General features: G+C 39.4%; 1 protein-coding gene across 1 annotated transcript; it reads right to left on the bottom strand.

The window, feature by feature from the left end:
* Positions 1-15,281: 15,281 nt before the first annotated feature.
* Positions 15,282-71,619, bottom strand: LOC124583543 (zinc finger protein 26-like). Its single transcript, XM_047131338.1, has 4 exons — positions 70,949-71,619; positions 56,492-56,686; positions 55,400-56,358; positions 15,282-15,527 (listed from the first exon to the last, which is right to left on the bottom strand). Exons 2-4 carry the CDS (start codon positions 56,652-56,654, stop codon positions 15,282-15,284), a joined length of 1,368 nt encoding a protein of 455 aa, XP_046987294.1. The 5' UTR covers positions 56,655-56,686; positions 70,949-71,619.
* Between the last annotated feature and the right edge of the window lie 470 nt (positions 71,620-72,089).

Here is a 72,089-nt window from a genome sequence, read left to right as displayed (position 1 = left end):
AATCCAGCTGATCTAACCTCCAGAGGTACCACAGCAGATAAACTTCACCATGCTTCTGTATGGTTCCATGGACCTGCTTGGTTAACAAAGAACAGAACACAGTGGCCTCGAATTTTACAGACGGAAGAGCACTCCTTGCCAGAAAAGAAGAAATTAACAGACCAAGTCTTCATGGTACAAACAACGATTCCTATTTTAACAGCTACACGATACAGTAGCTACTTCAACCTGTTAAGAGTTACATGATGGGTACTTCGCTTTAAACGGCTCTTATTGAAAGAAAACAGAACATTTTGAGAACTAACAGCATCAGATTTGGGCAAAGCATGCACTTACTGGGTTCAAGTTGTTCAACAGCAACATTTTGCACTCGAACTGCATGCACTATACAACAACATGCCTCTACCACGTAATTCTCAGATAGCTCACTACAACCCATTCTTGGATAATGGTCTTATTCGTCTCGGTGGACGGCTGCAGTTTGCAGAATTACCCAGAGATCAAAGCCACCTGATTCTTCTTGAAGGACATCATCATTTCACACGTTTACTGATCCAGCAGACTCACATTCGTTTGCATCACCTTGGAGTAAACATAGTGTTATCTGAACTGAGAACAGAATTCTGGATCCTTAGAGCTTGACAGGCAATTAAACATGTTCTACACCGTTGTCTACCTTTTAAGATGGTGAAAGCTCAAATTGTTCAACACACTGAGGACCCATACCAGCTGAACGAGTCTCACCACTGAAACCATTTACAGTAACAAGTATTGACTTTGCTGGTCCATTATATGTCAGACAAGGACATATTACAAAGAAAGAGTATATTGCTCTATTCACATGCGCAACAACACGAGCCATACACCTGGAACTATGCTCAGATATGTCAACTGACAGATTTCTTCAATCCCTACAAAGGTTCTCACAACACTACCTACTGGTCCAGAATCACAAGTTAGAAAGGACTTGTCCAGGGAATTTCAATGGCTGCAGAAGATGGTAGAACACTTCTGGAACAGGTGGAAGAAAGAATATCTGATCCTGCTCAAAAACTTCCATGAAACCAAGGCCAGGTTCAGGAAGACTCCAGCTGGGTGATGATGTTCTTCTACAAGAGGATGTTCGTCCACGACACATGTGGAGGAAGCTGCAGATAGAAGATCTTCATGAAGAAAGAGATGGGAAAATACGAACTGTAACCTTACGAACTTCAGAAGGATCCATAATCTCACGTCCCATTCAACTGGTGATTCCTCTAGAGGTTGACCAGGGTGGGGAGGGTGTTACGGGTTGATATTTGTAATTATAGACACTCTGGAAATATTGATTATCCTTGAATTAATGTTTTATATTCCATGATGTACGTTCCTTGGAGAGAAATTAATTAATGTTGTATTGGAATCACGGTGTTGTGTGTCCATAATAGTGGGTGTGCTCTGCTGTGGATGTGAGAGCACATGTGGAATTAATGGTGGTTCAAATACAGAAGACTAGCTGAAATCACTGAGCTGCATACAGTACAAATCTGCAAACACAGACTGTTTACTGTAGTTGTGACAAATACATGTCCGTTGATGGCACTCAGTACTCAGTCCATGTAAGTAGGAACAAAGCTTGACTGATCAACGTATGCTGTCACTGGCCTCTGTAGGCTGATGTGGAACGGTTGTGTGGCTGCACTTGTGGCGAAACTGTTGATACTCTCAGAATCCCTGACTAGACTTTGACAGAAGTTTTCCCTCCTGTCCTGTCTGGCAGTATCTGAAGAGCCTGACATCACAGTGATGCTTCAAAACCAAAGGAGTCATGTCTTACTCCTTCCTTGTTGGCACCTGGCGATGCTGCTTCATCATACAGCATCTCTGTGGTGGGCAATTATCATTGTCACTGCAAAATCAAAAATGTAAATTTATAAATAATTGCAGGAAATGAGAATCAAACCATTGACCCAGACAAGCTAGCCAGTGCTTACAACCATTACGCTGGGGCAGATTATACACAGCACGTGTTATTCCTCTGCTTCCTTCCAAAACAGTAACTTGTTGTTTGCAAGTGTACTACAGCTTCCTGTATCTCAGTTAGTGGTTTTTTGTATGATAGCTATGGTGGATCCTTACATTCTGGCTGTGTTTCTCACATCATAATGGTAACTGCGACATTCAAATGGAATTAATTCCATGTAGCCATTGCAATCATTGGACAGGTTTTTGTGTTCCTTTTATCAAAAGGCCCTATCGTCAATCTGCACCTCAGAATTATGGAACGATGACATTGCTGTTTGTGCCCCTCCCCCAAACCAAGCAACCAACAATCAGAATTATTACAGGGCTTCATATTGATGACATCTTTATCTGCTCAGCATAGGATTACCATCCACAGTTTCATAGGTGATGTCTGACACGTGACATAGGATTCAGTATGAGTCAAAGTAGCACTTCAATCTTTTTCCTGGTAGCAAGACCTGCACAGATATAAGAATCCAAACTAGGTCATTTGGGTAGTGTTTCACTTTATGACGTTCAAGCTCCTTATCCTGTGCATCCAAGCTCGTGTCAGCTGTCTTGCTTCTTCAGTTCTGCTTATGTGCTGTTTGATGTAATCAACCTGAGTTCATAAGGTTGAAAGAGAGAAAAAATATCAACTGACATTTCAGCCTCTCAATTATGGATTTAAAAAAAAACAGCATGAAATGTGTAATATCTTTCTTTGCTGTGTTACATGCAAATGTTACAACAGCAGTATCATATCTCAGTCTCTCTATTTGATGTCAGCACAGATTGAGAGTGTATCTGCCAATGGCTTTTAAAAAATTCCGTATGACCATTCACTTGCAGGTGGTTGGCGGCAGTTGTCCTGTGGATGATGTTGCAGTATGAAATTACTTCTGACAGCAGTCTAGAATGAAATTTTTTCCACAATCAGAGATCTTTACACTTGGTGCCCGATGCTTCAAAATTGCCTTCTGCAAGAAACAAACAGTTTCTATAACTTTGGCAGTCTGTACAGCCCTGGTTACTATATAAGAAGTGAAGTAGGCAGTGCATACTATATAACCCATTTATTGCTATTTGTGAACTTGGGAAACAGCCTAAGAAATCAGTTCCAGTCTGGTGAATTATAGGAACTACAAGAGGTATGGCTACAATATGTCCTGCTCTTAACTGAGAAACATGCTCTGAATGGTGAGATGTGGATGTTCATAGCAAATGGTGACTCTGGGCTCCCCATATCTAGTTTTGATGGTTATAATCTTCACTGGGACATACATTTCTGTAATGAGTCTGTGTAATTTTTTGACTTTGAAATGTTAACTGTGTGTCCAGACTGTTAACTAGAACACGTCTCTTCTCCAGATCCTTATGAATTATCTGTTGTTCAGTTGGTGACAGCCTATGTGAGTGTAGACTGATGAGGGGTGACTGATATGGTGTTTCACATTCGGTTGCCTAATTTTCCTTGTTTTACCCTCTCTCTCTCTCTCTCTCTCTCTCTCTCTCTCTCATATTGAATTCTGTTGTGCCTTCTTCCTACTAATAACCACTAACTGAAGGTCATACATAAAAATTTCAGCTCAAATTTATGTATCATAACATCTCCCACCTCATTAGGCAAGTGAAACAGATAGCTTGGTCCACATGTTTAACAATTTGGTCATTGATTCATTTACATGAAATATTATCTAGATGCCTTAGGGATGGATTCTAATGCACTGTACCCATAAAAGACACAAAATATTGAAATGGCTAACTCTTGGAATGCACTTAGCGAAGTGCTGGTATAAGATAGATTGTCATATTTGAGGGAAACTTTGGCAGCTGCTGAGGTTGCTGTGGCTGCAGCAATTCATTGGTTCCTTATTGTTTGCACTCAGGCTTTGTGTTACCTACATATGCTGTTTTGTGCAGTGGGTTATTGTGACCAAATGCAGATGACTAGCAGAGGTCACAGCTGTAACTCTCCACTTGAACAAACTGTAGAATTTTATGACAGGAGGCCAATGTGAGTCATAAGGCTTAGTGCTTATAGTGTAGTTGTCTTTGAAAATATGGTTTTAACAGGACAAACAGTACATAATGTAGTGTTGCCATAGATTTTGCTTAATTTCTGCAACACTGGATAGTTTATCACTACATGTATTTTGATGTAATATCAGTCTGCTCAGACACCTCATCCGTTTTGCATCTTATCCATACTGCTGTAATTTTTTCTAATGGTTCTGTGTTTAATAATCAATTAAATGAATGCTTGGTTTGTAAATTAAAATTTGACATACTAACAGCAGACTGAAGCATGTACTGATTTTACAAAAACTTTTTATGAATACCATTTTCCTTTTCTTCTTGCTGTATTTTAACTTCGTGTCTTGTCACTCTTGGTCAAATGTGTTTATATAAAATTATTTCATTTGTAAATCTTGCAAATATAAGATAAATTTTATATTATTGAGAACCATCATATGATCATGATTTATGATCTTGGTGTTATTCCACCTAGCTATATTGCACTACAGGTAAGTAACAAAAGATTTACAAATTGAACTAATTTGTATTGTTGTAATCGTATGTAAGTAAAGTAGTTTATGAAACTTGGTAGGAACTGCATTATGGTAACCAAACACACTGCAGACTACTTGCTTTTGGCTTTTTCAGTAAATGGAAGAGTATGAGCTTGAAACTAGGAATTTCCTTTGCAGTTACTTTTATTTTCCATGGGGCATATGTAATCATAATGATGTGGAGTGATCATTTTCCATTCATATTCCACACTCATATGTAAATATGGCTCCATGCTGACCGTTTACAGTTTTTTAAATTAAATTTGATTTTTTTTATAAAGATAGGAAGTAGTAATTCCAGTGCACCACCTTTTACATTATTACATAAATATTATTTCTACAGGAGTTGTGAGGACCAGATTCAGCATATTAAAAATTCCAACATGCCAACGAGATCTGTGCTCATACAGAAATAACTTCCTTCTTTTTACAATATCAAAAGTGCAGGCGTTTCCTGGAGGAGTTGGATGGAACTGGCCAACTGTCAAAAGAGAGTATTGGCTTGGGAATACTGTTAAATAGGTTTCAGATATGATATTTATTTACATATTTAATCACATGGCTTATGGGCTGGAGCTTGTGCCTTCTGACTTCAAACCACAATTGGTAGCTACTATGACAGGTGTCTTAAAAGTGTAAATATATCGTACCAGCTTAGTGCACACTGCTTTGCATGCATAGACCGTATGGTCTGCACAGACTTTTTTTGTTTTTCTTTAATCGAATTTGTATGTTGTTACACCCATTGCTCACGCGTAAATCTACACACTATAAAAATGTTAGTGACCATTTACATGGCTGCCAGTCTTTGCACAATTTCTTCGGGTATTGAAGTGTTCCATTGATTTTAATTTAATTTCATATAGTGAGTTAAAAAAAAGGACAAATTGGATATATGGTTCTATAGTTATCACCACCAGTCTTTGACCCGGTACTGAACTCTCTCTTCTCAAACAGATATTCTTGTACATGGAACAGCATTTAAGCATGGAATCTATTTTGTCATCAGTAATGATTAGTTTTCACAGTTATTACAACAAAACTAATTCTGTAAACATAGATTAGGCCATTTGAGAAGTATTAAAGAGCATGTTTTTCCCCTATTCAGTTCTGACAAAACAATTTGTTATGGTGACTATTAAATAGCTTTCTTTGATTTAGTTCACAAACTGAAACACTTTCTAAACTTTTAATGCTAGTTAATGCCATAGAAGCATGGTCTTTTCCAACTGTACTTTTGAGCAAAAAGTGAGCTTGCTTTCATAATGAAATATTTTCATAAAACTTTTCATCCCCTATTTCATGCCCCTTTTTTTCTTTCTTTTTTTGTGTCATCAGTATTCTGATTGGTTTGATGTGGCCTGCCAAGAATTCCTGTCAGTCTCCTCACCTCAGAGTAGCACTTGCAACCTATGTCATCAATTATTTGCTGGATATATTCCAATCTCTCTCTTCCTCTACAGTTTTTGCTCTCTAACGCTCCCTCTAATACCATGGAAGTCATTCTCCGATGTCTTAACAGATTTCCTATCATCCTGTCCCTTCTCCTTGTCAGTGTTTTCCACATATTCCTTACCTTTCCGATTCTGCACAGAACCTCCTCATGTCTTACGTTATCAGTCCACCTAATTTTCAACATTCGTCCATAGCACCACGTCTCAAATGGATCGGTTCTCTTCTGTTCCAGTTTTCCCACAGACCATGTTTCACTAATATATAATGCTGTGCTCCAAACGTACGTTCTCAGAAATTTTGTCCCCAAATTAAGACATATGTTTGATACTAGTAGACCTCTCTTGGCCAGGAATGCCCTTTTTGCAAGTGCTAGTGTGCTTTTGATGTCTTCCTTGCTCCATCCATCATTGGTTATTTTGCTGCGAATGTAGTAGAATTCCTTAACTCCATTTACTTCATGACCATCAATCCTGATGTTAAGTTTCTCACAGTTCTCATTTCTGCTTCTTCTCATTACTTTTGTCTTTCTTCAATTTACTCTCAATCCATACTCTGTGCTCATTAGAGTGTTCATTCTATTCAGCAGATCATGCAATTCTTCTTGACTTTCACTCAGGATAGCAGTGCCATCATCAGCGAATTGTACCTTTGATGTCCTTTCACCTTGAACTTTAATTCCGCTCCTGACCACCTTCTTTTATTTCCATTAGTACATCTTTGATGTACAGATTGAACAGTAGGGGTGAAAGATTACATCCCTGTCTTACATCCTTTTTAATCTGAGTACTTCGATCTTGGTCGTCTACTCTTATAATTCGCTCTTGACTCTTGTACACATTGTATATTATGTGGCTGTCCCTATAGTTTACCCCTATTTTTCTCAGTATTTTGAACATCTTGCACCATTTTACAGTGCCAAACGCTTTTTCCAGGTTGACAAATCCTGTGAATCTGTCTTGATTTTTCTTTGGTCTTTCTTCCATTATCAATCGCAATGTCAGAATTGCCCCTCTGGTGCCTTTACCTTTCCTAAAGCCAAACTGGTCGTGATTTAACACATCCTCAATTTTCTTTCCATTCTTCAGTATATTATTCTTGTCAGCAACTTGGATGCATGAACTGTTAAACTGATTGTGTGATAATTCTTGTATTTGTCAACTCTTGCAGTCTTCAGAATTGTGTGGATGGTATACTTCCGAAAGTCAGATGGTATGTCACCAGACTCATACATTCTACTCACCAACATGAACAGTCCTTTTGTTGCCTCTTCCCCCAATGATTTTAGAAATTCTGGTGGAATGTTATCTATCCCTTTCTGCCTTATTTGATTTTAAGTCCTCCAAAACTCTTAAATTATGACTCTAATACTGAATCCCCTCTCTTTTCTAAATTGACTCCTGTTTCTTCTTCTATCACATAAGACAAATCTTCTCCCTCGGAGAGGCCTTCAATGTACTCTTTCCACCTATCTGCTCTCTCCTCTGCATTTAACAGTGGAATTCCCATTGCACTCCTAATGTTACCGTACGCGCTTTTAATTTCACTGAAGGTCGTTTTGACTTTCCTAAAGTCAGTCCTTCTGACAATCATATCTTTTTCCATTTCTTCACATTTTTCATGCCGCCATTTTGTCTTCACTTCCCTGCACTTCCTATTTATTTCATTCATCAGAGACTTGTATTTCTAGGTTTCTGAATTTCCCTGAATGTTTTTGTTATTTCCTTCTTTCTTCAACAAGCTAAAGTATTTCTTCTGTTACCCATGTTTCTTTGCAGTTATATTCTTTGTTACCCATGTTTCTTCACAGTTACATTCTTTGTATCTAAGTTTTTCGTTTCAACTTCTGTGATTCCCATTTTGAGAGATGTCTGTTCCTCTTCAGCTAGCCCTTATTGCTGTCTCTATTGCCTTAGAAAACTTCAAGTGTATCTCGTCATTCCTTAGTACTTCTGCTTCCTACCTCTTTGGGTATTGATTCTTCCTGACTAATCTCTTGAACTTCAGCCTACTCTTCATCACTAATAAATTGTGATGTGATTCTATATCTGCTTCTGGGTACACTTTAGAATCCAGTATCTGATTTCGGAATCTCTGTCTGACCATGATGTAATCTAACTGAAATTTTCCTGTATCATCTGGCCTTTTCCAAGTACACCTCTCCTTTTGTAATTCTTGAACAGAGTATTTGATATTAGTAGCAGAAATTTATTACAGAACTCAATTAGTCCGTCTCCTCTCTCATTCCTTGTCCAAAGCCCATAATCTCCAGTACCTGTTTCTTATACTCCTTCCCTTACAACTGCATTCCAGTCCCCCATGACTATTAGATTTTCATCTACCTTTACATACTGTATTACCCTTTCAATATCTGCATATACTTTCCATCTCTCTTCATCTTCAGCTTGTGATGTTGGTGTGTATACCTGAACTAACATTGTCACTGTTGGTTTGTTGTCAATTCAGATAAGAACAACCCATCACTGAACTGTTCACAGCGCCAAACTCTCTGCCCTACCTTCCTATTCATAATGAATCCTACTCCTGCTATACCATTTTCTGCTGCTGTTGATATTACTGTATACTCATCTGATCAGAAATCCTTGTCTTCTTTCCATTTCACTTCACTGTTCCCTACTATATCTAGACTGAGCCTTTGCATTTCTCTTTTCAGATATTGTAGCTTCCCTATTATGTTCAAGCTTCTGAGATTCCAACACCCAATGTGTAGAATGTTATCCTTTTGTTGGTTATTCAGTCTTTCTCTCATGGTCACCTCCCCCTTGGCAGTCCCCTCCTGGAGATCCAAATGGAGGACTATTCTGGAAATTTTTGCCAGTTGAAAGGTCATGACACTTTTTCAATTACAGGCCACATGGATCCTGTGGATACATATTGGGTGTCTTTAATGCAGTGGTTTCCATTGCCTTCTGCATCCCCATGCCATTGATCATTGCTGAATTTTCTGTCTTAAGGGGCAGTTTCTCACCCCAAGGACAAGAGAGTGTCCTGAACCTCTGTCCACCCCTTCATACTTTTTGATGAGGCTGTTGGCAAAATGAGGGTGGCTTCTTACACTGGAAGTCTTCGGACCGCAATGCTGTTTATTAGTAAAAATTTAGGTGGTGGCAGGTTTCAAAGCCAGGACCGAGGACATTTTGATTACGGATCAAAGATGCTACCTAGACCATTGGTGCAGATCTTAGAGACTGAATTTTCAAAAATACTGAAACATATATATTTTTTTATTTCTGAGTGAGAAACCAAATACCAATTTTCGTAGTTCTTTCTTCAAAACTGCCTTAGTAGTGACATATTTTCAAAAAATCTTTCATCCCGTATTCCAACTCCTCAGAGGCAGAATTTTGAAAATCCAATCTTAAATGATGCCTGCAGTATAAGATCAACCCCTCTCCAAATTTCGAGTTTCTAAGCTTAGTGGCAGTCAGTGAATCAGCCAGGACAATTCCTTTTATATAGAGAGATTAATAATTATTTTTTTTTTTGCATAAGCTGGTTGTTGGTGGTAGTTTATTTTATCGGCCTAGTTTTGGGCATTCACCATCATCAGCAGTTTCTTATACATAACGGAAGGAAAAGGAAGGAAGATTGAGTTTATCATCCTGTCAACATCGAGGTCAGTAGAAACGGAGCACAAGCTTGGACTGTGACAGGTATGGGGAAGGAAATCGGCCATGCCCTTTCAAAGAAACCATCCTGGCATTTGCCTGGAGTGATTCAGGGAAATCACAGAAAACTTAAAACTGGATGACTGGCCATGAGTTTGAACCGTCATCCTCCTGAATGCAAATCCAGCATGCTAATCACTGCGCCACCTCGCTCGGTTTATTGTAATGCTTTACAGCGTATGCCAATGACAATATTTTGTCATAATCATATAATAATATGACTTATGCATGTAATATATGCACAATCAGCAAATTTTACATATATCACTAATATAAGCCCTATAATCGTATTATTACATGACAATTATGAAATACTGTCATTAGCGTACGCTAAGAGGTATTATGTATAAAATACCATTGATGATGGGTGAATGTCCGGAACTAGTCTAGTAAACTTGTAATATAAGAAAATTTTCAGACAGATTTTAAACATCTGCATAAGTTTAAGAAAACAGTTTAATCTTTCTCTTTGAACAAATTAAGAACTCCTTCCCAAGGACAATAAGTAAAAAGATCTCGTAAGAAAATCTTCTGTTAAATAGTTATCATCTGAAATTATCTTTTTCTTTTCTTTTCTTTTCATAACATTGATCTCTTAAAGAAGACTGTATGAAAACTTCTTTGCTAAAAATGTGGGGGTGGGAGGAGGGAGAGGACAGATTACATCAAAACTAGTTAAAAGATTTGTATTTGCAGAACCTTCTGGCTGTCTGACTAAGACACATTCCTCTTTTATTTCTTATACTTTTTTAGTTTCAGCCCTAGCTTTCAAAGACAAAAACTTTAGTTAAAAAAGAAACATTGTGATACAATTCTAATAATACAGTGCTATTATGGTTTAACATTCATCTATTTGAGATAAATTTATTTTGTGCTGACTTTGGGAAACTTGGTAGCTTATAAATGTAATCAAATTTTTAAAAATTTAAAACTTTTGTATGACCCTTACCTTCTGTTTAAATACTTTGCCACAAGTCTCACAGAGATATTTTGTCTCCTCATAACTGTTATGACTGTGATCCATGTGTGTCCTAATATCTGATGCATTTTTAAATAGTTGAAAACATATTTTGCATTTGAATGTTCGTTTATAAGCTTTCAGTCCCATGTCAGCATGGTCATGTTTGCAGTGATTTGACAATGTCCAAGAGGTAGGAAATGTCAGAGAACAAAACTGAAAACCAGGAAAAATTAGAAGTAAAATACGAAGTTCTCTGTCAGCAAAACTTTTTCAAAAAGGTGAGACATAGTGGAATGGAAAATAATTCGAAATTCATAACTTCCTGTAAAAAGAAGTGTCAGTGAAAATAGTGAGACAAACATTCATTCTTATAATACTGTAGTTGTGTAATTGTGACAATACAATACTTCTTAAATATAAAAGTTGAATAAATGTAATTCTCTCATGTAGATGTCCAGTGACGCATGCGTGTACTTTCAAATGGCTGCACCTGTTGCAGTGCTGTGTGTGTGTGTGTGTGTGTGTCAGAGAGAGAGAGAGCTCTTTGTGTACGTTATTGGTTAATTTTACTTAAATACTGTGTTCAAGTTGTTAATGCTTACCTAGTAACAAAACAATAGACAGTGAGTGTGGTCCTGTTCTCTGTGAAAAAACTTTGGTTGGTCCTCCTTTTATTCTCATGATGGCTGATGGTGTTACGGAAGATATTTTACATTGAGTAGCTTGACAGCAAGAATCTTTATCCACAATGTTGCACCACCAATCACAGGTGCTGGACAATCAAACTCAGGTACTTCAGTCATTGTTTTGTTTTGTATGGTCAGCATGCTCCTCAGTCTGTCACCTGCTGTTTTGCCCTCTGCGACTCCCGTTGTTTATCCACCTCCCTTTTCTACATATGATGAGTCTGTTGAGGAATGGGACACATACGAGAAACATCTACGACAACACTTTGAAACTTTTGGGATTACTGAAGCCAATTTTATGTTGGGCTTTGTTCGTTACATGAATATCGCCATGTCCTATGTCAACTTGCCCCTTTGCAGGATTCGTCTTCTTTAATGTTCGACCAAATTTGTGAACTTCGTTCTAAATACTGCTGTAAGCACACCCATGCTACTGCATCCCAGGTGGAATTTTACCGCTGTAGGAAGGAGTCATATCAGTCGTTTTGAGCATGTGGGGCTGAACTCCATGGGGTTAAATCGTCATTATTGTCATTTTGTGTCTGATGTGTATATAGAGAAATATGGTAATCAGATGGTGAGAGATGCTATCATTCATTTAGCTCCAGATTGTGAGGTGTGAGAGCATGCCTCCAGTGTGAAAATCCATCCCTCTCAGGTTTTAGTTGTTACACAGTCGTTCAAGGACTCGCAAGCTGCAGGTAACCAAATTGAGTCATTGTGTGAGGTATCAGCAATCCATCCCTCTCCTCCACACCAAGTTTCAGATAGTTCACATAGGGGAAGACGTGGTCAAAACGGTCCACACAAGCTCACAGTGTCGAGTGGCCAGCCTCCCTCCCAGCAGCGGCCTCACCAATGAAGTAAACAATATAGTAAACAGCAATGTACATGTTCCAAGCTTCTGTCCTGCCCTTATTGTTCCATTAACCATTAGTGCCCAGTGCTGGTTACCTGTCATAACTGCAACAAAAGAGGTCACATTGCTTCTGTTTGTAAAGGAAAAATTCAGCTCAATGATCCTGCTGCAGATATGGGTGTAAAAGTTGTATTGCCTATTTCTGTTGTACCAAACTAAGTTATAGTTTTTCATAAGTTCTGCACATGCGAGTGGACACAAGAGCTGTGGTAACATTGTTAAACACACAGACTTATAGGGACTTGGGCTCTCCTCCACCTCTCTCTGTGGCACGAAAGTTAGTAAATTACAACAAACAGAGTATTCCTATTCTTGGCCAGTTCTCTGCCCAAATAACGTAAAAGTCAGTACTCTGGTCACTTACATTTCTTGTTGTAGATAATACACATATGGAGAATCCTTTTGGATCAGATGCTTTTAAGTTGTTTGCTTTTACCATTTCAGATGAAGTGAATTTAGTGCCTGCACAAGTGCTACATACCCAGTTATATGCATTGTGTTCTGAGTTTCTTCTTTGTTCTCTCTGGATTGGGATGCGACAACAATTTTCAAGCACACATTACCATGGAACCTTCACCACAGCCTCATTTTTTCTATGCCCATCCGGTTCCAGTGGCACTCAGGGAATAAGTCAAAGAAAAATTAGATTGCCTCACAGAATCCAGAATTGTTCGGCTTATTACATCAGGTGAATGGTATACCCGCATAGTTATAGTAATTTCTGTCAGGCTAGTTATGCCTCTGCAGTGGTTTTAAAGTTTCTGTGAATGCACAATCTATAGTGGATACATACCAGGTACTGCACCCAAATGAACTCTTTGCAAAGTTATGTCAGATGCCTATTTACAACTCTCTTTAGATATAGAGTCAAAACATATGTTAGTTGCCAATCCCTCTTTTGGACTGTACCAATATTTGTGGTTGCCTTTTGGAGTTGCCAGTGCTCTCGCTATTTTTCAACTTTTTTGGAACAACTTTTGCATCTGTGCCAGGTTGTGCAAACTATTTGTATGACATTGTAGTTTCTAGTGGCTCCGCTGAGGAACATTTACAAAATCTCCGTACTCTCTTTTTCTGTCCTCCAAGTGGCTGAATTGTAATTTAGAAAAATGTCAATTTTTTCAACTGTGTGTCATTTGCAATGGGTTTGAAGTTTCTTGTGAGGTTCTCAAACCCCTGCATAAACATATATCTGTTATTATGTCACTTCCATGCCCTTCGTCAGTCAAAGAACTTAAGTTTTTTGTAGGAAAAGTCACCTACTACCATAAATTTTGGCCTGGGGCAGTGACAATTGTGGAGCTGTTACCTGTGTTGCTTTACAAAGGGACAGTTTTGCTGGTCACTGGCTTGTGAAACTGCGTTTTCCACCCTTAAGACCATGTTGCAGTCTGTGCCCTACTTCGTGATGTACCAACCAGGCCTCCACTTGATTCTTGCGCTGGATGCTTCAAAGTACAGATTGGTGGTGGTACAGGCTCATAGATATCCTGATGGCTCCTAGTGGCGTATTGCTTATGTCTGAAAAATGATGACTCCTGCTCAAACTAGGTATTTTCAGATAGAAAAGGAAGCTTTGTCTATTGTATATGCTGTGAAGAAATTCCATGTTTTTCTCTATGGTACCAAATTCCGTCTGGTCACCGATCACAAACCATTGGTTTCCTTACTCGGTCCTTCTGCATCATTACCTGATAAAGTGGCACATTGCATTCAGCACTGGACTCTTTTCATTTCACATTACAGCTACAAGATTCCTTTTTGCCCTACAAATCAACATGTAAATGGTGATGCTTTGTCCTGCCTGCTGGCTGGTCCGGATCTTCAGGATTTGATCAGGAGGAATTGCATTGTTTCGACATAGAAGTCTCTGAACAGGAGACAGTTGATGGTTTTCCTATAACTAGCACACAGATCATGAAGGATGTAACTTTGGATTCTGTTTTATGGAAGGTCATAACATTTGTACAACATGGTTGGCCGGATTCACCATCTTCTCATGTGTTCGACCCCCTCCATGAATATTATATCTTTCAACATCGATTCTCTGTTGTGGATGGTATTCTGTGTTTAGATGCAGGTCATGTGGTCCCTCAGGTAGTGATCTCCTTAGTGCATCCTTCGGAGGTTCTCTGTTTATTACATGCAGATAATTGGGGTGTATAATGCACAAAAGTGTTGGCCCATCAACACATATTTTGGCCAAGCTTGGAGGGTGATGTTACCTATATGGCTGCCTCCTGTTCACAGTGTGCAAAGCGCCAAGCGACTCCCTGGGCGTCTTTGTCTCTTTGGCCGAAGCCATGGCATGCATGGGACCATACACATATGGATTTCGCTGGCCCCTTTCTCAATGCTTGTTGGCTGTTATTGCATATTCTTATTTTCCTTATGTCGTTCATTATGTTTGCACATCCACAACTGTCACTGTTGCGGCCTTGTCCACAATTTTTTTGCTCAAAGGCTTACCCATGATATTAGTGTCCAATAATGGTCCACAATTTTCATCACAAGACTCTGAGGCATTCTGTGATTTCCATGGTATCCGTCACATCCTAACCCTGCTGTTCCATCCGCAATCTAGTGCTGAAGTGGAACACCTAGCGCTAACATTCAAAACTCAGATGAAAAAGTACGTTGCCAACTCTTTGTCTGACATTGCCATAAATCGGTTTCTCTCCTCGTATCGTTTTATGCCATTTGGCGAGGAGAGCCTGGTGGAGCTACTCCATGGGCACCAGCTGAGGACTCTGCTACACCTCCTGTGTCCTCCACCTGGATGGACCGTATAGCTGCCACACCTCTTCCAGCTAGATGTGGCTGTCTGGGCACGTGGTTTCGGACAAGGCCCTATATAGATTCCAGCTGTCATTGTCAGATGCCGGAGGAGGCATCTCTGCAACATCCACATGTAGGATAGCCTCTGCTTGAGGCACCATGACCAGCTTTGCCTTCACGTGGATGACCGGGCACCTCCTGGTGTCACATAATTGCCTCTGAGGCTGTCCACATCAGTTGTCACATCACCTGCTGCTGCCGGTTCTCCACTCCCAAGTGAGCGAGGGCATCCATCCTTGGTAGCCAAACCAGCAGTCCCTCTACTGCTTCTGACAAAATTGTCAGGAATTCTGTCACCAATTCCTGAGCAACTTCTGATACAAGTATCATCAGCATCATGAGCATGCTTAGTAGAGCTGATGCCTGAGGTTGACATGGAAACAGACCTGGTGTCACTGGTGTTGCTGTATGGCTTGACATGGGAGGCTGGGTACAGAATGCGTCCACACCTGAAGCACTTCAGACTGAATCCTCCCACTGCAGAAGCAGAACACTGCTTAGTCAGGGCCCAGCGGGTAAGGACAGCATGGATGTCTCAAGAATCTGTGAGCTTTGATCACCTTAAGAGAAGAGGAATGCAGTGACGCATGTACATACTTCCAAAAAGCCACAAGTGTGGCATTGTGTGTGTGTGTGTGTGTGTGTGTGTGTGTGTGTGTGTGTGTGTGAGTGATGTTACTTAATACTGTGTTCAAGTTGTTATTGCTTCTGTGGAATAAAGTTGTGTTCAGTCTACTTGTCATGTTGTACCTATGCCAAATTACAACAAAGGTTATAAAATTAGCTGCTTACTCTTAAACCACTATATCATCCATTACCTACAAAGGTGTAGGTGACATAAAATCAACCCTTTCTTTTTCTTTTTGCCTGATCTGTTTTCACCTTAGGTCCTGTGAAGATGGTCCAGGACTGAAACCGGTAGACGTATAGATTGTAAAATAATCAGCTGACGGTTAAAAATGCCTTTTTTTCAGTTACTTAATGGCTGTTGGTTGTCACTTAGCCAAAACTTTAAAAATCTACCCACTCTTCAGTAAGAGCAACCTCTCGTTGTTCCGAACCATTTCCCTGTATTAATTGCAAATATGAATTTTGTGTTCCATGTCACTCACAAGGGAACATTCCTAATTGTCAATAAATGATCTTGATGAAACTTGATGGGTGTGTAGAAGGGAAAATAATGCAACATCTTTTTTTTGCCGAGTTTCCCTTTTAAGAGGTAAAACACACACCAAAAGGTAATTTACTGTATTTGGTTTGGAGCAAATATACTTGAAGTGTGATACATAAAAAATCTTTCTCATATAAAAGTTGATATGTAATTAACGTTCTTGAAAACTGTATAATTGAATTATGTAATAATTTGAATTTTTGCAAGCTATCCCATCACCAATAATTGATTTTGAAAAATGGAAACTTTTGCTACATCCTAAATTAAAAAAGGTTCCAAGCTACATACATCCATATGCAATAAAGCTGGTTTCTGAAATACCATTTCTGGAAAATAAGCTGTACATAATGCGCTGTCAGAGTATTTTCAACATACCTGATTAAAATATCTAAACGTTCATTATTAGCCTAGTTATTTATTTTAGTTACATTTGGTTTCTGCTTAAAATTGTTATTTTACATTTTAAACTTTTTTAGTTAACAGTTTGGCATATGCGTATTTTTTTAATTGAAAATAATAATTCATTATTATGATACAAAATTATTACAATATTGATAGTTCATAAACAAATGCTTAAAAATAATGTTTTCTTATACTGTGCACATAAAATGATTGAAATTTCTTCACATTATATACATAATGGAGAGCACAATATAAAACAAATTCAGTAGGATTTCAAATTGTCGCTGGTGGTCCTCTAAATATCTAATATGTATGAGGCATATTTCATCACCATGGTAAGCCTTTGTAAAAATAATTGATTATGTACTAGTGACTGTACCTTAATTATACTGTCTCTAAAGTGGAGACACATCAAAATCATTCAACAGAACTGTATCGGAAAATCTTCTCATGAGGTTCTTCCAACATCGAAATCCATAGATGTAGCATGTCTGTACCTGTCTTGTCCTCAGATATGATGATCAAAATGGTTTTCTCACACTGACACCCTTTCATAGTTTTAAAAGAAACTAATGTTGAGTTTGGACAGAGAATTCAAGATTCTCTTTTTGAAGCCCCAAATGTCCTTGTAACAGCATTGAAATATAGTAAACAAATGTCTGACCATGTCAAAAGATATTTGAAAGATGTTTTCTTTTCCAGTGAGGGAGAAGTTGTTGAGGTTCTCCCCCATTTGCTTCACCTGGTCCTACTCAATCCAACATGCCATCTTCCTAGATGCTGACCTTCACCTAAAAGATGGCTACATCAGTACCTCTATCCATATCAAACCTACTAATCACATGCAATACCTCCACTTCGACAGCTGCCACCCATTCCATACCAAGAAGTGCCTTCTGTACAGCATAGCCACCTGCGGTCATCACATCTGCAGTGACGAGCAGTCCCTCTTGAAATAGACCAAAGGTCTCACTGAAGCCTTCACTGACTGTAATTATCCTCCCAACGTTTCACAAAAACAAATCTCCCATGCCTTATCTTTCCAGTCTCCCACCACCTCCCAAAGTTCCACAGAGGAGCATTCCCCTCTTAAGTCAGTACCACCCAGGACTGGTGCAACTGAATTACATTCTCCAGAAGGGTTTTGATTACCTCTCATTATGCCCTGAAATGAGAAATGTCGTGCCCATTATCCTTCCAATCCCTCCCACAGTGGTATTCCGCCATCCACCGAACCTACACAATATACACGTCCATCCTTACACAACCCCTGCTGCCAATCCCTTACCTCATGATTCATAGCACTGTAATAGATCTAGATGCAAGACCTGTGTCCTCCCACCACCACTTACTCCAGTCCAGTCACTAACATCATCTATTCCATCAAAGGCAGGGCTACCTGTGAAACCAGTCATGTGGTCTACAAGCTAAGCTGCAACCACTGAGCTGTATTCTATGTAGGCATGACAACCAACAAGCTGTCTGTCCAGATGAATGGCCACCGATGAACTGTGGCCAGGAAACGAGTGGACTACCCTGTTTGCTGAACACTCTGCCAAACGTGACATCCTTCATTTTAATGACTACTTCACAGCCTGTGTCATATGGATCCTTCCCACCAACACCAGCTTTTCTGAATTGTGCAGATAGGAACATTCTCTGCAATACATCCTATGTTCCCGTAACCCTACTGGCCTCGACCTTCGTTAGTCACTGTCCTCACCCATCCAGCTGTGCATGGTATAAGAAAATATTAAGTTTTAAGAATTTATTTACAAGTTATCATTATTGTAATGATTTTGTATCATAATAATGAGTTAGTTTTGTTTTCAATTAAGAAATACATGTATATGAAACAGTAAACAAAAAAAAAGTAAAATGTAAAATAACCATTTGAAATAAGAAACAATTATAAATAAAATAAATAACTCGATTAATAATGAATGTTTAGTGGTGGCATGCTTTACAAAATTTCAAATTATTACATAATTCAGTTATACAGTTTTCAAGAGTGTTAATTACATATCAACTTTTATATGAGAAACATTTTTTATATATCATCATTTTGAAGATATTGCCTCCAAACCTAATATGCTAAATTACCTTTTGGGGTGAGTTTTACCCCTTAAAAATAAAATTGGGAAAAAAGAAAAAAAGATACTTATTGTGATATTCGTCCCCTCTATGCACCAGCCAAGCAATATTGTTTATTGAAACTTGGAAATGTTCTCTTGTCAGTTCAGAAATTGAACTGACAGTTGGGAATGCTCCCTTATCTGTTCAGCAATTGATGTATCAGGTGTGTGACATTGCATGGGGCTCATGTCATGGCTGTGTAAAAATATGGAAATGTGGTAGTGTTAAGTATCAGCAGGAGTGCCTGTAAACTTTTCTGTCCATTCAGGAATCATAAGACTCACACAGATCTAATGGCAATTGAATGAGCAGAAACAGAACAAATGGAGAACTATTTCATGCCTCAATAGGAACTCCACAGAAAGAAACTATTAAGCAGTATGTGTATTCTCTATTAATCATTATGAAAACTTACAGAGTCTTATTCCTCATTTCAGGCATTAGAGTGACAGCAAAATAAAAAACATTGCATTTAATTTAAATGCCCCTAAACAGGAAACTAAACCAGTGTAACTTCTTGGCTACCATACTGACTACAGTCTTAGCTGGAATGTAAACACAGGTAAACTATGCACTAGACTCTCACATGTGATTTATCTGCTGCATAAGCTGAGAGACCCTATTAGTGGAACACTCTTTCAATTTGCATACTTTGCTTTCTTGAGTTTCCATCTGACATTTAGAAGTCTGCTGTGAGGAAACTCACCTGGATCAAAGACTGTATTTAAATGACAAAAAAGGCTATCATATGCATTGCAAGACTGACACCATAGGAATCATTTATGCACACTGCTTCAAGGAAATGAATATCATGACAGTCCCTAGCATGTATGTTTTTACAGGGGTTGGACAAAAATATAGGAACACCATGATAAATGCATACTAATGAAGCGTGAAAGTTAGTGCGACCTATTTGACCACAAATGGCACATTTGCAATGTCCTCCACACATTGCAAGTGTCAGTCATAGTCAGAACAGTGTTCTGTGTAGTTTTGAGTACATCATGTGGGAGTTAAGTGATTTCAAATGTAGGCAAATTGTTGGTGCTTGTATTGTATGTGCTCGTATTGTATGTAGCTGAAGCGTTCGGTGTTTCAAGAGGCATAATATTGAAGATTTATACCACATATGGGGAAAGTGGGAAAAACTTCATCAACTAAGTAACAACGCATAGAAAAGTGTGGGTTGAGTGATTGTGACAGACGGTCATTGAAGAAGATTGTGACGAAAAATAAGAGGGTGACAGCTGAAAAGGCCACTGCAAAACTGAATGTCACACTCATAACCCAATCAGCACCAAAACAACAAAAAGGGATCTCCATAAGTTGTGAATTGCAGGGTGAGCTGGAATTACAGAACCACAATTCAGTGATGCAAATGCCCATAACAGAAAAATGGAATGCCATAGCCATAAAACCTGGACTATGGAGCAATGGAAGTATTTGGTCAGTTGAGTCATGTTTCATGCTGTTTCCAACTTATGGCCAAGATTACGCCCCAAGAGTGAAACTTGCAGGGTTCCATGATAATTTGGGCAGCCATATCATGGTATTCCATGGGCCCCATGGATAGTCTGAGATCACATTACTGTCAAGAATTGTGTGGCCATTTTGGCTAACCAGATCCACCCCATCATACAATGTTTGTAGCCCAATGGTGATGCTGTGGTTCAAAATTGACAGGGCTCCTGTTCACCCAGCTTGCATCGTCCAGGATTCCTTTTTTGACCCTGAGGATGAATTGTTGCATCTCCCATGGCTACCACTGTCACCAGATCTCAGTGTCATTGGGCCTTTGTGGTCTGCTTTGGAGAGAAGGGTGCATGATTGCTATCCACCTTCATCATTGTTGCCTGAATTTGTCACTATTTTGCAGGGAGAGTGATATAAAGAGTCCCTTAAAAAACATACTGGACCAGTATTTATCCAGTCCAAGATGACTGGAAGCTGTTTAGAATGCCAACAGTTTTCTTACACCATATTAGGTGTGGTAATGTGTTGTGGTTTTTGTGTTTCCATATTTTTGTCCGCCCCCTGTAGTTGCCTAGTATATGCTAAAGGAAATCTGGATAACTTTAATCACCATAACACAACAAACAGACATGCAATTGGCAAGTTCTGTTCCCGACTACCAAAAACCCACATTAGTTTTAAATAATATAATAAATTATATCACAGTAATCCCTCATATTTTAATTTCTTATATTTTAACAAATTACCCAAAAAAGCACACTCAGTGTCTCTGAATAAATTCAAATGTCTCAAGTGCTTTTGAATTAATTCAAAAGGCTAATAACGAAATGGTTAAAAGGTAATGCATTTTATACATTGAAAGAATTTGAAGAATGTATAATAGATAACTTGAAATTTTGATTCTGGCATAGGAATGTTGTTAATCTAATTCATTGTGAGTGATTCATTGCATCACACTATATTAGATTTGTAAATAAAAGTTACCTTGTATAACAAAGTTTATTATTAAAGTTACAACTTAAGTTAATCCCTTCTTGTACCATAACTATTACTTAATTGTACAAAGAACCATGTATAAATACTGTAGTGTTGTAGCTATTGATGTATATAAACATCACATTATGACACCAGTTATTATAAACATCCTTAAAGGTGAATGAATGATCTGGTCTCTTTGGTGCAACTATAGTTCAGAAGTCTACTATGGTTATGATCTCTTATGACATTCCACTTTGGAGCTCAACTCAAAGATTTGATTTAGAGGGAATGAGTTTGTTAAAAGTGTGAAAAAGACAAGACTGCATTAACTAAATGACATCTGGCTTAGATGTTATTTTAATTTAACTTTAATTGGTTGAATATTTGTCCCAGTGACAAACTCTCACTGAACACATTGTAAAGTACACATAACTTACTGAAACAAAGCAAAACAGAATGATACCACATGAAACTGTGAAACACCAGAATGAAATAAACACTGAATAAAATAAAAGCAAACTTATAAAATAAATAATACTGGAGAGCCATGGATGGTGTAAAAGTAAACACTCACGGCAGAGTTTCCATTCTGAAAGCTGAAGCACGGAATATTATAATTATATTATTATAGCATTAATATACTCTTATTAAATATTCATTAATTTATTAATTAATCATGTTAATATTACAATTTTAAGTAAACAATAGTAAATCAGGGAACAGGCTCATCTCAATAATATCCACAATATTACTAAACCGAACTTTTGTAGAAAATAACTAGTATCTGGCTTTAATCTCTATCTTGACACTTTGGTAGACCGAGTACCTCTGTGAGATCAATGGAATTGAAATTCCATTCTTTTCTCCTGGAAAGGAAATTTGGTAGCCACCTCCTCAAACAGATGATCTTTCTTTCTGAGTTCTACTAGTAGGCAAACTTCAATTGAAAGATGAGACAGTCTCTGTTCTCCAATAGAATTAAGAAAGTAGCTTTTATTTCTCTCATCATAGAAGAAAACAGCCTTTTTACTGAAAGTGTACTCCATGAATTGTATATAGTAACGATATTAACATATTATACTGTTCAAAACTTTTGTTTGAAATTGAATTACTGCTGAGTAGTTTTGCAGGTTCACTCATGGTTTTGTTCCTAAACTCTTCACTAATGTGAACTACTGTCAGATCATTTATCACTCGAATGGCTTTGGCGAACATTCCATATGAAACTATAGGATTTTGGAAGCTGCAGTAGGACAAATGGTTAGAGTATTGCCCGTAGTTTACATGAAACAATAAATTTGAAAATTTCAATTTAGAATACTCTTGAAATCTTAAATTCAAATGGGTATCAATGTTATCAAACACTTTGCAATAGGTGCATTTATAGTCAATATTTTTCTTCTTTGAACGTATTCCTACTTGAGAGACAGTTTCTTGGAAAACTTGTTCACAGTCATCACATAGTGCAACTGAGGAGTGGTAAGTTTCTTGGATTTTTTGTTCACAGTACAGGATATCACTTGGTTGGTTCTGCAGGATGTTGAACAGCACATCATGGAAAGGTAAATATTTTGTCACATGTGTTCAAGAATGAAACAAACTCGAAGTCTTCTCAAAGTACCAAAAATACCTTAATTGGTCCTAAAATATCTGAGTCAATTTCTTGAGGGTGCTGTAGCATGGCACTTAACACATTACAAAGTTTATTTCTGTTCTTGCACATAGCGTTCACTAATCTTGATGAGTAATTCTGTCTCATTTGTATTTTTCTGTATTCTTATTGTCTGACATGGTTCATATCCCAGAGAATCTGTCTCCTCACTGTGAATCAAGTTGGAATGAAAAGTACACCTAATCCAGTCTAATTTAATCTCACTGGACAGGTGTTTGGAAGACAACATTGCAAAACTGTGTCCAAAAATTTAATTGGTTTAGAAGATCTTGAAAAAAATAAGCAGCAAGTCCATCAAGCAAGTTAAAAAATATTTTTGACTCCAGTATTTGGATGGTGATTTAAGACAAAATGTGGTATAACAGTGCTATTATCATTTCTGTCATTTCCGAACAACAGCCAATACCATTGAAACACCACTTTAGCTCACTGCTACTGGCTGACACATCACATTTGGTATAAATTTACCCTAAAAGCCTAGTGAATTTATTGATTTTCCGTTAGTGAATCTATTGGTCTTTTGAACCAAGTTTGTTAGTTTTGGTGTTGACCATCCATTTTCAATTATCTCCTCCGTTTCTGAGAAAGAATGCACACAAAATGGCTTAGATGAAAGCTCTTTTGTAATACATGTACACATAGTTCTGCATTATATCACTAGATACCACCAGGCACCTCTACATACTTTTGGCAAACTTGCAAACAGAGCATTATAGTACTTTACTATTACTAATACACTCCATTACACGTTATATGCCTGTCTGAAGCTACCATTGCTTATGGCTAAAAACACGCACGAGGCCTGTGGGTCAACAGAGGTGTGCATGCAAGTGTCTCGCTACCCAAAGCTATGTTTGGTTGTGACAAAAAAAATGTGCCCATGGCACACAGCCAACAGAGCTGCGTGCACAACTCTCTCACTGCTTAGCTAAGCTGCACAGATATTGCTTTGACTCAGCTCACAGGTGCTCTATTAATAATGTAATGTGATCATCGCATTGGTTCTATGTGTTTCAAAGAAATTAAGGGTTTTATGTAGATAGTCTTGAATAAATGTGTGGTTATAAATACATAATGTATCATAGCAGGTATTATTACCAAAGAAGTGCTTCAGTTGTTTGCCATGAATGCACACCACTGACTTTAGGCACTGAGCAGTCAACAGCCACTAGACTGAAATCACTGCTAAGCATGTGAGCAATGTCTTCCTCAGCGCGAACTGCTTCATAAAAACACAGATACAACATTATGTTGCCCTGGTGTTGCAGCATGAGTTGGCCACAACTATGTAGCATGAACTTGAGAAGTAACCTGTCTGATAGAGTCACTGAAGAAACTGTCATTACATTCTATATGAGAAGCCACAGCAGTCATAATGAACAATGCTCCAAGTTAGCATTTGGAAGCAATGACACCATCAAATGTAAAATAGGTTTATGATATCCAGAAATTTTGATTATTATCTATTTTCTTCTGTGTTTGATAAAATCAAACAGTGCAAACTCCATGTAAGAATATCAACAATGTAGGAAGAGACAGATTGCTACTTACTGTAAAGAAGACACATTAAGTTGCAGAGAGGCACAATTAAAAGACACTTACATAAATCTTTTGGCCACAGCCTTTATCAGCAAAACAGAAACACACACCATTCATACACACAAGGAAGCACAGCTCATGCACACAACTGCCCTTGGGCCAAGATGCTGGAGCTGGTGGTCATGTGTGCTGAGGTGTGCTTGCTTGTGTGTATAAATGGTGTGTGCTTCTCTTTTGCTTGATTAAGGCTGTGGCTGAAAGCATTTTTGACATTTCTACTGTGTGGATTTTTTAAACCAGTTATAAGTCATTGTATGTTGAAAAGGGTAACAACACTATACAGTAAGGTGATAAAAGTCATGGGATACCTCCCAATATCGTGTTGGACCTTCTTTTGTCCGGCATAGTGCAGCAACTCAATGTGGCATAAACTCAACAAGTCATTGGAAGTCCACTACAGAAACATTGAGTCATGCTGACTTTATAGCCATCCGTAATTGCAAAAGTGTTGCTGGTGCAGGATTTTTTGCATGAACTGGCCTCTTGTTACGTCTCGTAAATGTTCAATGGGATTCATGTCGGGTGATCTGGGTGGCCGAATCATTCATTCGAATTGTCTACAATGTTCTTCAAACCAATCACAAACAATTGTTGTCCAGTGACATGATGCATTATCATCCATAAAAATTCGAATGTTGTTTGGGGACATGAAGTCCAAGAATGGCTGCAAATGGTCTCCAAGTTGCCGAACATAACCATTTCCAGTCAATGGCCGGTTTAGGTGGACCAGGGGACCCAGTCCATCCCACTTAAACACAGCCCACACCATTATCGAGCCATAATCAGTGCCTTATTGACAACTTGGGTGCATGGCTTTGTGGGGTGTGTGCCACACTCTTACCAACTGAAATCAGGACTCACCTTACCAGGCCGCAGTTTTCCAGTCACAAACCCAGGAGAGGCACCACATGCGATGTCATGTTCTTAACAAAGGCTCTTGCATCGGTCATCTGCAACCACAACCCATTAATGCCAAATTTCACCACATTGTCCAAATGGATATGCTCACTGTGCACACTACATTGATTTCTGCAGTTATTTCACTCAATGTTGCTTCTCTGTTAGTACTGACAATTATGCAAACACTTCCAGTCTTGATCGTTAAGTGAAAGCCATCAGCCACTGCATTGTCCATGGTGACAGATAATGGCCAAAATTTGCTATTCTCAGCACACTCTTGACACTGTGCATCCTGGGATATGAATTCCCTAACGATTTCTGAAATGGGAGTGTCCCACAGGTCTAGCTCCAACTACCATTCTGTATTCAAAGTCTGTTAATGCCCACTGTGCAGCCATAATCCCATCAGAAACTTTTTCACGTGAATCACATGAGTACAAATGACAGCTCTACCAATGACCTGCCCTTTTATACATTGTGTACACGATACTAGTGCTATCTCATGACCTTTGTGTCCTAAGTATAAGTACCATAACATTTTGTTATGTTACATTTCTTCTCATTTTTCTTAGATAGTAACAGAAATTTATTAGAATCATTACCAGTTTCAGCTGTTTGCAAACAGCCTTGTACAAAATATAATTATTTGCATTACGTAATAACCTCTTACCTAGTAATCTACAATAGGCTATTTTTCTGCCTACTACTATATTTCTACATTTATGTAAGTTAAATAATAACTTTACAGTCACAAATATAGCAAAATATTACTATTAGTGCTAATATTACCACCATCGCCATCATTATTGCTACTACTAAGTCACGTATATTTACCTCCACATTATTATTTTACTATATTATGCTGTATATTTTTGCAGAGAACTGTCCATCTCTTTAATAGTTTTTGCATTTGAAATTCCTCACATCACTTGGTGTCACTCCCAGTCTGCCAGCTCTCTGCCTGCTCTGTGGGTAAGGCAGAGGACAAAGGGAAGGAACCTGAATTTTTCATCTGTTTAATGTTAAATAATAGTCTTTGTCTGCACACTTTTCTCTTGTGTTCTCTGGTTGTAGGTGACAATTTCCTAGCTCCATGGGCACACTATGTCATCCAGTGTCGATTATTGCTGAATAATGAACTGAATCATCCCAATCTCAAACTACTTGGGCTCAAAGAAGTGCTACTGTGGTGCTACTATTACAGTGTGAGGAGAAATTGTTGGTTCAAATGTTGATGTACCTTCCATGCCTTTGTGGTCACTGCACAAGCAAATTTGTTGCTGGTCTGGACTCATGGTGCAGAATCTAAAATGTGATGTTTTAAGCATGGGAAAGCTCTTGCCTCACAGCCATAGCCACATTTGTGCATGAAGTGCCCTCTTATTAGCAGACACATTCATTTGTTTCTTTCCTTGTAAGCCTAAAACATGGCAAATGGACTATGGCCTACTGGATCAGTCCTCTTGAGGGGTTCACAAATTGTAATCCAGTCTTGGTCATTTGCAGAGAAGCTGCAGATTCATCTGCCATCTACAAAATCAGTCTGTCATTCCTGCCAGAGGCTGAGGACCCAGTTTCTTACTAGGTTTTGCTTTGTGGTTTGTATTACCCTGTCAGATCTTATGAGCTAATTCATCTACCACCTTTTCCTCCCTCATTGTCCACTGTGGTTTTTATAATCACCAATTAGAAATTATTCTGTTTAACAAGTTTCTTTTGTCGCTATTTTCTCAGCAGCTGTATATAAACTGCAGTAGTTTAAAAGAAAAACACCTTTTGCATGCTGCACATTTTTATTTAGCTTGTGCATCCAGACACATTTAATCTTAGTTACAAAGCAAGTAACGAAATAAATGCTGTTCTGACACCCACTGAAGATGCCTTGTAATTAAAATGAAACACATCTGCCTGCATAAGTTAAATACTGTAAAACTTAATGTGCAGCATGTGAAAGGTGTTTTTCTTTTAAACTACTGCAGTTCTTCTGTTTAAACTTTTATATTGATTAAGTTCAGTTTTCTTAGCTGATACGAGATTCTGAACTTGAAGGTAGTCTTTCCCTTTGTACCAGTACATGGCTGCTTTCGTCTGTGTGTCAATTAGAAATATCCCTCTCCCTCCCCATTAGCACTCTGTTCACTGTTTGTGCTGTTGTGTCCTATAGCAGCCTCTTAGCCCAGGCACTTACACAAAAACAGTAAAAATAGCCTTGTGATAAATCATGTTTGTACTGGCAGCTTATAATTGCACCTGGCTAGGCTTATTATATTTTACATTACTTTTCTGCCTCACATACCCACTTCTCCTATATGAAACTGAATTGCTCATTTACAAAGACGCTAAATATTTGGGTATAGATACAGTTTTTCTTTTATGAACATGTTATTAAGTCACGTACTAGATGTCTTAATAGGTGGACTTTTAGCTCAATGTATATAGTTTTTTGAGGCACTACTTTACTCCAGGTTACCAGTTGTGCACCTCTTACCACCTGTTCCCAGATTTCTTCTTGAACTACCATTCACAAGTATCATTACATCATTGTCATATTCCACCTGACCTATGACTGACTGATTTTCTAGGAGTGTATTTAGCATCAAATGCCAGAACTCAGAATCACAAATGGAGTGTTGTGACAGCATTTGGAGACTTTTATGGTTGACTGCTGATCTGGATATGCCAGTTTGCCTCCTGCCCTGGCAACAGCACGTGTGATAGTTGTTTAGAGCTGTAGGGCGAGCAGGCAAACATACGCTTTCAGGGTCATAAAGTGCCAGCCAGCAAATGTTGTCAAATGCCCCAGCATTGACTATCATTATGATTGCTATGTATTTGCATGGAGCATTTCTTGATAAAGGTATCTTGATAAATATTGCCTCATTTAGAGCATCCTATATTTACTTCACTTTTCTAAAGTGAACTGATGAGGAGTCGATACAACAGTCTACTAGGTAACAATTTTTCTAGCATATGTCCAAAAGTGTCTAGCAGATAAATTGGTCTATTGCAGCTAGAGGACTGTTGTCCTCTCCCTTCCTTAAAATAATTATGTATGCCTTTTTCCATAATGTTGATATTTTGCCTGTCAGAGACATGCATTGATTAGTTGTCAGATGTATGAACTAATCTGCTCTTGAAGAGCTTGAATAACTAACATGAGATTACCATGAGGACTCAATGATTTGTTCCTTCTTAGTGTCAACATTTCTTGTTGATTTTTTGCTGGTGTAATAGGACACACTACTCAGTCACTTAGTTAAATTTCTCTGCTTTTTGTATGAAGTCTCCTATGTTGGGATTTATCAGCACTTTCAGTGTTGTGTAAAAATTCAGTTTGTAAGACAGAGAACCTGTGAAAAACCTACGAACAGTTTTCATAGATGGTCTGTCTTACAGACTGAATTTTTAAACAATGTTGAAAGTGCTGATAAAGTCAGGAGTTTGGCATTTCAATTACACCATCACAGTACATATATTTGCTAGTGAAATTCATTATAAATAATCCATTACAATTTGAGTGGGGTAGTGATGTCCCTACCTATAACACTAGAGGAAAAAATTACCTTCGTTATGCATGAGTAAAGCTGTCAGTGGCTCAGAAAGGAATTCAATATGCAGCAACAATTTTTTATCATTTTCCCAAGAACGTAAAATGTCTCACAGATAGCAAAGCAAATTTTAAATCTAACCTAAAATCATTTCTCCTGGACAAATACTTCTATTCCAAGGACAAATTTCTATTTAAAAACTGGTAACAGGTAATTAAAAAAAACCTGCTTTAAGTGTAGAGCAAGACTAAAAATAATGTGTTCATTAATGTTAACACTAACCATATATACATATCTTGTACACTAACTCATTCTACACCATTTCAATGAAAGAATCATTCAAATGGTCTATGGAACATGTAACTATCTAACAATCTGATCTCGCAGTGACTATGTGTGTGTGGTTCTGTGCATGAATGTGTATACATCTACTAGAGAAAGAACAAGAACTTGAGAGCTAGTAAAAAAACCATTTCAGTTTCATGTTTCGATGTACCACACATCAGTCAGCTATAGGTGAGTGGTAGGTTTTCCTTTAATTCACATATTAACCATTTGCTCTTATTTTTAATGTTACCCAAATACAAGGATAAATGTATTGCTACACTGGAATAATAAAAAGGAGCTCCACAACAGCCCTGAATTTCATTTATTAACTCCAGATGTCACTGTAATAGTTTTCTTTGAAAAAAGCTGTTTTTACCAGCTTCAGTTCCACTGCCCACAAAAAATGTGATTATATATTAAATGTACACTACCACTCTTTAATTTCAGTACACCCAGTACACACATCTAGTTCTCTGCAGGCCTACATAAGTTCTAACACCATGGGTATGGTTGAGGAAGAAAAGTAATAGTACAATAGTTGTACACATGTCATAATTTTTGTTTGTGGTCGTTGAGATACAATAGTATCCAACAAAAATGTTGTATATATAAACATTATATACCTATCTGATATGTTTGTTTACCTATTTGCCGATGGACGCTGCATTTGGTGCACCTGTGTTGTTCCCTGCAGCGACGTGATGTCCGCAGCAAATGGCAAGCCATGTGGTTCCTGCACGCCAGTTCCTTCATGACGCCAAAGTGTGCACATCGCTAATATGGCTCCATGAGTGGAGATATCCATAGAAAAACATGCCGCAATTGTAGAACTTCGACAAGCAGGTTTATCTATTTGCCAAATTGTGAAACAGTGTAGTGTGTCTATAGAGGGAGTGCAATACACCCTTCACCGCCAGAAGGCAACAGGTAGCAATAAGGACATACCAAGACCAGGATGACTTCGTAAAACAACTAAAAGTGATGAAAATATATCAGAATTACCAGTAATAGGAACAGTTTCAAAACAGCACTCCAAATTCGTGCAGAATTGGTAGAAATGAACACGACAACAATATCTGTTGCAACAGCAAAAAAGGAGACTGACTGATGCTGGCTTTAAAGAATGTGTCACAGCAAGAAAAACCCTTCTAAGGCTCATAAATAAACAGAAGAGACTTGAATAGGCTAGAAAACATCATAATTGGACATCAGAAGAGTGCACAAAGGTGTTATTCTCTGATGAATCAAAGTTCGGGATTTTTTGAACCAGAAGGAGAATATTTGTTCACCAATTTGTAGGGGAGAGGGTAGCCCAGCAGTGTGTTCTACCTACAGTTAAACACGGTGGTGGTTCTATTATGGTTTGGGGATGTTTTGCCGGAGATAGAATTGGCGATATTGTGAAAATAGAAGGATGTATGGATCAGAAGCAGTGCCACCACATACTTCAGTATCATGCAATATGAAGTGGATTGCACTTAACAGAGAAAGGGTTCACCTTGCAAAAGGATAATGACCTTACCTTCGGTCAGCATACTGTACGAACTACATTGCATCAAAGGAAAAACAGAAAATACTGAATGATATGGTATGACCGTCCCAAAGCCCCAATTGTAATCCCATTGAAATGGTCTGGGATGAAGTGGACAGATATATCAGGAAAGTTAATATGTCCAGCAAGAAACATCTCTGGAATATTGTTAAGGATGTGTGGAACCATATAGATTCACAATACCTAAAAAAACTGATTGACCGCATGCCACGAGTTTGTGAGGCAGTCGTTAAATCCAAAGAAGGGTACTCTGATGAAAGTAAAATTTAATGATTGTGATTGTATTATATACATGTAAGTTAATATAATTATATTTTGGGAGAAATAATGTGTTATTTGTGTTGTAAATCTGAAATACCAAGGTGTATTGAAATTAATTAGCGCTAGTGTACTTCCCACGTGCAGGCCTGCCCGTGAGTTATAAATTTGCCTTGATAGAATCAGTTAATTTACTGTGTGCCTATCAGCTGGTGACATAATTGCATTTATGATTGTTGATTTCTGATTGTTTTGGTTGCTGTTGTGTTACAGCATGAGCCTACTGCAACAGAGCTCATTATGGCAGGCAGCTGCTTGCTGCAATATGCTGGAACAGCATTGCACCACAGCATTCATCTAGACACTGCCGCCAGCTGTCGGTTGGTGATCAAAATTTTACTGAATGTAAGGAAACTTAGGCACACAGCATGCATGACATTTGCAGCAGCTACACTGCATCAAACCCACTTTGGCACACATAAATACTAGCTACCTGGTCACTGGTTCAAATCGGCAGACAGTCAAGTCAGCCTCTGTTGTGAGGCCACTACTGCTCCATTGATCTCCTGACAGGACTGCCTAGCAGGCAGTCCAGCCACAGGATAGATTGGCTGACAATCTATCTGAGGTCCTCCTCACCATGGAGCACCCTCCAGCACCAGACACCACCAGCCGGACACCGTACTGAGACTCATAACTTGTACGTCTATGCTCCTGTCACTCGCCACAGCTGGGGCAGGTGGCCAGTATGTCCAGTTGCACCATTGGCTGTGTCAGCTCCTGATACAACTTAGCCGCCCAACCAGGAATGCTCATATTGCAAGTTTTGTCCGCTGTCATGCCGTGCATAGCAGCTACTGGGTCTTCATAACAACACTCACAGATGTGGGCTTAAGCTTCTAATACAAACTGCTGGAAGGTAAAAAAGGGGACTCTGCTGTCACTGAGTGCCTTTTGACTCATCCTGGCCCGCCATCCTCCACTAGAGAACATCAATGCCCATTGCAGTTGTACGTTAAGAAGAGAAGCAGATGAAGTGCCAAGCCACTCAAAATCCACAATAATTTCTCATGTCAAGTTTATTTTGTATTTACATATCTATGATGTGACTTACCAAAGGAAAGTGCTGGCACGTCGATAGACACACAAACAAACACAAACATACACACAAAATTCAAGCTTTTGCAACAAACTGTTGCCTCATCAGGAAAGAGGGAAGGAGAGGGAAAGACGAAAGGATGTGGGTTTTAAGGGAGAGGGTAAGGAGTCATTCCAATCCCGGGAGCGGAAAGACTTACCTTAGGGGGAAAAAAGGACGGTTATACACTCGCACACACACACATATCCATCCACACATATACAGACACATGGATATGTGTGTGTGTGCGAGTGTATACCCGTCCTTTTTTCCCCCTAAGGTAAGTCTTTCCGCTTCAGGGATTGGAATGACTCCTTACCCTCTCCCTTAAAACCCACATCCTTTCGTCTTTCCCTCTCCTTCCCTCTTTCCTGATGAGGCAACAGTTTGTTGCGAAAGCTTGAATTTTGTGTGTATGTTTGTGTTTGTTTGTGTGTCTATCGACGTGCCAGCGCTTTCCTTTGGTAAGTCACATCATCTTTGTTTTAGATATATTTTTCCCACATGGAATGTTTCCCTCTATTAATTCATATCATTATTTTGTATTTAAATCTTCTAAACTGATTAAGTACCTTGTGTTATTCAGACAAGACTTTAGTTAAGGCTGAACAAATGCTCTTAATATAAAATTGTTTAGTCCCAACAACAATTTTCTGTGATACTTTGTTGTTGTTGTCTTCAGCCTGAAGGCTGGTTTGATGCAGCTCTCCATGCTACTCTATCCTGTGAAAGCCTCTTCATCCCCGAATTACTATTGCAATGTACATCCTTCTGAATCTGCTTACTGTATTCATCTCTTGGCCTCCCTCTATGGTTTGTACCCTCCACACTTCCCTCCAAGACTAAATTGGTGATCCCTTGATACCTCAGTATCTGTCCCTTCTTTTGGTCAAGTTGTGCCACAAATTTCTTGTCTCCCCAATTCTCATTGGTTACATGATCTACCCATCTAATCTTCAACATTCTTCTGTAGCACCACATTTCAAAAGCTTCTGTTCTCTTTTTGTCTACACTGTTTATCATCCATGTTTCACTTCCATACATGGCTACACTCCAGACAAATACTTTCCTAACAGACTTTATACCACTTACATTTATATTCGATGTTAACAAACTTCTCTTCTTCAAAAATGTTTTTCTTGCCATTGCCAGTCTACATTTTATATCCTCCTTTTTCTACTATCGAATTCCAGTCCCCCATCCCTATTAAATCTTCATCCCCCTTAACTACCTGAATAATTCTTTTATCTCATCATACATGTCTTCAATCTGTTCATCATCTGCAGAGCTAACTAGCATATAAACTTGTACTACTGTGGCGAGTGTGAGCTTCGTGTCTGTCTTGGCTACAATAATGCGTTCACTATGCTGTTCATAGTAGCTTACCCACATTCCTATTTTCTTATTCATTACCCCTATTTGATTTTGTGTTTATAAACTTGTTTTCACCTGCCCAGAGTCCTGTTCCTTCTGCCACCGAACTTCACTAATTCCCACTATATCTAACTTCACCCAATCCATTTCCCTTTTTAAATTTTCTAACCTACCTGCCTGATTAATGGTTCTAACAGTCCACACTTCGATCTGTAGAATGCCAGCTTTATTTCTCCTAATGACAAGATCCTCCTGAATAGATGTGATATACATGGTGAAAGAGTAAAGAGCAGAAAATGCTGTATCACTCAGCACTGTGAAGGTAAATACATTTTCTACTACAAAAAACTGAAATTAATCAGCAGAAAAGTGTAAAACAGGTGATGGTTGAACTAGCTATAAGATGTGGCAGGGAAACGCTAAAAGCATTCAAAAGAAACAAAAAATTCTAAATTATCTATATCTTCTGTAAGCTACATTCTTTTAGATTCACAAGTAGCAGCTTATGCAGTTATTCATCATCAGTTGGGATAGAGCACTTTAATGCTTATGTGAATAACATAATTTGTCAAGCAATGGTTTTTATGGGAAGAGCATGTGAACTGACATTCCAGTATCTGAGCAGCCAGTCAGTCTGAGAAAAGTTTTGACAAAGTTTAACTTAAACATTTTAGAATGTTAGGTGATGTCTCCATGTCTGTAACAGTTATACTGACATGAATTCAATAAGAACATTCACAGAACATGGTAGACAAAATTTACAGACAGATGTGGCTCAGAATGGGGTTCCATATTCTGTTGTGAAGGTCTTTGACATGCTACCAATTGGCATAAAGCAAAAAATCAAACATCACTATTAATGCAAAGAAAATTAATAACTAATCATTATAGACTACCCCTACTATAAATTATCTGACTAATGCAGGGTGATTTTTTCCATGGTGTACAAACTCTAGGGATTGATCGATGAGAGGATACAGAACAAAAAAGGTCTAATGAACTTATGTCTAGAAATGTATGGTTTCCATGGTAGGGACCATTCATTCAATCATAGTTTATTACAGAGACTGCTGTCTAATACGTGCTGTACCATGCAGCCACTGCTTGGTTTCCTTCTAGAAGATGGTACTGTTCCTCTTACATCATGTCCTAGTGCCCTCCCCTGCCATAGTAATTGGTGTCCAATTCACTTCTCTTGCCGGCTTACCTTGTAGAGGATGTGATACAGTAGCTCTGGATTCGAACTGAGAGCTTGCTGACATGGTGTTTACTTACAGAAAGGCAAATGGCAATGGGTGGCAGATAGCAAGGTAGTATCAGGAGACCTATTCCTGCCAATGACAACCATAGCATTCAATGTTTGCAACAGTGTTTCACCATTTGTTTGAGACAGGATCATTTCAGGAAGCAGGAAATCATCATGCGCATGAACCCAAAATGTTCAGACACCAGACTTGGAGGAAAATGTGATTAACACTGTGGAAGGTGACCGCTGTGTCAGTACCAGGCAGTTGGTCCACCAGTACAAGGTAAGCCAGATGACCGTGTGGAACATTCTCCATGACAATTGTTACTAACCTTATCACTTACAGCTGTGCAGTGCTTACTAGCGACAGACTTTGCACATTGGGAGCAGTTTTGTCACTGGTTTCTTCACCAGGTAAGCATGATTCTGGGTTTTGTGTCATCCATCCTATTAACAAATGAGGCCACCTTTATGCGGAGAGGCATCTTACAGTCATCTGTGGGGTAGTATGCAGAACCCCATGGTATGCTGACAGCGAATCATCAGCATTTGTGCAGTCAGAATGTGTGGGCCAGGATAATTGGTGACTATTTTAGGACCATTCTTCCTTCTGCATTTCCTAACAGGCTGAAACTATTGGCATTTTTTGCAGGTTAGTTTGCCTTCCCTGCTGGAAGAAGTGCTGTTGATGATTCCAAAGGTTATATGGCTACTACATGATGGTGCTCCAGTGCACTTTGCGGTTAATGTTCAGACAACATCTCAATCGTGTTTTCCCTGGTCAATGGATCAGAGGAGGGGGTTCAGTTGCATGGCCTGATCATTCTCTGGATCTCAACCCATACAATTTCTAGTTGAGGTGCCACCTCAAAAGTATCGTGTATGCAGAGCCCATTATAGATGTGGAGACAATGGAGCATCTTATTCTAGCTGCCTTTGACACAGTTTGGATGCAGCCTGGCCGATGTGAACGTGTGAGACAGAATGTGCTCTGAGGCACCTGGATGTTATAACCTTTAATCACTAATAATTTGCGTGGATATACAAAAGTAGAAACACTAGCGGGTTACATGTTACTAACTCCGTATCTGTCATTCGACTGCTGTGCCGTGACATGCGGCCGGCCCCGTTCATAGCCAGGTGGCGCTCCCACGCTCGGCCGAGCTGCGAAGCGCCTCTATCGCCGTGTTCGCGTACTAACGTAGCGGCACTTTTGAATGTCGTGGCACTGTCACAACACTTTTCCCCCCTTGAAAAAAAAAAACACTCACTTCCTTGGAGACACGGACAGTGGGGAGACATCCATGGCCTCTTGGGAGGCCCCGAGAAGATCCCGCGGAGAAACACGAGAGTATGGTCGAAAATGTCCAGGACGAAAGCTTGCACGTGGAACGTGCCTCCTGGACGAGATGATGGGTGAAAACTCCGGAGCAGCATCCATAGGTGTAGTGGACCTGGGGGTGTGCTCCAGCGAGATGGGTCCCGGAGAAGGCGGCGTCGCGACTGGGGCCGGTTCCGGCGTACTCGGAAGCGGTAGCGACGGCGGCGGCAGCAACACGCCTGGAAGATCGGCAGCAGCGACAGGACTGACTTCTTGGGCTGGTGGCGACGAAAGAAGGGGCGGTGGTACCGGCGTGGCCACCACTCGTGGGCGCATCTGGTCGTAATGGCGAACAACCATGCCGTCGTCCGTACGTATTTCACAAAGCCGGCGGCCGCGAAGAGCCTGGACCACCCCTGGAATCCATTTAGGGCGAGATCCGTACACCCGTGCCCACACGTCGGCGCCCACCGGGTAGTTTCCCGCACTAGGGGACACAGTACAAGGCCTGACAGGGTGAAGCAGGTGCAGTAGAGTGCGCGGTTGGCGGCCATGCAAGAGTTCAGCAGGGCTGCAATCACCCAGAGGCGTGAAGCGATAAGAACTCAGAAATTGCAACAGAGCGTCATCTGTGGAAAAATCAGTAAGGAATTTTTTCATCTGGCTTTTGAAAGTGCGGACAAGGCGCTCGACCTCCCCATTCGATTGCGGATGGAAGGGCGGTGCTGTAACATGATGAATCCCTTGTCCAGTACAAAAATCACGGAAGGCCTGCGAAGAGAACTGAGGGCCATTGTCCGTGACAATCGTGGATGGAAGACCTTCTAGCGCAAAGATTTTGGACAAAGCCAGCGTCGTCGCCGCAGTGGTGGGCGACGGACATCGAACAACAAACGGAAACTTCGAGAAGGCGTCAATCAACAGTAGCCAATAAGTGCCGAGGAAGGGGCCGGCAAAGTCAGCGTGCACCCGTTCTCACGGCTGCGCCGGATCAGGCCACGGAGAGGGCAGAGTACGAGGCGCAGCCAGTTGTTGAACACACTGATCACACGCAGCGACCATGTGGGCGATGTCCAAATCAATACCGGGCCAATAAACGTGCCTGCGGGCCAGGGACTTAGTCCGAGAAATCCCCCAATGGCCCTCATGCAAGAGTTTGAGAACATCTGTGCGAAGAGAGGCGGGCACCACAACCCGTGGAGATGCGCCATCCGTGGCCAGAAGAACAACACCCTCACGAACAGACAGACGAAGGCGCAAGGCATGGTAGTTGCGAAGAGGATCCGATGCCCGGCCCTTGGTCCTGTCCGGCCAACCCCACTGAACAAAACCGATCACCTGACGCAGGACCGGGTCCCGCGCAGTAGCTGACGCGACCTGCGAACCTGTAAGTGGAAAATCCTCGACCGCACGACGTTCTTCCTCATCAATGTGGAAACAGAGTAGTTCATCTCGATCGAAAACCGGGTCGGGGCCCATCGGCAAACGCGACAACGCGTCAGCGTTGGCGTGCTAGTGAATCTCATAGTGAAAATGAGACAAGTATAAGGCCCAATGTTGCAGGCGGTGAGCTGCCTTATCCGGAAGCGACGCCGACGGGCTGAACAGAGAGACCAGCGGCTTGTGGTCGGTGATGAGGTGAAACTTAGAACCATACAAAAAAACGCTGAACTTTTTTAGAGCATAAATGATAGCGAGCGCCTCCTTTTCTATTTGAGAGTAACGCCGTTGGGCATCGTTGAGGGTCTTGGAAGCGTAGGCGATGGGTCGTTCCGACCCATCCTCATACCAATGGGCGAGAACAGCCCCTAGGCCATACTGTGACGCGTCAGTCGCCAGAACCAAGTGCTGACCCGGACGGAATGTGGCAAGACAAGGTGCCGACTGCAAATGAGCCTTCAGGCGGGCAAAAGCCTGCTCACACTCGGCGGACCAACAGAAAGGAACGTTTTTGCGTAACAGCTGATGCAGAGGATGAGCCACCGCCGCCGCGGAGGGAATGAATTTGTGATAATAAGCAACCTTGCCTAGAAACGCCTGAAGTTCTTTGACCGTAGACGGCTGGGATAGAGCGGTAATGGCCGCAACGTGCTGTCGTAGAGGACGTATACCCTCACGGGACAAGTGGAAACCAAGATACACAATGGAGGGTTGGAAGAACTGTGACTTATCCAGATTGCGCTTCAACCCTGCGGAATGCAGAACCCGAAACAGTGAACGCAAATTGCGAAGGTGCTCTTCAGTGGAGGCCCCCGTGACAACAATGTCATCCAGGTAGTTGATGCAGCCGGGAACGGAAGCCGTGAGCTGTTCCAAAAACCGCTGAAAAATGGCCGGCGCACTAGCGACGCCAAATGGTAACCGCTGGTACTGATACAACCCACAAGGAGTGTTGATGACGAGAAATTCCTTGGAAGATGCATCCAACGGCAACTGATGGTATGCCTCCGATAAGTCAAGTTTGGAAAAGAACTGGCCCCCAGCGAGCTTGGTAAATAACTCCTCAGGACGGGGAAGAGGATAAGTGTCAATGTGGCTTTGAGCGTTGACAGTGGCTTTAAAATCACCACACAATCGCAGACTCCCGTTTGGTTTAGAAACCACCACGATGGGCGATGCCCATTCGCTGGAGGTAACAGGAAGGAGAATCCCCGAAGCTGTTAACCTGTCTATCTCAGCTTTGACAGGTGCACGCAACGCCATCGGAATAGGGCGTCCCCGGAAAAACTTAGGGCGAGCCGTAGGTTTTTAAGAGTAATGTGGGCTTCAAAATCCTTAGCACGACCCAGACCAGCAGAGAACACGGACGAGAATTCAGAACACAAGCCATCCAGCTGTTGATACGGAACGTCCTCAGATATGAGGTGCACATCATCATCAATGGAGAACCCGAACAACTGGAAAGCATCATAACCGAACAGGTTGTCAGTGCCCGCATGATCCACCACATAAAACGTGAGGGGCCTAACAACAGACTCGTAGGCAGTGGAAGCATCAAACTGGCCAACGATAGGAATTTTCTGCTTATTATAAGTTCGTAGATTTCGCGTAACTGGAGACAAGGGAGGGGAGCCCAACTCCAAATACGTGCGAGAATTAATGAGAGTTACTGCAGAGCCAGTGTCCACTTGCATTTCGAATGTCTTTATCCAGAACACGAACAGTAACAAACAACTTATTCGTTTGAGAAAGCACACAGTTAACATCCATGTCCGATGCCTCGTCCTCGTCGACAGGAACTTTAGGGGACTGACACACAGAAGCAATGTGGCCTTTTTTCCTGCATGAATTACACGTGGCCCAATGTTTTGGACACGCGGCTCTGTCATGCTGTACGAAACAACGTGGACAAGAAGGAAGGGCGGAACGAACCTGCTTCTGTGGTTGCTGTTTTCGCTGCGAGCGTGGCGGCCCTACGCGACGTTGTTGACGCGAGTGCACCGCCGCCACATCGTCGTTTCCCTGTGAAACAGGCAAATTGTCTGCGTCGAAAGTGGTTTGTACAGCGCCTACATCACACCACGCGTCTATTTGCGCACCAGCAGCGTGAGACACTTCAAACGATTGAGCGATGCTGAGAACTTCCGACAACGACGGGTTTGGCAATTGTAAGGCACGTTGTCGAACTTCTTTATCAGGAGCAAGCCGTAAAATAGCGTCCCTAACCATTGAATCAACGTAAGACTCATGATGAGTGTCCGTGATAAACTGACATTTCCGACTCAGACCGTGTAGTTCCGCCGCCCAAGCCCGGTAAGATTGATGGGGCTGTTTACGACACCGGTAGAACGCCACGCGGGCGGCAACGACATGGGTGTTTTTTCGGTAATAGTTAGACAATAAGTCACACATTTCTTGTAAGGACAGAGAGGCAGGTTCCCGCAGAGGGGCTAACTGAGATAGCAGCTGATAGATCCGTGGGGAAATCCAAGATAGAAATAACGACTTACACATAGGAGCGTCGACAACGCCGAAAGCCAAGAAGTGTTGCCGCAAACGCTTCTCATAATCCTCCCAGTCTTCAGCGGCCTCGTCATAAGGAGGGAACGGAGGCGGAGAAGAGGAAGACAGACGATGAGTAAGCGACGTCGACAACGCCTGAATAGCAGCCGTCAGCTGTGTTTGTTGTGCCTGAATTGCAGCCATCAGCTGTGTTTGTTGGTCAATGAGCGCTTGCATAAGCTGTTCCATGTCTGCCCCGACATGAACACACAATTCCACAACGCAGGAAAAAAAATATCCCATCCTCGTCGCCAAAAGTGTTATAACCTTTAATCACTAATAATTTGCGTGGATATACAAAAGTAGAAACACTAGCGGGTTACATGTTACTAACTCCGTATCTGTCATTCGACTGCCATGCCGTGACATGCGGCCGGCGCCGTTCATAGCCAGGTGGCCCTCCCGCGCTCGGCCGAGCTGCGGAGCGCCTCTATCGCCGTGTTCGCGTACTAACGTAGCGGCACTTTTGAATGTCGTGGCACTGTCACAACACTGGAAACCATTTTCAACACATACTGTAACGTTGGCTGCATTAGACTGCAGTCTCTGTAACAATATATGATTGAATAAATTGTCTCTAACATGGAAACCAAGCATTTTTGTACATAAGTTGATTAGATCTTTTTTGGTCCATATCCTCTCGTCAATCAATCCCTAGAGTTTTTAAACAGTAGAAAAAAATCACCTGGTATGATACTGGAAAGTCCCAGATGGAATACAAACAATGGAAGGGGTAAAGGTAACCACAAGCTTCCTTTTCCCCTTCCTTCTCACACACACCTGTTTTGCTTAACTCCCTTGCTTCACCCAACACATCCCCTCTCACTCCTATCCTACTGCAATATCAGGGAAATGAAGCTGTGTGTTTATGGGTGTGTTTATGCACAGTGATGATGGAAGAGTTTGAGACTACGTTACAAAGTTTCAGTTCCTGTTTATGAGTCTTTCTACCAATCATTGACTCCACCATATGGTGAGCAGTTATCTTCACTTTTTAATCATGTGGGAAAATTTTAAAAATAAGACTAATTATTTCCACATTTTATAGTTTTATTGGAGACAAAATACAACATAAGAATTATACCAGAATTCTAATTAATTTATCTACATGCATCATTTACAATCAATATGACAACATATACACCCAAAAAGGAAAAATTAAGCAATATTATAATTTATAAGTAAAATCTGATCTATTTTACTCAAAGTGAGTCAGTTTTTTTTCAGTGCATATCTGTCTTGCTTTTGAAAAGATAGACTTGGAGGGCACTGTCGTGTCTGGGATCATAATATTTTCAGAACAAATTAATATTGCAAAAAGAACATCAGTTTTCTGGTTTTTTACTAGTTTAAAGGATCGCTGTTAATGGGCAAGTACACTTCCAATAAATATTTTTAAATATTTGTCTAGTTTGACAATTGCTGCATGTCCTGGGTCATGACTTCATTGGAGCTGAGAACCCACTCCAAACAGCTGATAATATTTTATTCACAGGAGCTAAGTTATATAATCTGTTTGTATCTTCAAAGAAACCAGAAGTTGTGGTTTTCAGGGACCAGGAGACCATTCCCAGCAAAATAAAAATAAATGATGAGAAAACAGAAAGAGTGAAGTTATTCAACATCTTAGGAACTACTATCTCATTTGTTGGTACCAACTATGACATTTGGAAGTGAGTCATATACTGTAACAAAAAGAAATGAATGAAGAATACAAGCATTGAAGATGCGATTCCTAGTAAGAGTAGCTGGGTACACACTATCTGAGAGTAGAATGAATGCTGACATCAGACAAATAGGGTGAAAAACTTAAATGAGCAGATAAAGGAATACAAGAACAATTGGGGAGACTATCTCACAAGAATGGAGGACTGCAGAATATCCAAATTAATGATGAATTATTATCTAGTAGGCAGATCATCTGAGAAAGAGGTATAAAGATCAAATATTTCAACCAAGAGAGTGTAACAGGCAAATGCTTAATACATGCAGAAAGAAGAAGACATCTCATATTAAAAATATTATAATTTTGTAAGTAACTGTGTTGTAATAACTTTTGAAATTACATATAAAATTTCTTGTCCAATGTAAGAGGGGTCATGAAGGCATTAATCGGATCAGGTTAAATAACAAAAATAAAAACAATGCGTACATGTACTATCATGTACGTAAAAATAATTATGTAAATACATATTGTTATTATGATCAAGAAAAGTACCCAGTAGAGCCAAACTAGGGTGGAGAGGTGCTGAGTCAAGAAAGGAACCAAAAGCTGAATCAATGAATGAGCCAAGAGAGCAGAGTGACTCACTTTGTAATCTATACTAACAAAGGGATAGAGGGGCTGGCCAGTACTTACCTCAGCTCAGTACAGCCGATAGATACACAAAAAACAGAACCGAAAATTTACGTTCCTAGCTTTCGGAATAAATGTTCCTTCATCAGGGAGGAGAGAGGGGAAAGAAAGGGAAGATGGGAAAGTGGATTTAGTTACTCACAACCTAGGTTATGAAGCAACAGGGAAAGGAAAACAGGGAGGGTAGCAAAGATGGAGGCATGGTTGTCAGAGGGAAGACAAAGATATTCTACTGCAAGTACTGTGCCAGCTTCAAACCAAAGAGGATGCATACAGAAGTAAAGAGGCACATAGTATAAAGATAAACACAACTATGTAGGATGAAAAGATGCGTGAATGGCTAAAGAGGAAAGGGAAAGAGGAGAAGACTGAAGAGTAAATGGGAGTGAGGTTATTGATTGGCGACTCCATAGTGTCCTGTGCACTACGACCAGATAATGGGTATACTTGGAAGGAGAGACAGCATTGGTCGTATATTTTTGTTTATTATCACAAAATCGATTTTCAGTCACTTAGTGACCATCTTCAGTGCTGTAATTATAACTTAAATTAGTAAGCACTGGTGTCAATAAGCTTACGGCGATCACATAGACTGACAGTCTATGTGATCGCCGTAAGCTTATTGACACCAGTGCTTACTAATTTAAGTTTTAATTACAGCACTGAAGATGGTCACTAAGTGACCGAAAATCGATTTTGCGATAATAAACAAAAATATACGACCAATGCTGTCTCTCCTTCCAAGGGAGTGAGGTTGTTTAACGTAGATCTAAATGATTAATGGAAAATCCCATATAAAGACGTGAAACAAATACTAACAAAGGGATAGAGGGGCTGGCCAGTGCTTACCTCAGCTCTGTACAGCCGATAGATACACAAAAAACAGAACCGAAAATTTACGTTCCTAGCTTTCTGAATAAATGTTCCTTCATCAGGGAGGAGAGAGGGGAAAGAAAGGGAAGACGGGAAAGTGGATTTAGTTACTCACAACCCAGCTAAATGTTATGCTACGTCAAAAGATAAGAAGTAACAACTCACTCAAAAGTATGTAAATGTTTATTGGGCATGCGAAATTTGAAATTTTATATTCAGATCAAGAAGAAATACAGGGCGTAAATGATAATTGTTTACAGCATACCAAAATAATGTAGAGGAAGTCAAGAAGAAAAAATTTGATATAAGACACTTGTGGTCCATAAAGTTGGAAAACTATCTCAAATTGTCCTATAAAATTACCTAAGCTACAGAGACATGTCATGCAAGATTTTCGATATCCTCTTGCTCTCCCTGCACAAACTATTAATTCTAGATAAAAAACGAATAAGACATTTTCTATAGGAAATTTAATGTAGTTTAATTTGGTTCTGGGATATGTTTTCGCTAGAAACTATGTTTTTCAAAAAAGAAAACCATACAGAAGTGACCTTCAAATGCGCTCTCACCTCCAGGATTTCTGGTATGTTGTTCTTAGCACTCCCTCCTTCCACTGTACAAAAATGTGCAGCTACATGAGTTATTTCCCATATTTGACAATATGGGAAAAAGACAAAAAGGATAGATCACTACTCAGCATTTGTTGGAAATGTTGAGTCGCAGAGAGGCACAACAAAAAGACTGCTAAACAAATAAGCTTTCGACCAAACAGCCTTTTTATAAATTAGACAGAAAACACAGACTCACATATTCATGCAAATGTATATCTCTCTCTCTCTCTCTCTCTCTCTCTCTCTCTCTCTCTCTCTCACACACACACACACACACACACACACACACACACACACAGATGGTGAGTGGCATTCTATCCTTCTCATAATATTGTCATTATTCCATCCTGAATTTTCCATTGTTTGATTCCCCATATCTGACATTTTTTATCTTCGTTGACTGGGCTATTACGGCAGTGGCCTAATTGCCTATTTTGTTAACATTAAATTTTAAACTTTCTTGTGAGGGTAACAAAAGAAAAAGACTTTAGAAAACCTATTGGGAAACTAATACTGTTAACAACTTGATCTAAACTCTTACAAGTGCAGTAGTTTCACAGTAGGAGGGTCAGACAAATGAAATCATTTTATTTCATTAAAATTCACAAAACTTTGACATAAATCACAAAAGTCAATTTAACAATCTGAAAGTGCATAGCTAAGCTGGTGACAAAATAGCACAGTCAATAAAAACCCTAAAAGATTGAATATGGGAACTAAGTTGTATAGTCAGACATTTTTGTACAATGGTTGTTGAGAGTGGCATGAACAATATGGTAACTTTTGTATGTTTCCCATGATAGCTCATAAAGTGCCACATCTAGTGAAAACATATCCCAGTATAAAATAAAACTTCAGTAAATTTTCTACAAAACAGGCCCTGTTCATTTTTTTCTCGAGGACTAATAGTTTGTGTGAAGAAAACAAGAGAATATTGAAAAACTTGTATAATGGACCTGTGCTGTAGTCTGAGTAGTTCTGTTGGCCAGTTTCTCCCAATGATGGACCGCCAGTGTCCTATATCGCATTGTTTCTTCCCCACTTCCTCTACACCACTCTGATGCATTGTTAACAGTTATCATTTACGCCCAATATAAGATGGCAAAGTGTTTTCTGCTTTAATGCAGTGTTCTGAAGAACTCATCTTCCTGCATTTTTTATTTTTCTTATGACAGAGAAATGTTGCGTTCATTAGTAAGATATGCAAATCCATTTGTGCACATGATCTGTAGCACATTGTTTTGCAGAATGGAAAACATTTCTTCAGCATGTGACATAGGGTGCTGTTACAGCAGCCTGCTGCAGAATCTTCTTTCTGCCCACTAATGTCACCAGAGAGACACTTTGGATCAGTCAATCTAATCCTCCTTTTTTTTTTCAACTCACCAATTGCTCAGGAGTGGATCGACCATCTCTATCAGTGCTCATGATGTGAATGAAAATCCTTAACTTATTTGAAAACTCAACAATTATGAAAGTGTGGATCGCTACCACCGTAAGTATGACACATTGAGTTTCAGGCAGGCTCAACACAAAGACTGTTACACACTTAACTTTTGGCCAAAGCCTTCTTCAGAGAGGAAAGGAAAACACACACAAATTCACACAAGCAGGCACACCTCAGGCACACACATGGCCACTATCTCTGGCTGCTTTCGTGGGGCAGTGTTTTTCTTTCTTTTCTGAATAATACGCTGGCCAAAATCTGTGTGTGTAACAATCTTTTTGTTGTGCCGGTCTGCAAATCAGCATGTCATCTCTATGGGGGAAGCAATCTATCCTTTTCATAAATGTTTACATTCCAACATAGACTTTCCATTGTTTTATTTGAAAATTGCTTATCTGCAAAATTAACCTAGGTCAGACCAAAGTCTACAAAGATTCAATGAATTGCTCAAAAAATAAAGGGACCTCATAAGACCACAAGCAAACTGTATCTATTAGTCATAAACAGCTCTCACAACACATAATACAAAATACTGAAGATAGTAATACAGTTGTTAAACCAACTACATTATGAGAAAAAGATAGTCACATCAGGTAAGAAAATAATGACAATATGAGATAAAGTGAAGTGTTCGAACCAGAGATGAAGATGAGCAGACATCATTAAGAATAAATGATACATTGGTAACAATGCATGCAGTATTGCAATACTTTTCATCAAAGATGGGTTGTAAGGTTCAGTAGATGCTGCCATGGAATATATCAGACCAGTCATTACAAATAACATCTGTAATATGAATGTGACCCCCACTACACCAGTTGAAGTAACTTCCACCATAGAATCTTTAAAATAAAAATAAAAATATTGGTTACAATAAAGCATCAACAAAGTTAGTTAAAAAGTGTCTTCTGAATTTAGTAACACATTATGTCATGTGTGTAACCAGACATTTATCAGTGGAACATTTCCTGAATGGTTGAAATGCCCTGATGACTGTAGTTGTAAATACATAATAACTACATAGTTATTTAGCCCTCAATCCTCCATGGTGACTGAAGAAATATATACAAAACTTTTTTTTCTACTCAATAGTAATAACGCTATTATATTCGTTATCCTTGATATATGAATGATAATCTAAACTAATAAAAATTTGGTAACACTAGGGTGAAACTAAAACCATTGTGTAACAATGAAAATTTGCAACCTTCTACAGGTATTTTGTATCTGTTATGTTCAAGCATAATCTTCGGAAGGTATGCCATTGTTTAAGCTTGAATAAGGAAGGAAGAACAGATTGAGTGGTGCCTTGGGATAGACCAGCAGCGAAAGGCCTCACTATATGACACCATTCCTGACTCTGTCTGACCAAATTGATGACATTTTGAGGGGTATTAGGGCATGTGGGAATTTGGGGCACTAAGTGGCAGATGCAGTACCTGAGATACTGCTGTGAAATATAAACTCCCCTGCATACAGTTACTTCACTCCAGAGGCACGTGACCTTATGTCATATGTCAAGTAGCTGAAAATGAAGGACAATAAATTGGAGTTTATTTATTCCTCCGTGGTTCTTGGCAGCTACTGAGGTGAAATAAATCTCTTCTAACTTGCGTCTACATTAGGCAATCTCCGTGATTCATTGATTCCTTAAGCAGTGGGAGGACTCATCAATGTGTGATGCCTGTGGCTGTTGACTATCTATGCCCCACATTTGGGAAGAGTCCACCCAATTTGCTAATGATTTTGCTGTCCATAATTTGGATTGGGAGGTGGCTTCTATTTCCTGTGACAACACTCAAAGTGCCATATGCATAGATAATTTTTGTTAATTTTCTCAGCTTTTATGCAAGGAAAACTTAGCTTATTCATCAAGCTTGTTTCAACAAACCATCTCTTCCATTTGCAAATTTTTACAGTTTCCATGCAAATCAACAAACTGTTGTGTACCCTTGGCCCAAATAACATAACTGCACCCTCCCCCATCTGCTTTTTATGATATTTTTCTTGCTCTTATGTTTCTTGTTATGTACTCTTTGCTCTGCTATTTTCACATCTGTTTCTTCTATATTCTTTGTTTTATACCTTTATGGACTTATTTCCATAATGGAGGTTCACAGAGATGTGACTTAAGAGTGTCATTTTCTTGTTACTTTCTTTAACTTTTTTTCAAACTCTTCTCAAGACTCATGGCTGGATCTAAATTACAATTTTGGCTCATTTACTGTTTCTTTTTTGATCTACGAGGGCAGTTCAATAAGTAATGCAACACATTTTTTTTCTGAAACAGGGGTTGTTTTATTCAGCATTGAAATACACCAGGTTATTCCCCAATCTTTTAGCTACACAACACTATTTTTCAACGTAATCTCCATTCAATGCTACGGCCTTACGCCACCTTGAAATGAGGGCCTGTATGCCTGCACGGTACCATTCCACTGGTTGATGTCGGAGCCAACGTCGTACTGCATCAATAACTTCTTCACCATCCGCGTAGTGCCTCCCACGGATTGTGTCCTTCATTGGGCCAAACACATGGAAATCCGACGGTGCGAGATCGGGCCTGTAGGGTGCATGAGGAAGAACAGTCCACTGAAGTTTTGTGAGCTCCTCTCAGGTGCGAAGACTTGTGTGAGGTCTTGCGTTGTCATGAAGAAGGAGAAGTTCGTTCAGATTTTTGTGCCTACGAACACGCTGAAGTCGTTTCTTCAATTTCTGAAGAGTAGCACAATACACTTCAGAGTTGATCGTTTGACCATGGGGAAGGACATCGAACAGAATAACCCCTTCAGCGTCCCAGAAGACTGTAACCATGACTTTACCGGCTGAGGGTATGGCTTTAAACTTTTTCTTGGTAGGGGAGTGGGTGTGGCGCCACTCCATTGATTGCCGTTTTGTTTCAGGTTCGAAGTGATGAACCCATGTTTCATCGCCTGTAACAATCTTTGACAAGAAATTGTCACCCTCAGCCACATGACGAGCAAGCAATTCCGCACAGATGGTTCTCCTTTGCTCTTTATGGTGTTCGGTTAGACATCGAGGGACCCAGTGGGAACAAACCTTTGAATATCCCAACTGGTGAACAATTGTGACAGCACTACCAACAGAGATGTCAAGTTGAGCACTGAGTTGTTTGATGGTGATCCGTCGATCATCTCGAACGAGTGTGTTCGCACACTCCGCCATTGCAGGAGTCACAGCTGTGCACGGCCGGCCCGTACGGGGGAGATCAGACAGTCTTGCTTGACCTTGCGGCGATGATGACACACGGTTTGCCCAACGACTCACCGTGCTTTTGTCCACTGCCAGATCACCGTAGACATTCTGCAAGCGCCTATGAATATCTGAGATGCCCTGGTTTTCCGCCAAAAGAAACTCGATCACTGCCCGTTGTTTGCAACGCACATCCGTTACAGACGCCATTTTAACAGCTCCGTACAGCACTGCCATCTGTCGGAAGTCAATGAAACTATACGAGACAAAGCGGGAATGTTTGAAAATATTCCACAAGAAATTTCCGGTTTTTTCAACCAAAATTGGCCGAGAAAAAAAATGTGTTGCATTACTTATTGAACTGCCCTCGTATTTTGCTTTTAAATCACCATACTTTCTTTTCTGTTCCCTAGTGAGTACTTGGAGACCCAGACATTCTGGTTCCTGACTAATGATCTAGGATGTGTTGTTTGTTGTTGTTGTTGTTGTTGTTGTTGTGGTCTTCAGTCCTGAGACTGGTTTGATGCAGCTCTCCATGCTACTCTATCCTGTGCAAGATGCTTCATCTCCCAGTACGTACTGCAGCCTACATCCTTCTGAATCTGCTTAGTGTATTCATCTCTTGGTCTCCCTCTATGATTTTTACCCTCCACACTGCACTCCAATACTAAACTGGTGATCCCTTGATGCCTCAGAACATGTCCTACCAACTGATCCCTTCTTCTAGTCAAGTTGTGCCACAAACTCCTCTTCTCCCCAATTCTATTCAATACCCCCTCATTAGTTATGTGATCCACCCATCTAATCTTCAGCATTCTTCTGTAGCACCTCATTTCAAACGCTTCTATCTGCTTCTTGTCCAAACTATTTATTGTCCATGTTTCACTTCCATAAATAGCTACACTTCATACAAATACTTTCAGAAACGACTTCCTGACACTTAAATCTATACTCGATGTTAACAAATTTCTCTTCTTCAGAAATGCTTTCCTTGCCATTGCCAGTCTACATTTTATATCCTCTCTGCTTCGACCATCATCAGTTATTTTGCTCCCCAAATAGCAAAACTCCTTTACTACTTTAAGTGTCTCATTTCCTAATCTAATTCCCTCCGCATCACCCGACTTAATTTGACTACATTCCATTATCCTCGTTTTGCTTTTGTTGTTGTTCATCTTCTATCCTCATTTCAAGATGCTGTCCATTCCATTCAACTACTCTTCCAACTCCTTTGCTGTCTTTGACAGAATTACAATGTCATCGGCGATCCTCAAAGTTTTTATTTCTTCTCCATGGATTTTAGTACCTACTCTGAATTTTTCTTTTGTTTCCTTTACTGCTTGGTCAATATACAGATTGAATAACATTGGGGAGAGGTTACAACCCTGTCTCACTCCCTTCCCAACCACTGCTTCCCTTTCATGTCCCTCAACTCTTATAACTGCCATCTGGTTTCTGTACAAATTGTAAATAGCCTTTTGCTCCCTGTGTTTTACCCCTGCCACCTTCAGAATTTTAAAGAGAGTATTCCAGTCAACATAGTCAAAAGCTTTCTCTAAGTCTACAAATGCAAGAAACATAGGTTTGCCTTTTCTTAATCTATTTTCTAAGATAAGTCGTAGGGTCAGTATTGCCTCACGTGTTCCAAAATTTCCACGGAATCTAAACTGATCTTCCCCGAGGTCGGCTTCTACCAGTTTTTCCATTCGTCTGTAAAGAATTTGCCTTAGTGTTTTGCAGTATTTTGTTATTTATCTGGCATAATTCAAACATAATTTTTCTTCCTCTTAATGGTACTGCCATCTCATTAATGTTGTGAGGTGTATATTTAATGTCTCTATCAATTCTGGTGTTAATAAGTCCTCCAATGTTCTGGGAATCTCATTGAAGTATACGAGATAAATTTTTAAAGAAGATGGAGCTCATAACCATTGCAGGAAGGCAGAGAGCAAGAATACTTCATATGATTTTCTGTCATCACAAAAATCTTCTCTTGTTCCTTTGGGACCACTGGAAACCTCTACTTAGAATCCTATAAACGTTCTTTGACTAGCTGCCACCATATGGAGCCCGTTGAACTTAATTTACACAAGATTTTTAACCCTCTGACTCTTTCTTTCTCAGCACTTTAATGATGAAACCATAACCTTTATGCCAATGGCTTTTTATTGCAGGAATTATTGTTAATACTATAATGGAGGCAAGTAGGTAAATAAGTGCTAAAAAAATGAAACTTTGAATTGTTGGTAAAATTCCATTGTAAAGCCAAGGCCAATAACATGCATTTAGATACAAGCACCAGAACAGTGGGACACAGTGTAAACAGTTGTCACATGATGATACTCATGTCTCCCACCAATTTCGATGTTCAAATAAGAAGTCATGTGCCAACACTTTGTTCTCTGTTAGTGTCTTGGCACACACTTGTGTGAACTGCTGACGATTGAACTAGCTCTGTGGTTTGTTTGCAACAACCACACATCGCCAAAGTAATTATTATGTATACATAATACACAGTACTGCGAAACGGAAAGGAAATTTGCACCAAAATAGAGGCAGAGAAGTGAAGGTAGTGCCAAATGTGAAATGAAGAAACTATGCAGTGAAGGAAAGGAATATACTCAAAAAGACAATACTGTGGCTCCAGCTAATGAAGCTCCCAAGAACCTGGTAGGCCTCGACTATTGTTTTAAAATTTATTATAAGACTTGGATCAATATAGGTAATGTTCAAGCATTTTAATCTGTTTAATTTATTATTGAAATGAATTTTGTACTGACAAAAATAATTGTTCTGATTATGAGGTTATAGTTAACTACTTACATGGAATCTCTTTCAGGTTTCATGTAAATGTCCATTTAAATACAGGCAGCTTGCATATGAGCAGAAACTTAAGTTGTTTGATGGTTTCTCCTGACTAGAAGATACAGTGAAGCAAAGTACTTAAATGCAGAGTCTCAAATACATGTTTTCTAAGTGAAGAGGCAAATATCAAAAGTGAATAATGATAATAATGAAACCACTCAGCTGTCTACTGAGGAAGGTGCTGAACAACTGGTAATACCAGAGAAGAAAGAAGTACTACGTGCTACACATTGCCTTATGGTGAGAGAGATATAATAAGAGTTTGTGAAGGAAGCTTTTGGGAGGTTCTCAGTTTGACTAAAAGAGGAGTTTAGGAACTAACATGGTTGAGGCAGAGTGGTGTGATCGCAAGTGGTGAGACTGCCTATTAATAAAAGTGAGGATATAACACAAAACATCGGAAATGTACACAAGATGATGAAAAGCTGGTTGTTGATCATATTAATGCAATATCAAGGCAAGAAAGCTGTTATTCCAGGGAAAAATCAGCTGACAAATACTACTTAATGAAGCTCTGATTGTTTTAGTTTTTGTTTATTCAAGGAATTCCACAAGCAACCTGGAAACAATATAATCACATATTGCTTCTATACTAAAGTCTTTAAAGACAAATTTCATCATTTTTCAAGTGATACGTGTCCTACATGTGACCTGCTAGAGTAAAATTGAGGTGTGATACCAATAATAAAGACAATAAACTGCAGCTATAAATCCATAGCTGAAAAGCAAACAAAGCTACAGAGTCCATGAAAGCTGACACAATCAAGAGTGAAGAGCCTAACTTGGAAGAATGTACAGGTGCAATGAATTAACAAAAAGTGATTTCTCTTCCTTCATTAAGGCACAGTGAAATGTACTGCTAACAGTAGCTCTCAAATTACAATTGTTGCATTCATGTTGGTGATAATCAAACCGGTCATGTTTCTCGCATGAGACCATATGTGACAAGGTGAGAATGAAATTGCTTCTTGTGTGCACAGAGCCTTTACTCTGAAACTTACTTGTAAAATGAAGGTAGTAGTGTGGAGGGACATCTTCTGTGGGCACAATAAAAAAAAGGATTATGACATTTCTGTGGGTTTACCTAACAGTAAAGGGTTACTTTATGGCAGTGGTTCCCAACCTGGGGATAATTACATCCTGAGGGGTAAAATGAAATTTTCTGAGAGGTAAAAACTAAACGATTCAACTCTGTTTCAGTCGCAAAAATAAATTATTTTCAAAAGGTCATTACCATTATTACAATTTTGTAAGACTCTAATATTTATTATGTTAGTTATCAATAATTACTTATTCTCAATGAGTAGCATTAATGCTGTAGAGGTTACAGGTTCCTCACATAGTCCACCCACTACACACACTTGTTGTGCTTTATCCCGTACACTGCTGATGATAAAAGTGAGACATATCCGTGACAAGTGATAAATATCACAAGAAAATGTCTTCTCCAAATTGTAGATAGTAATTTCAGCAGTCCAGAAATTGCTTCATTACTCTCTTCAAGACAGATAAATGACTTGATTGACAGCAGACACAGCAGTATCTACATAAGGGCTACTACAGTGCAGTACATAGTGTTATTATTATTATTATTAGACTGGTTAGACACACAGCATTAACAGCCTGAAATTGTCCAATTTCTGCCAGTTCAGAAGTAAGTAGTGCAGCAATCAAGTTATTTACAAACAGTAAGTATAGTGCACACAGCTGAACCTATTTGATTTTAAATGGGGTTGCAGTGTGCAGGTCAAGACAGTACTGCACTGGAGAGGAGTAATGCTGAGGAAGTATGTTTTATAACAAGTGTCTGCCCTAACTGTGGACAGTTTGCTTTCTTATCTGAGAAGAGTTCATTCATCTTTCATCATTTTAAAAATAAAAGTCTTCCAAGAAAAGTCTTTCATTTCACAGTTTAGTTAGGTGCTCTACGTGTGTGTGTGTGTGTGTGGGGGGGGGGGGGGGGGGCAGAGGTACTAGCTGATGTCTCATTGTACTCATGGCTAACAGTCTAAGAAAGGTTGGGAACCACTGCTTTACAGAAATATAGAATACAAGTTTTTGGTGAAGGGCATTCTTTTATGCCTTATGATCATGATTTTGTTCGCATTGAGAAACAAAAGAGGCTAACTGTGTGTGAAGTTCCAAAAGATGTAGTTCACCTCATCATACACAACATCATTCGTAGTAACTGTTATGCAAGAAACAGATTTTTACAACTTTTAAGTCAGCTGCTGAAAAATATATGAATTTCACCAGTGTACCTATTTCAGATCTACAGCGGATCAGACTGACTGCTGAATGACTAAGGGTAGTGCAAATTCAGTCAACTCTTAATGCAGTTGAAGGGTTCAAGGAACATTACATCCCAAAGAGGATCATGAAGCCTGCTGCTCTTCAGCAGGTGCAGTGGAAACACTAAATGACGAATATCAGTTGTCTGAGGGAAAGAGAAAGGATTAGCTAAAATTGTTCCATTTGTGAAAGAGGAGAATAAGTGATTTTACAAGAATCTTGTGAAATGTTTGGAAATGGGCATGATGGCACTTGGATCATTATTTATGTTAAAGCTGTTTCATAAAGAAAATTTCATTTTCTTCAAATTTTGTATTGTTCTGTTCTTAAACCTACTAATGCAGGGAAAAAACACATACAGGACGAGAAATCTGTATAGTTTTTTGTGTTCGTGTAGTCATTCCACAACTTTTGTACTGATTTTGTATGAATGCCATACGCATTTTATCAATTACTTCTAAATCAGTTTTTCAGTGTGTGACTCATTGGTTATTTACATGCCACAGTTACAAAAAAGTCCTCTTGTTCTCAACTGTGCTCATTGCAATAATCACCCACTCAATAATACAACTTTATTTTTAACACAGTTTACTACCATTTATCCTCTGACCTCCTCTTCTGTTGTATGCTCGTTCCCCATCACTGTTGCTATCACCCTTTCCTCACTTTTGACTGTACCACAATTTACATGATTGTTATATCTTTTACAGTGCTTAGAATTTCCTCTGTAGAATTTGTTGCCAGTCTTGTCTCTCCATCCTAGATTTCCACTTCTAACACCTCAAGAAATTTGCTTCATTGTAGTACAACAGTATGAGGCATGTCCTGCAAGTACTCTCTTAAAAAAGGACCAATCTTACAGCTAGCATATAATTCCAAGTCTTGCTTATCACTCATGTCTCCATCAACAAGTAAGCCACACACTATCAAGCTCGCAATTGTTGCTGCTCCATACCACAGTTTGCAATTCTTTAAGTTAAGCCTTCATTCCAAACACTAATCATGTCCTATAATTATCTATCTAAAAACAAAGATGAGGCAACAGTTTGTTGCGAAAGCTTGAATTTTGTGTGTATGTTTGTGTTTGTTTGTGTGTCTATCGACGTGCCAGCGCTTTCGTTTGGTAAGTCACATCTTTGTTTTTAGATATATTTTTCCCACGTGGAATGTTTCCCTATTAATCTATAATTATTTAGGTGTACTATTCATCTGAAATTTTGGGTATCTTTACGTTGAAATAAGAGAAATGTGTGAAGATTTTTGGTTTATATCAACATTATTACATGAGATCTAAAAGTACTTTTAGTAGCAATAAGAACCTTAATGAAAACTTTTTGCCATAATAGTGGTTGTGGTTTAGGGGCACTCAGTGACGAGATTATCATCGCCGACACTTACTGTAGTAAGTAGAAGTTTATAGTTCATTAGTATTAAGTAATAAACCACTGAGCATTATTCAAGTACTAATGATGCACAATAAATGCAATTTGCTAAACACCTTGAGCATCAGATAAACAACTGGCAAAATTGTAGAAACATCTTACAGGTCTGATGGGATTCGACATTAAAAATGTATAATATACTCTGTTGTGTATTAGACGCAATTTTATATTTACCTTACAATGATACATATATTTTATTTTATCATGCTGTAGTTTCCAGTGCACTGTCAGGTTTGTCCAATGCAGATATGACTTATCACAAGCAGTACAAGCGTAATAACTAGGCACCTCAAAGCCATCTGTGGCATTTTCTGAAGAATGGGCTATTTTGTGAGTCTGAAGTCTTGAAAATGTTGGAAATGTTGACCTGCACACTATACAGGAAAACACATACAGTGGTGCATGACTTTCTCGGTGGCAGTTTAATGCTTGATGACTAACAAAACAACGTTCACAGTACTCGCAAAGAAAAACTCTATCAATCAAACCATGACTGAAATGTAATTCTGTAACATTCCCATGTCCAATTTTAGCATGTTTCAATGCTATTTCTTCACTTATAAACACTTCTTCACAAAAGCTGCATGTAAAGTAATGTTTAGGTCTTACCGTTTCAAGACTGTGTTTCATTAAATGTTTTTTGAGTCTAGAATGTCTACTGAAATGCTTGCCACAAGTTTGACAGAGGTAAGGTTTAACTATCATGTGAGTTAGGAGATGTTCTTTTAATGTTTGTTTATCCATAAATTTTCTAGAACACGTATCACATTCAAACTGATATCCTTCTTTATGCTTTCGGCGATGTAAGTACAATCCCGGTCTGGTAGCAAAATATTTTCCACAGATATTACAGGTAAGATGTTGTGAAACCTTCCTTCTATTTTGTACTTTGGTAGGCCGAACGAAACTGCCAAAATTAGTGCGACCATTACTAAATGTATCATTTGGGTATTTACGTGACAGTCTATAACTGTCACTTCTTTTTGAAGCATAATTATTGTTGTGTGTCCCACAGTACAACAAATCTATTCCATTTTGTGTTTCTTCAGGTGTTTTGTTTTCTGAAAGATAAAAATTACATAAATTGCATTTTATTAAAATGACTAGCATTTTAGTTTTATAGCGTACACCAGTTTTGACAAATTCAATGTTCATTTTCACTCTTAGCACACTAAAATATTATCTTGATTTTACCTCTACAGCTGACAGTGTTACGCAAATTGAGTGGACTTGGAACATTTTCTTCCTCATTCGTTTGTTTCAACACAGTAACTTCTACACTTTCAGTCACATGTGAGTTTATCTGCACAAGAAAGTCACTGTTAATATCCTGATTTATGTTTACAACCATCTCCATTTTCCCAGTGCAGCAAACAGGACAAATATATTCTGAAACATCAGACAAAGACTGTTCTTTGTATCTAAATGAAGGATAACATTTAAATTCTCTGTAAAAGGACCATAGCAGGATCTTAATATGACGACAGCAAAATAAATGAAAAAAATAACTACAATATCAATGAGGCTGCAATAGGGTCCATAGTACTGACGTATTCAGCAAGATAGAAATTCTGACTCTTTCATGTGAATACATCTTCCAGGGTATAATCTACTTAAGAAAAAATATTCATCTGTGTGCTGCAAACAGTTCAGTACATAACCATGAAACTAGATCCAGTCAATACCTATACCTAAACAGAAAAAACAAGTCAAAAATAAAGAATAGTATACTACGTAATAGCCTAAAATTGTACAACAGGCTGCCACAGGAAATTAATGGTGTAAATGAACTTCACATCTTTAATCAAAGGCTAAAAACATATTTATTAAGTAAAAGGTGTTAACTGTAAAAAAAATTTAAAATAACTGTAGACATCCACTAAATATCATAAATACACCATACATTAAGAAACAATGTATGACATAATTACATATATTGTAAGACTAATTATTAGAACCGTAAAAACTGTAAGAATTGATGTATTATTTATTTAAAAAGAAATATTGTATCAACAATTGATGACATCCGTACAGTTTGTATTGTTTTATGAATGAACAATTATATCAATCAATCAGGTACATTTGGAATTAGCCAACTCATACAAATACCTTGGTGTAACCATTCAGGAGGTTATGAAATAAAATTATCACATAGTCAATCATTGGTCAAGTGTGTTGGGACCAATACTAAATAACAGCTGGAGAAATAAGTAGATGGGACAGCTTATCTAAAAAGACATTACACACAGTCATGGCAGTACCTACCCAATTTTTGGAGTTTTCAACATTTGCTGTAGGCCTATCTTACAATAAAGGAAATGTGTAGTTGTGAACTAAATGAATTGAAAATTCTCTGATGACAAATCAAAATGTAGAATGTAGGTTAGAAATTTAAAGGATGGTCATTAAAATACAAAAATTATTGTCAGGCTGTGACAAGTATTTTAAATTAAACTGAAGACCCACTGCCTACCCTCCACAAAACAGTGAAATTGAATGACATACATGCTGATGTGATCTGTCACTTGAAAAATGCATAAAGAAAAAGCACACACCTAGAATTCTACCAACATGGGTTTATTAATATGATTTTAAAACAACGAAAACAAGCTAGGAAATGTATGTATCCACTAGGTAACAGATCCTTGCTTTTAGTGAACACAGCACTGAAAAATGCTTTGAAAACTGTGTGTAACCTTTCATAATTATCACAGACCACAAGCTGTGAACAGAGAATACTGCAAATGACTAAGTATGGTTAGAAATTCCTAATAAAATTCTAGAACGATAACAGCAAGATTGCAGTATGTAGAAACAATGGAGAACAATCTTGATAAGCTTAAATGACCCTACTGTGACTATTATTGACATTTTGTTACCAGACCTGGAACCTACACTAAAGTAACAAGCTATATTTATTAGCCTGACTGTTATCACAGATGTTAGGTATGTGAAATGTAAGTAATATCATCCCAACAGATACTATTCAAACAAGGCATAATGAAATTTTGAAAATTTATTAACAGTCCCTCTATAACTCTGAAGCCAGCTTATCCTTACAGCTACACCAATATTTACAAATGAGCTGGGGCTCAGGGTGGCAAATTCTTAACGGCAGCAAATTTTTGAGGGGGCTGGGGGTGGAACAACGATGGTTGCGGGAGTTCTTATAATTGAGAAAGAAATCGTAGGTAGACAGAAAGAGATATGCACATCATGCAACGGGAAACACTGCCTCTGAGTCATTTTTGTTTGGCTAGGCACGGATGCATCAGACAGTCAGCTTAAGAAGATGTCTGAAAAAGCATGAATGCTAATTGGGAAGCTGTCGATAAAGCTCTTAAGTGCAGTTCTAAAGAGAAAATTGAGAGAGCTTTGATTAAATCAGAAGCAACAGGCATATCTCAAAAGCTTACCTCTAAAGATACTGAGTTCATGGCTACATCGTGGGGTAGTATTTTGGACGGTTTCAATGCAATAGAAAATGATCTGACTGAAAAACTGGACTTCAAGAAAGTGATAAATGAGTTTGTCAGCAGTTCAGTGGCTTTCTTCTAGCCTTGTTATCAGCATTCTTTGTTGATACACTGATCAGTTTTTTATTTCTACCAAATTGTCCTTTTTGTGAATGTGTGTGTAGTTAATAGTAGTATGTGTTTGGTGTCTACCATCCTAAATTTTGGACATGCTGCAACCTATCTTTCTACTCTGAACTCAATATTTTTCTTCTTTGGAGATTTCTTCCTTAAATAATACAACCCATTTTAAATAACTTCTTTACAATTTTGCTGCTAAATGTTTTTCACAATTGCCTAAGCTTGTTGTTGCAGGGGTGGAAAAAGTTATTCTACATCTATACTCTGCAAACCACCATGAGGTGCATAATGAAGGGTAGGTCCCATTGTACCAGTTATTAGGGTTTCTTCCTGTTCCATTCGCGTATGGAGTGTGGGAGAATGATTGTTTGAATGCCTCTATGTGTGCAGTAATTATTCTAATCTTATCCTCATGATCCTTATGTGAGCAATATGTGGTTGTAGTATATTCCTAGAATAATCATTTAAAGCCAGTTCTTGAAACTTCTTTAATATACCTTCTCAGGATAGTTTACACCTATCTTTGAGAGTCTTCCAGGTCAGTTCCTTCAGTATCTCTGCGACACTCTCCCATAGATTAAACAACCTGTCTGGCATGGGTTCCACACACTTGAGCAATATTCTAGAACCAGTTGCACAAGTGATTTGTAAGCAATCTCCTTTGTAAACTGATTGCATTTCTCCAGTATTCTACCAATAAACTGAAGTCTATCACCTGCTTTACCCATGACTGAACCCATGCGATCATTCCATTTCATATTCCCACAAAGGGTTATACCCAGCTATTTGTATGAGTTGGCCTATTCCAACAGTGACTCACTGATATTATATCCAAAGGATATTGCATTTTTTCATTGTGTGAAGTGCAAAATTTTACATTTACAAGTTGCCAGTCTCTGCACCACATTGAAATCTTATCAAGATCTGACTGAATATTTATGCATAACAATGTAAATAATCAATTGTTGATAATATAATGTAAATGGATAGATAAAAAAATTTACTCTCTAAACAGTGGCAGGGGAGCACACACACATACACACACAAAAGGGTTTAACTTTTACAAACTTTCGGAGCCAGCAGATCCTTTTTCTGGCAGAAGAATTGAAGGGAAAGGAAGAGGGGTAAGGGAAAGGATTGGGGAGCTTTAGGGAATGGAGAACAGTTCAGATAAGTCACCCATAACTCTGGGTCAGGAGAAACTTACCAGACAGGATGAGAATGAAAGACTGATTGTTGGGGACTGTTGGGGATGAGATTTGAAAACCTGAGAGCTTAAAGGAGGAAGACAAGGTAAATGCAAGACACAGATTACTACTGAAACATTGTGCACAAGTTAATAGGAGTGAAAAGCTAAGTGCATTGTATGTAACAGAGGTGGGAGGGGGGACAGCAAAAAATAGATAAGTCAGAAACAAAAGATGAAGAAAACTAAAATGGAATGAAGAAAGTAGTAGTTATTGAGAAGAAATGCTGAGGCGGAAGCAATTAATGTAAATTAAGGCCAGGTGGGTGGCGAGAACCATGGACACGTTGTAGTGCTAGTTCCCAACAGTTGAGTTCTGAGAAACTGGTGTCTGAGGGAGGAATCCAGATGGTGTCTTTGGTGAAACAGGCACCAAGGTTACAACTGTCCTGCTGTAGAGCATGCTCTGCAACAAGATATTGCATATTGCCACAATACACCCTCTGCCTATGCCCATTCATCCTAATTGATAATTCAGTGGTAGTCATGTTGATGTAAAAGGCCAAACAATGTTCACATAACAGCTGATATATGACATGTCATTTCACAGGTGGCTCTCCCTTTGATAGTATATGTTTTGCCAGCTACAGGACTGGAATAGGTAATGGTAGGAGGGTGCATAGGTCAAGTCTTGCAGTGGGGACAGTCACAGGAGTAGGAGCCACAGGGCAGGGAGATGGGTGCAGAAGGAGCATAGGGTCTGACAAGAATATTGTGGAGATTGGGAGAGTGAGAAAAAGCTATTCTAGGTGTGGTGGGCAAAATCTCAAACAGAATTGATTTCATTTCAGAGCATGATTTTAGGAAGTCATGACCTTGTTGAAGTACCTGTGTGCTCTGAAGTTGTTTTTTGGAGGGACCAACAGTACCAGGATTGGATGTGATGGCCATGGAAATCCGATTTTGAACTAGGCTGTTGGGATATTATGTCCAGTGAAGGCTGAAGTGAGGGTGGTGGTGTATTGCTGTAAAGAGTATGCACCCAAACAAAGACATTTGCCTTGAATGCCAAGGCTGTACGGGAGGGAACATTTGACATGGAAAGGATGGCAATTGTCAAAATGTAAGCACTGTTGTTTGTTAGTAGGTCTGATGTGGATGGAAGTGTGTAGCTGGCCGTCAGTGAGGATAAGATCAACTCAAGGAAAGTGGCATGAGCTTTGGAATAAGACCATGTGAAATTTAATCGGGAGAAGGTATTTAGAGATTCCAGGAATTTTAACAGGTCAATCTCACTGGGTCCATGCACCAAGGATGTCTTTAATGTATCTAAGCCAAACCAGGGGCTGAAGTGACCGATGAGAAGGTTGGCATAGGAAAGAGCCATCCTGGTTCCCATGGCCGTACCCCTGACCTGCTCCTCAAAGGTGAAGTAGTTGTTGGTAAGTATGATTAAGGTGAGTAGGAATGATGCCATAGGTTTGGAATCAGATGGGCACTGCCTGAGGAACTCTTCCCCAGCAGACAGACCATGTATGTGTGGGATGTTGGTATAGAGAGAGGTGGCATTAATGGTGACAAGCAAGGTGTGTGGTGGGAGTGGGACAGGCACGGATTTCAGATGATGTAGGAAATGGTTGGTATCTTTGATATAAGAGGGAAGTCTTTGTATTATGGGTTGCAGTGTTGATCAACTAAGACAGATATATGTTTGGTGGGTGCTTTGAATCCAGTAACTGTAGGATGGCCAGGATGATTGGGTTTATGGATCTTAGGAAGAAGGTAAAAGGAGGGGTGGGGGGTGCATGCTTTGGTTGGTGTAAGAAGTTCTATGGACTAAAGTTTAAGTCCTTGTGAGGTGACCGAGGTTTTTAGGAGGGACTGCAGGTCAGTTTGAATCACAGGGGCTGGATCTTGATGGCAGATGCTGTATGTAGAGGTGTAGAGCTTCACTAACATACTCCTGTTGGTCAAGTATCACAGTGGTAGATCCTTTGTCTGTTGGTAGGATAATGATGGAGTCATCAGCTTTTAGGGAACGTAGCGCCTGGAATCTGCAGAGGACAGGTTAGGGTCATGTTGTAGGGACCTGAGGAAAGGTTGTGAAGCAATGCTGGGGGTGAAGAATTCTTGGAAAGCTTGTGAAGGGATGATTCTGAGGTAGTGGTGGTGCGTGAAGTTGGGATCGTGGTTGGAACTGTTCAAGGCAGGGGCCAAAGTCAGGTTTGCTGTTGGAATGATTTTGGGATTGGGTTGCAAAGTGATATTTCCAGTTGACATTAGGTCCTTCATCAAAGCAGCAATGTTAAATGCAGGTTTAGGGCTGAAAGTGAGGCCCTTGGATAATACAGATAATTCAGGGAGGGAGAGCGCTTTGGACAAGAGGTTGAGAACACTGTGCTGTTGTGACTGGGTCTTGTGATTATGAGTTATTACTGGTGTGGGACGCAGTGGTGAAGGCTGTGGGATGTTAAGGAGATTGGCCAAGATCTTCCTTACCCTTCAACTTTTCTGCTACTGGCTCCAAAAACTTGTAAAAGTTAAACCCTTTTGTGTGTGTGTTCTCCAGCCACTGCATGGTGAATAGATTTTTTTATATTCATATTTACTGAATATTTATCAGCCTTTTTTCAGGTAGTACTTCATAATAGATAACTGCGTCATATGCAAGAAGCCTGCTTTTACAATTAATATTGTCTGCAAGGTCATTAATATACAATATGAACAGCAAGGGTACTAACACACTTCCCTGGAGCACTCCAGAAGTTACTTCTACATCTGACTATGATTCTCTATGCCAAGATAACATGCTGTGTCCTCCCTACCAAATAGCCCTCAATCCAGTCACAAGTTTCCCTTCATTCTCCATATAATTGTACTTTTGACAATAAGCATAGGTGCAGTACTGAGTCATATGCTTTTCAGAACTCAAGAAATACAGCACCCACCTGCCTGCTTTGCTCCAAAGCTTTGAGTATGTCATGTGAGAAAAGTGCGAGAAGGGTTTCACATGTTTGATGTTTTCGAAATCCATGTTGGTTGGCATTGAAAAGGCCATTCTGTTCAAGATATCTTATTATGTTTGAGCTCAGAATATGTTATAAGATTCTACGTCAAATCGATGTCAAGGATATTGGACAGTAGTTTTGTGGATCATCTCTACTGCCCTTCTTGTAGACGTGTGTAACCTTTTTTCTTTCAAGGAATATACACTGAATTATAGTTAGAAGAAGGGCTAACTCAGCCACAAATTTGGCACAGAATCTGATGAGGTTTCCATCAGGGCCTGGAACTTTGTTCAATTTTAACGATTTCAACTGTTTCTTGACACCACTGACACTAACACTTATTTCATTCATCTTTTCAGTGACACGAGGATTGAATTAGGGCAGTTCTGCTGGGTTCCTTTGTAAAGGAACATTTGAAAATGCAGTGAAGCTTTTCAGCTTTTGCTACACTACCTTCAATTTCAGTTCTTCTCTCCCTCGCTAGGGACTGTACACTAACTTTGGTGCCACTAACAGTCTTTACATAGAATTTCTTTGGGGTCTGTGAAAGATTGCTTGACAATATTCTGCTATGGCAGTCATTGAAGGCAACATGCATTGCTCTCTTGACAGCCAAATGCATTTCATTCAACATCTTTCTATCTATACCTCTACACTTTGTTTTACACCCATTATGCAGTAATCTGTGTTTCTCTAGAAGTTTCTTTACAATGACTGTATACCATGGAGGTTCCCTCCCACTATGAACTGTTCTACTGAGTACATATCTATCCAGTGATGGTCAACTATTCTTTTAAATTTGAGCCAGATTCCTCTATGGCTCCTGCCCTGTGCTGAACATTTCAAGCTCCTCATTGAGGTATGACACTACTGATTTTTTATCTAGCTAACTGAACATACATATCTTTCTCCTTGTTTTAGTTGTCCTTTGCACTTTGGTCATCATTGTTCCCACAATGACTTCATGGTCACTGACACCAGTTTTGATGTGGACCACCTCAATGAGGTCAGGTCTATTTGTCGCCATTAGATCCAAAATATTTCCATCATGAGTGGGGCTCCTAACTATCTGCTCCAGGTAGTTTTCAGAGAAGGCATTTAGTAAAGTTTCACATGAAGTCTCATTATTCCAACCACTAACAAAACTGTAATTTTCCCAGTTAATTGCTGGATATTAAAGTCTCACTGATGATTACAGTATGATAGGGGAACTTACATACAAGTGAACTGGGATTTTATCTAAAGTTTTTGGTTACATCAGGAGATGAGTCTGGTGGGCGATAGAAGGACCCAATAATCATTTTATGCCTACCCTTGATGCTGAGTCTTGCCTAAACAATGTCACATGCAGCTTGAATTTTTAACTTGGTGGATTTGAGTTTCTTGTCTACTGCGACAAATACACCACTTCCATTTCCAATTTGCCTATCCTTTCGATATACTCTTAAATTTTCCCAAAATCTCACTGCTATCAATTTCAGCCTTTAACCAGCTTTCTCTACCTACTATTATGTAGACTTCACTACTTTTCATGAGTGCTGCAAACTCTGGCACTTTCTTGCAAATGCTTCAGCAGTTTACCCTTAGGATTTTAATACTCTTACCTGTGGGAGGCATTTATTTTGATACACTGATACTTCTCAGTTTCCTACAGCTATTGTTATCTGGATTGGATAGAAAGTCATCTATAAAAAAAAAAAAATAAATAAATAAATAAATAAAAAATAAAAAAAAACCTTGTGTGCACTCATAAATAGTCAGCTATCTGTGTAGCAGCCTCTGATATGTAGTCCACACCTGACCCATTTAGGGGAACCCTACAGTTCTCAGCCCTATGGCACAAGTCCATGAAGTCGCAGCCTAGCTTGTCACAGAACCTTCGAAGTCTCTGGTTCATTCCTGCCACTTAGAACCAAAGGGCCACGATCAGTTCTGAGGACAATGCTGCAAATTGTCAGCATCGTTGAAACTCCATGCGCAAGGTTAGTTTTCTCAATCTTCTCTGCCAAATGTTGTAATGGTCCCCGAATGATCTCAGAGTCCAGAAGACAGTCATCACTTGTTCCAACTTGCGTCACAGTCTGCTATTGGTTGCACCCTGTTCCCTCAAAGGCTTCTGGAACAGCCTCTTCAGCATGCCAAAAGAAGCCCCCAGGCATACACACTGAGTGCACCTGGTGTCCTTTCCTGTCCCTTGCTGCCATTTCCCTAAGGGGTACCATCATTCACCATACGTATGAACTGCTGACAATCAATAGAGCCCTACATTTTTGTGAATGCTCCTCCTGACTCCAGACGAAACATGTTTCCCCAAAACAGGTGAAGTGAGTCCTATTGGCTCAGTTTCAGTGAAAAACAGCACTCCAAACTTGTTGATTAGGGGGATTGATACAACACCCTATGTACTACTTGGTCCCCAACCACCGTGTACAGGACACCTAGATTTACCATTGACGTGTCTCTCACAATCAAGTGGACGGATAATGACAGATCCTGTGCTTTCTGCAGAGAAGACAGGATCCACAGGAGAGGATAGTACTTGAGGTACCTCTGGTATAGGTATCACAGGTACATGACTCTCAGGAGCTCTTCCAACTCACTGATTCGCAGCAGCTGCCGATCGTTTGACTGTAATCAGGGTGATTTCCAGCTGCTTACAAATGTCAACCAACACATTCCGTGTTTGAAAACAGCATTCACAGTGGGGCTGCATTTTGATTGTTGCAATGTATTACAAGGCAATGAACAAATAACTTTATATTAAGCCCACTGATTATCTTTTAATCTTCTGAGCTACAAAATTGCTAATTTCCTATAAGAACTGAACCAGAAAAAGAAAAACAAGATTTCTATTAAAGCAATACCAAAACCTGTGGCAAAAAATAATAGTTTCCTAAAACATTTTGATGTTAATTATGTTTGTTAGCAAACTCAGAAACAGAGTTAATTTACGATAAATGCAGATAACATATATGACTAAAACTCTTTAAGGGAAAACTAGATGGAACACAAAATGTTAGTTAGAAAATCTGCTACAGTAACCAAATAACAAACACCAATTTGCTACAAATTGCTCGTAGATTTTGCAAAGAACAATGACAGTTTCTGAAAAATTCTCAAAAACGCATGTTTATTTGCTTTGATATACAATAAAATTCACAGGTGATGTATACTGTGGTTGAACCGTAAACCACAAACACTGATTTGCTTTATTGGGTCCATGGGTGTAACATTACCTAAATAAGGAACTGCTTATAACTGATCAACATTATATCTAACATAAAACAAAGTAAAGCTTTCCTCAATCTGAAAGTTGATTTACGCACATCTGTGCCCGGCTAGCTTGGCTGAGCATGGTCCTTTTGGAGCTGGTACGCCCAAGGTTTTCTTTGATATTTGAGCTGACTTATCCAACCATTTCTAGAGAGACCTGCAGTTTAACATGGAACCCAATCCAGGATGTATCTTGGCCCTTTTTCCACATACAGAACACATTGTGATAGGCAAAAGTTGCACTAACTGCCAAAAGTCATAAGAGTGACCAAGTTTTGAGCCCTCAGCCTTGCACTTTATAATCTGACATTCGCCCACTCGGACACCAAGCCATTCCATAAATAAGACTGTGTAGCATCAAAGACTACAACATTATGCGGGAAATGAGATAGGCAATCAGTCCCTTGTAGATCAATGGCAGGTGGAACACAGGGACTGTAACAAGATAAGCAAATTGCAGAAGCTTTCAAGCTTTCCATGGAGTTTGCACGATCACAAATCACAATACTGTACTATTATGTAAAAGTAACTGTATGTAGAGCAGAAGACTATTATAAATTAAATAACAAAATCAGTGTTATTAAACTAAGTGAATAAAAAGGCTAAATATGTGCATAATCCACAGAAAATTTGCACTTTAAATAATGAAATGAAAACTGTGTGAAATGTCACATGTGATGGATAAAATCCAGACAAAGGGGATGTTTTCATTTCTTCTGTAATGAGGGAAATTGTAGAATGATTAGATCCAAAAGTAGCTACAAATTCTTTCCTGTGGGTAGACAGGTGGTAGTGTTGGTTTCCCCTAACTAGATGCTTTTATTGCATGAGTATGTGAACTAGGTGAACAGATGTTACCTGTGTGTGCCCATGAAAGGAAGGGATTGGGGTTTGAGTGATTGATTTATTTATTTATTTATTCATCACATACAGTTTTAACTTGTCACATATAATCATTATTGAAAGTACTGTACACACAGTAAAATACTTAGAGGAGAAAAACCATAGTGATTTTTTCCCTCATTGCTAACATTACTAACTTTTAAGTCCTAAAATGATTTCATGAAGTACTGAACTATAAAGATCAAAAGATTTGTTCCTCCACCATGATAGCGCTCCAATCTGCACTAAGTTTTTGTCCAAAAATAAAATAACATTTTTGACTCATTCTACTGCTTAGATTTGGGCTTATGTTACTTTCTCCTGTTCCCTAGCTTGAGTAGAGGGCACAACAGGGAAGTGTTGTGATATACAATGGATGAAATAAAAATTCGTGACCAGATGAAATAAAAAACTCAGAAATCCAATTGAAGTGACACTTCTGCGCTACTGGCAGTTGTATTACCAAAATTGTATTTACTGAATTAAGTTTTTTGTGTTTTCTCTTCACTGTAGCCAGTTTCATTATAACTTATTTGTGGAAGAAGTAGGGTTCGTCAGTTAGAATCAACTTGCTTGATTTCAATCACATAACTGATAGTAAAATTATCATGTAAGATATCCAGAGGTAAGTGCAGATTTCATGTCACTTACTGTTAGAAAAAAATCATCATTTTAGAACTGTTTTTCTCTTTTTCTTGTTCTTGGGCTAGCAACATCTCCACATATTTGTTCAACCTTCTTTTTTACAAATTTACATGTGACATTAAATTTATTACAGGATTTTCCTTCATTTCTAATGAAAATTCTGCACTGGACAGATACAATCTTAACTTATTTTAAAAAGAGAATATGGGAACACCCTCTAAGTACATAATTGTTGAATTTATCTTCTCCAAAGGTCTGGACAGATGTAATCTTAACTTATTTTAAAAAGAGAATATGGGAACACCCTCTAAGCAATTAATTGTTGAATTTTTCTTCTCCAAAGATCTCTTTCAGGACTGCAGATGTGAGAGTTAGGAATTTAAAGATAATTTTTAAGGTGAGGCTGGTGAATTTTACTAAGTTCTCGTATGTTAAGACTGGCATTCATTGTCGCTTTGTCATAAAGGAATTCCATGAGCAGCAAAAACTTCAAATCTTTAAAACACACATGTAAGAACTTTCTACTGCACATAAAGAAGTTCTGAACTTCATTAAGGGTCCCTATCACATTCTGTCCCCTCCATATTCTTCTTCTTGTTCCCTGGGACCTGTATTGTACCACAGGTTATAATTTGATTGCGAAATGCCTCTCCTTTTTCCTTAAAGTGAGAAGAGAGGAGATATGAAATGCAATAACACTTTGCAATATCCTAATGTTCTGGACAGAAAGTATTGTACAAGCAATCCCAACATTTCTACCCAACCCCAATGAGCTCCAAGCATGCACTGGATGATGGTCATCATATACAACATTACAAAAAGCCAATTATTGACATGTAACTGTGGATATACAAATTATGACCTCTCCAGCATTGATACAAATCACACAGGTAAGGGATAAATTGAACAATGTCTCCATGAATCTCTGGAATGTGCAAAATGGGCTTTACCTGGACCCATCACAATTTAAATTATAGTGTGCAGTTTCAAGGTTATGTACTAACTGAACATAAATCAAAGATTTATTTGTGTATTCATTCACTCACAAATACTAATTTTGACATAGTTAAGACTGTTTTCCTTTGTGGAAAACAGAACTTGTGATTTCATGCAAAGGAGAGGGAGAAATTCCACTTGACAAAATCACCATGCAAAAGAAACTTTCACAATGAAGCAGACACAGCATTAGCATTCCTGCCAACGGCTACTAATAAATTTTGATGCTGTGGTGTAAAACATAGGATTCCATACAGGTGTGGTTTATTTTCTCGGAACTTTATGAAATTGGGTAAATAATAAAAACTAAAGCAAGAATTACCCTTACAGAATGAAATACATGACTTTTAAATTGGCCCACCTCATTATGCACCAGCCACAATGAGAGTTAAAAAACTTATAGGGATTGGAGAAGAAAGAGACCAGTTTCCTCCACCCATGCTTTAAAAACTGATTTAAGTTTATGTTTCATCAGCTGTTATTGTCTTTGATGAGTAGAGGCAATTGTCTAATAAATGAAGTGAAAAGTAACCCATTATTTAGTGATGTAATCAAAGATCAAACTATGTGATTGCCTATAGATTCAACCTAAGCTAGAACTTATACTAATACTCTGATGACCAAGAACATTCTGAACACTGCCAACCGCAAGATTGAATGCTGCCTGGTTATGTTGTGGGCACGTGATGTGGCAAGGGATGTATATGGGAGCAAAGAGTATTGGGGAGCCATTTGAGCAACAATATGGATTGCAAACGGGAAAAATGAACTCGACAAACAGCAGATTTCTACGGCCTAGTGCTAGGGAACAAGCATCTTGGAAACTCTGAAGCTGGTTGATTGTACAGACAGTACAGTCATGTGCATCTTCGGAAAGTTGTTGAGGGATGGCGAAACCAAGAATAGGTGATGAGGCATTGGATATTGATGTCTCATCACGGAACATGGAAGTCGAAGGCTACCGTGCTCTGTAAAGTAAGACAGCCAGCAATCTGTGATAGATTTGCTGGCAGTACAATACTGGTGCAGGCACAAGCGGATCGGAGCACACCATTCATTGCACTCTGTTCAACATGATGCTCTGTAGCAGACAAAAACTAAGTGTTCCCATGTTGGCCCAACAATTGCAGTGGGTACTATATCATCAACATGAGAGCATGGATAAATGGAAATCTGTTGCCAAGTGGGACGGATGATATTTCACACTGGGTGGATGGTTGTCTTCAGACATACTGTCATACAGGTGAACAGCTGCTTCAAACATACACTGTGCGATGAACGCAGGCAGGAGGGGTCAGTATCATGCTATAGGGGACATTCACGTAGGCTTCTGTAGGACCTGTGATAGTAATCAAAGCCACCTTGACAGCTGTTGACTATGTGAACATTATGGCAGCCCACCTGTTTGGTGGTGACACCTCGCAGCAGGATAACTGTCCATGTCACAAAGTGAGAATCATGATACAGTGGTTTGAGGAACGTGATGGAGTGAATTCAGGTTGATATATTGACCATGAAATTCGACTGATCTCTACATAATGCAACACATTTTGGATACAATCCCACACCATCTCCTCATCCACAAACACCAACCTGTAGTTTATGTAACTCGAATGAGACCAAAAGCTTGGCGAGACCCAATGGGGTCCCATTTGCTTTGCAAGATTCAACAGGTTTTCGGGGATGACACCATTTTTAATTGATAAAGCAGTGGTACAGCTGCTTCAGATGACGTACGTCAGTGACCAGCAAACTGCATTGAGGCAGACCTTCAACAAGCTGAAATGACAGTATCGTTGAACAAGTGCACACTTTTGTCATGGAAGACCATCATATCAAGAGTATGATAATTTGTGAACGAGTCAGGAGTAAGTATTGGATCGGTACAAGCAATTTTGACTGACGATTTGTGCATGAGGAACGCTGTGACTGTACGTGACGAGATTTGGGTTTATGGGTACGATGTCTCCGTTGAATAAGGGCACAATTTTCACTATTTAATTTCAGCCACGTATTTATCGATATTATGCAAACAACCAAATGCAGAATAGGCGCTATCACTTACCTTCAGCAAGTATTTATCAGTCGTTACAGTTTGGTAAGGTGATTCGCTACTTCCTCAGAATCAATTGGAATGCAGTGATGTGAAATTAAGAAAGCAAGGCCACTCGGTTTATTTTGATTTATGCTGTTCGTTAACTAGGTTTTTAAACGTTTAAAAGTCGAAAATGTTCTTTCTGACGATGCCACTGGAAAGGGGGTAACTAGGTCTTGGAGCAAAGGTCTATTTAATGTATCTACCGGATGTCCCTCCTAAAAGCGGTCAGGCGCATTTTCTCTGATGGTTCGGCAGGTATCTGCAATTTTGTTTTTGCAATATGTAGCTTAAATAAGCCTAAACAAACATTGATGATCATATCTTTCATGTCGCCCAGTGTCGACGGAAAGCGTCAGTTTGTTTCCCATTACAAACAAAATGATTTTCAAAGTGGTTTACGTGCCCATTCGATAGGGGGGGTCAAATTAGTCCAGTGCAATAAGTGTTTTATCTATATGTATTAACATGACCAGTAAAACGCGAGGAATAAGTAGTACTCTAACATCGACTGAACAGTGCTTCTGCATTCGATTTACATAGAGTGCGGGCGAGTGCAGCGAGGTCATGGAGGTAGAATTGTTTTTACCTCCATGAGTGAGGTCGCTGCTGGAGTACTGGTTAATCTCCTTGATTTACTGTTTCTGTTAATACGTATCGATAAAACAAATATCGCACTACATGTAAAATTACTCTTTAAAAATAATTTTGTTTGTAACAGAAAAAAAACCGACGCTTTCCGTCGACCCTGGGCATCCTTTAAAACAAGTGATGAGCGGTACTTGTTTGGACTGACTAGTTACGCACTGCAAAACGGAAATCTACCCGAAACACCAACTGCAGGCGAAGGGTCTGACAACATCTACTGATAAAATTTCGCAGGCTCCAGTACATCTTGCTGCGGACTTAATTAAACTTTCATAGCTCTGAAACCTTTCGTTGAGCTGCATTCTTACACGATGCAAGAAAGGTAAGGCTGCGTTTCTTCTGTAACATGCCTCTGGGTTGCTAGCAAAACTGATGCTGCTTTTTCGATATTTCATTGTGGATATAGAACTCTATGATTGTTATTTCGACTTCTTCTGCGCAGGCGTCACTAAATTGAATTCTT

The sequence above is a fragment of the Schistocerca americana genome, chromosome 1, assembly GCF_021461395.2.
Source record: "Schistocerca americana isolate TAMUIC-IGC-003095 chromosome 1, iqSchAmer2.1, whole genome shotgun sequence".
In the NCBI taxonomy this organism is placed as follows: domain Eukaryota; kingdom Metazoa; phylum Arthropoda; class Insecta; order Orthoptera; family Acrididae; genus Schistocerca; species Schistocerca americana.
This window is presented reverse-complemented; position numbering and strand designations above follow the sequence as displayed.

Excerpts from the sequence above, each read along its gene's own strand:
- LOC124583543 (XM_047131338.1), bottom strand. The coding sequence starts at position 56,654 with ATGGAGATGGTTGTAAACATAAATCAGGATATTAACAGTGACTTTCTT. Across the intron at positions 56,359-56,491 it reads TAACACTGTCAGCTGTAGAG|AAAACAAAACACCTGAAGAA; the intron begins GTAAAATCAAGA and ends TTTATCTTTCAG. Across the intron at positions 15,528-55,399 it reads TGTCGAATCCCATCAGACCT|CCTCCCATGTCAAGCCATAC; the intron begins GTAAGATGTTTC and ends TTCTGTACCCAG.